Source organism: Neltuma alba, unplaced genomic scaffold, assembly GCF_004799145.2.
Source record: "Neltuma alba isolate B1F8T4 unplaced genomic scaffold, ASM479914v2 tig00012036_pilon, whole genome shotgun sequence".
Lineage (NCBI taxonomy): Eukaryota > Viridiplantae > Streptophyta > Magnoliopsida > Fabales > Fabaceae > Neltuma > Neltuma alba.
Window position 1 is genome coordinate 663,419 of NW_021636601.1, and position 58,447 is coordinate 721,865.

The window sequence follows — 58,447 nt, forward strand, 5'->3', positions numbered from 1 at the left end:
GTGTTGCAGGTGGTGATCGTTAGTGAAGATGATTTAAAAGCTCTTAATCGTCTTAGAATTAAATCAAAATAAAACTGAATGAAAAGTAAAATATAGTGCACATATTTCAGGTCTTTCTCTTTCGCAGAGCCTTTTTATTTGAAGTTCCAACTTAAACTAAGTACAAAAGACATTGAAAGAGTTTTAAAATTGATTTTTTTTCCCCTAACGAAACTACTTTCAAAACAATGCAAATAAAATAAATTCTAAATACTATTTTTTTGTTGTCTGTTTAATAACATGATGACTGAAAATATGAATTTGGATTTTAAGAAAATGAATGATGATATGCCCTTTCAAAATGAATGAATAGCTATCTTGGTTTGCTTAATAATATGAGAATAATTTAAGTGATTAGAATTGGTTTAGAACACTTATTCATTTTAAATTGATATTCAGGTAGGACATTAATCACAAATTAAACTCACTTCCAGAACATTCCTTACACAAAGCTGCATAGAAATCATACTAATAGTGAGTTCAAAAGGCATTATATTTAAATATATATTCATAACCAAATAATTAAACTTACAACTGCTAATCCAAACAAAAAATTATCACCGGCAACTTCAACTTCTAAACTACATAAAATAAATTTCAAACCAGAAATTTAAAGTACATAATCCAAACTAAGGATTAGAATGAGACTCCTCTTTGTGGCTCTCAAATTCGAGTCATTGTATTCAGTTTCAAACTCCTCAAGGAAATCGGTCTTTCATATCGAGTACAATTACGGCACGAATCAAGCATCAACCAGCCATGAAAACAAAAGAAGAGGGTCGGGTTTGGAGTTTAACAGCAGAAGAACCGAAGAAACAGTGAAGGCCGAATGGTTCCTGAAGAAGACCCCGACAGAGATGGCCGCCGGTTGTTGATTGAGGGTATGGAGCTGGAAATTTCTGGTTTGGCTGAATGGGTTTTGGTGATAAAAAGCAGAGGAAGACGATGGTGTTTGTGGTGGATGGAACGAGTGTCGACGTCGACGGTGGTGACAGAGGATGCCGGCGTCGTTATGGTAAAGGAAGAGATGAAGTCACAAGGTGATCAAGATGGGGGTCGGAGCCGTGAACGATGGACCTCTGGTGTCCGTTCTCTGCAGTCAAGTCCTGGTTTTTATTTAAAAAAAAAAGCATTTTCAAACAGTGCGCTAATGCTTAACTTCCAAAACGGGAGTTTCGGTGTCCATAGGTCGTTCACTGCAATTTCTGAAATCTTTCGGTCTTCTCAGCAATTATTGAAGTCCTTAGCTCTAATTTCCTTGGTCTCGGCTGTTTTTCCTCAAATTTTGCACAAAGTCCCGCAAAATAAATTAAAATAATGTACTATCATATAATTCCGAACTCAATTATTTAATAGTAATCACAAAAATATGATAAAATTACCCATTTAAACTCTGTTTTAATATTATCAATATTTAATTGAGAAAATCCGAATTAAATCCAATCAAAATACTTAAATTTAATTTGAGGCCTGCACATTTAACAAATTTCTACTGAGCACATGAGACCTAATTAAGCATTGCAGAATGTTGTTGAATGATTATAATGCCCTTATTTAGTTAAAAATGAAAATTGATTATTTTATTCCTCATAAGTGATTCATCATCTCTTATTATTAATATTTAGACACAAAAATAAATAATTTCACTGTTTGAAATTTGAATATACAACTAAAACCTTCAAAATATTTTCGTTAAGCATTTCAAATTATAATATAAACTATCTTTAAATAAATATTTTTTCTTTTCAGGTTGTAAATATTTATTTTAAGATTTTAAAATATTTTAATTATAGTAACTATTTAATATTAAGTTGTAATAATTTATGTTTTGGTTTGTATCCAACCTTGCTTAAATAAATAAGACTAACGTAAATTATAAAAACTGAAAATAAAAAAAATACTTATTCAAAGTTTACTTACATTTGTAATTTAACATGTTTTATTAAAATATTTTTAATAGTGTAAGTTACATATACAAATTTCAAATGTTGTAAAATCACTTATATGTATTTTGGTCTAAAAAAATTGTAAGAGATAAGAGATCACTTGGAAGAGGTAAAATAATTAATTTTCTTTTTTAATTAAAGAAGGGTATTCTGATTATTTAACAACATTCAGAAATTCCTAATTAAATTTCATGCCTTAGTTAAAAATTTGTTAAAAATATAAGTCTAAATCTAGATTTAGGTATTTCAGCTGAATTTAATTGGTATTATCCTATTTAACTCAAAATAATAATAATTAAATGTTAATTAACTTATTTTAGCTGATAAAAAATTTCAAAAAGATAGAAAATTACATGTTAAAATATGGATTTATCATAACAATAAAAGATGACTTTTAACACTTTAGCCTGGAAGGAAGGGGGAAAAAAAAGATAATATGAGTTTCATATCACATCTTTTAAAAAAAAAAAAAATTAAAAACCGTTAACATTTTGCTCTTTTGTATTGTCATCCACTCATCCAAATCTTTGAGAAATCCAGTCATCATAAAAGAAATTAGTTATGTTTGCGCTTAGCCATCAGAGGCTTGGTTACCTCCTTCCAAATTATAAGGCTTCAAAGACATTTAAAATTTAGTGCTTTTTAAAAAAACTATGAAAGTCATTTAATCAAATCAAGTATGAAGGGTGAGGGCAAGTAAGAACATGAGAAAGACGTAAAATAGGTTAATGAATAAAAAGGATGATATCATGCCCTTATGAAAACTCTTAACCCACTGCAAATCCAAATATTAAATTTAGGATGGACATTCTAAGTATGTTGAAGGAATGATCTAGAAATTTGATATAAAAAAAAGGATTGGCGTAAGAAAGATTGATATAAGAAAGATATAAAACAAAATAGAGAACAGAGTAGATTATAAAGGAAAAGGTAAAGAAAAGAGAAGGATCTTGCATAAGAAATATTTAAAAGAAAATAGAGAACATAAAACATAAAGAAACAATGTAAATATCAAATAAGAATTAAAAGACTACCAATAATTACACCAAAAAAATGAAATAGCCTCTTTCATGGTTCGTATAATTTTCTCTTACAATGGATAATCATTCCCTCCGTCATGTATTTCAAATTGGAAGTATAAGCAAGTTCAAGATGAACACTGCTCTGATATCAGTGTAATAAAATGAAAAAAAAAATGAAAAGAAAATTGGGATGAAACTCATCTTATTTTGATAAATGAGAAAAAATAGAAAGAAAATAAATAAGTAAATATAAGAATGACTAAAATACCCTTATTATAAACAATTATCAAAGAAACTAAATAATTTAATAAAATAAAATTATTTTTCTAAGTTAAAAAATGAATTTTTTTAATAAAATAAAATAAAAGGAAATAAATAAATTAGGCATTATCCAATATTTTAATAAAACAATAAAAATTAAATAAAATGAAAGACTATAATAACATGATAAATTGATATAATGAAAATGTCACTAATAACACCATTAAAATTAATCTTGATACTTATAAAGTAAGGGTAATAAATGAAAATGTTACTAATAACACCATTAAAATTAATCTTAATACTTATAAAGTAAGGATAATAATAGGTTCTCTTAAGCTCCTTCGCATTATCATCCGTCAGTCCTCGGCCCAAGCCATGCGAGGTTGGCTTGCCTCCCAGACCATTCAACTTAAGAAATATTCAATATTAACAGTTACTACTCTATCCTAAAAGAAACTAGGAAAGTAAAAGAATCAAACTAAGTATTATGCACGGTAAGGGCAAATAAAAAAATAAGGACACAAAAAATAGCCCAAAGACCACAAGGGATGAGATTATCCCTTATAGACACTCTCATCCTACACATGAGCTACAAGCCCAGAAATTAGATTTAGGATTGACATCCTGAGAATGCTGAAAGGATGATTGGGAAACCTAAAAAAAAAGAGGAGAAAGGATCGAGGAGATGTAATTTAAAAGAAAATATAGAACAAGAAACAATGTAATTAAACATAGAAGGACTAAAGTTGATAGCAAAGAAGATTAAGAAGATGTAATTTTTTTAAAAAATATAAAATAGAAAACAAAGTAAATAACAGAAAATATGAGAAACTTATAGTTAAACTAGAGCAACACCACAAGGTGTGGTATGAGAGCAAATGCACGAACACAAATATAATGCCCCTACGAAAACTCTTAACCCACTGCAAATCCAAATATTAAATTTAGGATGGACATTCTAAGTATGTTGAAGGAATGATCTAGAAATTTGATATCAAAAAAAGGATTGGCATAAGAAAGATATAAAACAAAATAGAGAACAGAGTAGATTCAAAGGAAAAGGTGAAAAAAAAGAGAAGGATCTTGCATAAGAAATATTTAAAACAAAATAAGCTCTTTTGCATTATCATCCATCAGTCCTCGGCCCTAGTCATGCGAGGTTGGCTTGCCTCCCAGACCATTCAACTTAAAAAATATTAAATATTAACAGTTAATACTCTATTCTAAAAGAAACTAAGAAAGTAAAAGAATCAAACTAATTATGATGCACGGTAAGGGCAAATAAAAAGATAAGGAACACAAAAAAAATAGCCCAGAGACTACAAGGGATGAGATTATCCCCTATAGACACTCTCATCCTACACATGAGCTACAAGCCTAGAAATTAGATTTAGGATTGACATCCTGAGAATGCTGAAAGGATGATCGGGAAACCTAAAAAAAAAGGAGGAGAAAGGATCGAGAAGATGTAATTTAAAAGAAAATATAGAACAAGAAACAATGTAATTAAACATAGAAGGAATAAAGTTGATAGCAAAAAAGATTAAGAAGATGTAATTTTAAAAATAAAATAAAATAGAAAACAAAGTAAATAATAGAAAATATGAGAAACTTATGGTTAAATTAGAGCAACACCAGAAAAGGTGTGGTATGAAAGCAAATGCATGAACAAAAACATAATCTCATGAATGAAAAAAGTGACTAGTAACACACTAACCGAGATGCAAAAGGCAGGAAGCAGATTAAATATGAAATAAAGAACAATTTAAAGGAATCATGTACTTAAATATAGAAGGAACAATGTAATCAAAATGAACAATGCTCTGATACCAATATAAGTTTATGGTGCGTATATAGAAGTCGTGAATAATCTTCTATACCCATTTGAAAAATGATTGGACAAAGTCAAAGTTTTGATTTATAGCAATTATATACGTAGAGAGAAAGAGAAGAAATAATACTTCTAGTACACAGAGGGTAAGTGAGTATCACAAGTTACACATACATATCTGAAATAACCTCTTCCATAGTTTTTATATTTCCCCTCACATGGTTCCCTCTCCCAATTCAAAACAATTGTAAGCATAAATAGCCTCAGGGCTGACGCTACTTTAATTTTAATGAGTTGCTTGTGTGTGTTAGGAAGCAACACAATCAATGATACCATGCGAAAAACTGACCATGGTGATAGTGTCAAAGTTTTGATTCAAATAACATTTTTTTTGGTTTTATATTTCCTCATGATAGATATCCATTCCATCCATCATACATTTTTCCTATCTTGTCACATTTTTATATTTTCACTTCTTTTTAATCAGGTTCTTTTATGTATATATATTATATCAAGTCCTCATATTAATACTTGAAAAAATGGGGTGAGTGTTGCAAAAATGTGGAAGAGAGAGAAAAATAAAAGAAAACGAAGAAATACTGTGTGAGGGAGGATAAAAGATGTTTGTGTGTGTGTTTAATGGAATGAATAGAACGTTGTTGACACCATATATATATATATATATATATATATATATAGTGGGAAGGGAGACACTGGAACAGTAGATATAACGGACGAGGTAAGAAAAAGAAAGGGGGGGAGAGAAGATGGAGGGAAGGAAAGTTTTGCGCGTGAAGCACTTTTTTAATTGATTTTATGGTATACCAAAAACTCCTTTAAATGAATAAATTATTGGTGTAATGTAGATGCAACTCCATTCATCATTACCATACTTGAAGGAAATTAAAAAAACAAAGTTTAAATTAAGTCTTTGTTTATATATGATTAATATATAACCGAGTTAAAATTAAGTCTATGTCTATATATGATTAATATATAACGGCAAACAAACTTAGATTAGAAAAATGTAATTAACAAGGGGTAAATTATCATCTTTCACGAAAAAAAAAAAAGTTTTTAAAATTATTCAGTTGGAACGACTCACTCTTGTAGTTGATGTTTTAAATGAGTGATTTTAAATTCAGGTGTTTGATCAATAGCCTTGTATGACTCTGATTCATGTATGTCTTTACTCTTTAGTGCGTAGTTTTTTCTATGTGAATGAACTTTATTTATGTTATTTATTAGAGGAGACGGATGAGTCAAGTTCAGCTGCTAAGGAAGAATTATTTGGTATTTTGGAATTCTCATGTTATTTATAAACTGTCCAATAAATTTACAACAAATAAACTAGTACTCATTTTATTTTTTCAAGTGTGTACACAGATTCATTACACAACATCATTTTAGGACTATTTTATATAATTAGAACCATTAACTCCTACATTAACAAAATTTAAGAGCTTTCACATACGCACCAAAATTAGATTCCCACCTTACCTCCTTTCCTATTTCCTATTCATGATGCCTTGTATTTCTTGGGACCATTCAAGAAAGAAAACAAATCCAATAAAGGAAAAATCAGTCATTAGGTTTTCATAATTTTGACTCGATTACAGAAACAGTTCTAAAACTCAATATAACTTAATCCTTATAATTTTAATTTGATTAAAACATATTCCCTAATCTTTGACTTCAGACAACTTAGTAATTTAACTATTTAAAAGATTGGTCCTTCATGTCATTATACTTTTATTTTCTAATAGAAACTAATTTTTAAACAGTTAAAATTATAAAAACTAAATTGTACTAAGTTAAAGTTTAATAACTCGTTTTAATTGAGTCAAACCTATAATGTCTACGACAGAGTTAAAATTCAATTGAATTATAACTGAGTTAAAACTACACGGGTCAAATGATTAATTGTTCCAAAAAATAATAATAACCAGAACAAAAACATCTTGTTTCAGACAAAGATTGGCTAAAGGTGAACACATCCAATCTAACCAATTTCTTAATTTTTGTCTCTCTTGATAAATTACCGGGTCCATTGAGAACAAAATAGACATGAACGAAATTCCCAAAATACTTTTAAGCCAAAAGTCAATCCGATACGACACAAGTTTGGGTCACTTGTACAGCACTATCATGTTAGATCTACAAACTTTAAACACTACTACTAACAATGAACTCGTGAAGATCTAACTACAAAAGTAAACACTGTAGATTACTAACTTCACACAGCAAGATTTAACTTCAAAAGGCAAAGCCTTCATTAAACCTGTCCGATCAAAAGGTCGGATTGAACCGGAGACGTTGCTCATAGAAGTTGATCAGCTGGAACAAAAGAGCAGGCATTAGATCAAGGCATATTTTGAGGTAAAGTGTTAATCCACCAATTCGCAGATAGATATTAAATTACCAGAAGTGGATTGTTAGCCTTAAGATACTTGTTATCCACCTCAACTTCTGTTCCATCAGACCTGTAAAGCTTATTATATTAGTATTAGCTTCATTGTGTGAAAAACCATGCAGGGTCCTGATTGAAAAATCAATTTCACCATATTTTCCCTAATTATCTATGAGCAAGAAAAATTCACTGTAGACTGTGGCATTACAATTTTGACATTTCATCTCCAAATGAACTTCCATCACTAATAATGTAGATGCAACTATGTGTTGTTTATGCTAAAGGCCTTAGAATTTGGGCTTTCATTATACTTATCGAGAAAGATATTAATAAGCAAGCAAATGCATAAGCATCAACAAGAAACATACATAGCTGACAAGTTCTCGAAATTAAATGAGTAAGCCCACATGCATTCTTTTAAGACACATGGTCAAACAATGCCAATAATAAGTCATCCCTCACAAGATTTTGAAGACTCTGACAGTTACAAGTACATGCAACCTGTTAGCGCACCAAACAGCCAAACAAGAGGCAAAGCCTCTCAAACCCGGCAACACTCACTAGCACTTTGTCAGGCAAAAGATATTTTATGTGTAGGTGATATTTTTCCCTCAGAGCTAGCCCTAGTGGAGTACTCCAGAAGCCTATACTTGTCCTCCTTTGATTTGTACAGTATCAATATTTATGCATTGTATTGGCACTAAAGATACAATAAAGAGAAATACAGAAATGAATATGCAAAGTTATTCATCATCTCTTGCCCTCTGTTCTTTATTCACTGCATATTTTGTTACAATCAAATAAAATGGACAATAGATTGGCAGAACAGCAAAATGATCTAATAGGGTTAAACCATGTCAACTTATAGAAGCACCAAACTTATGCTCTAAGATCAAATAGGTTATTCAATTAAGGATGCCAAGCAATGAACTAATAAAATGTCACACCACTCAAGCCAGTCATTAAAGCCAAAAACCTATGACCCAAACGCGACCAAGCATCACATGATTTTGATTATTATTGTGATAACTTATTAGTAATCAATTCCTGTCTGCAACAATGTGTAATAAAATGCTTATTGGAAGTGACTGAAGTTTGGCAGACTAATATCCCTATCTGTTTAAGTTTCTGAAAAGCTGTCTTAATTTTGCATCATAAATTAATGCTGGTTGTTCATAAGTGAAACATATATTATTTGGAAATATTATACTCCTCCGATCCTAAATGTAAGACCCTTATACATACTAGTATAAGGGTCTTATATTTAGAACCGGAGGAATACTTACTTTCCTTAAATAGACATACTTACCCTGAAGAAAGCTTAAATTATTTCAGAAAATATTCCGGGTCATGCAATTGTGGATGTTTCGTCAAGTCAAAGGTATAGAATATGAAAGCTGGACTAGTTAGTTGAATGCCTAACCTCATGGCCAAAAAGTTCACTATAATATCTGGTATGTCGCTGGATACAGAAGCTGAATAGCTCAGTGGCTTTATAATCTTGACGATATTATAGGATGTTTTAGCATCACCCATCTGGTGACTATTATTTCCCCCAAAATCAGCAATTTCTGGCCATGCTTGTCCAACTATGATAGCCTGATTTTGAGCATCATCAGGTTCACACACATAAGAGTCTTTCTTGAACCTCTTCACAGAACCAGATTTTCTCCTCTTGGCTCCTCTGCAGCGACCGCTTTGATTCAGTCCCATACTATCCACCTTAGATTGACCATTCATTTCAGCATTGGCTTCTTGGATATGTATTGCAAGCTTATTTGAATTGACCCCATTGGTTGTCATGAATGATGTTGTAGCTCTAAGCTCTGTAAGTTTAGGATCATAATCATTTTCCCTTTCAAAATTAAGTTTTGGAACATTCACACCCCGATTTTCATTAGCTGGTTCAGCTTTTCCAAGACCGCCACCATTACCATTTTCTTCCACTTCATCAGCAAAAATCACAGGTTGAGGATGAGCAGGAAGATCAGCAACACTAAGATCATTGGCGGGAGCAGATTGGCAATGGTTGTCAGCTACACTCTTTGCTGAAAACTGTCTAAGGCTATAAGAAGTGGTTGAACGATGCTGCCTCTTCTTGGGTAAAGTGTGATGAACTGCATGCTTGCGCTTCCTCTTTCGATGCTTTCCAGATCTCAAACTGCAAAGTAGAAAGAAGGAACATACATTTGAAAATAGAGTAACCGAACTATTCATAATGTCCCTCCAATTTCTTGAGTTCAAGAACTTAAGACAAAACTTTGCCTTTAACCATATAACAAATGCTCATATAAGCTTCCTGTATGCCCCCCTTTATAAAGAAAAAATTGAAAACTAAGAGTTTCATTTTTCATATTGTTTATATATTAACATGGAATCTCTTTATCCGTATAGGAAGGGCATACCTGGCTTCAAAAGCTTCAACAACATCAGGGACCGACTGTAAGTTTTCTGGGGGCTCCCAAGTGTTGGCTGTTTCAGGCCAATCGCGCCTTCAGAGTTAAAAGAATAACAATCACATTTACGCAGATTCACTAACTCCCTCCATTTTCATAATGGAATAAGAATCAAAAGACAAAGAAGTAAAAGAAACACCCACCATTTTATAAGGTACTCGAGCTGACCCTATATTCGCAACATTTGTATTTCACCCCAAAGAGGGGAAAAAAAGAAAAAGAAAACCACAGTCAGACATAATAAAATCAGGGGAAAAAAAAAACTCAATATGCTCTAAAAGATCAGAAAAACCAGAAATAGGTTCTACATCTGTACCTTACGAACCCTCTTGCGACGTATTGCTTCGATTTCAAAGTACCCCTCATCAAGCTTTGGACGAACACCCTCCTGGGGCACTTTATCCGCAACTTCTTCATCTTCCTCTTCAGCCTCAGCTTCTTCTGAAACTTGCCCTTGAGCTTCGTCTCCTTCCACCATCTGAAACTGAGTCTGATCGTTTCCAACAGGAGGAGTTAGCAGGTCATCACCTCCATTGCTAGCAGCAACAACGATACCAGTAGCAGCAGCAGCAGCAAAAGTTGCAGAATCTTTCGGTGCCTCCAAATTGCTTCTGCCTCCTTTCATATTAGAGGTGAAAAAGAGAAACTGGGACGAGAATTAGCTTAAGGAAGAAGAGGAAAGCACAGTAATTTCCGTCTGGGGTTCATTGAAACTGAACTATTTAGTGGAGGAACGAGTGAATGGCATCCTTTGGCTTCAACGGCATTACATAGAGATGAGTGAAAACACCCAGGGGTCATAAAACGCACGCCCAATTAGGAAACGACAGTGTTTCATTTACTCTAACCACACCTTTTGCGTGTTCTATTCTCTCTTTCCTTTTACAGAAATAAAAAATTATTTATAAACAGTTAAAAATTTATTAGGATATCTCTAGTCTAGATTTTTTTTTTTTTTAAGATTTTGAATTATCATCTGATTAAGTTATAAATATTTAACAGAAAGAGTATAATCAGATGTTTCCCGTTTATAGTCTTTTCAATTTTTTTAATTAAAATTTATTGACATATGATTCCCCAAAAATGTATGGATAAAAAAAAGATCTATACAGATAATGTATGTGTAATATTTTCATGTATTTTAATTGAAAAACTTTGTTAAAACTATATAAAAGATTTTTAAGCCAAAAATAAAAGTAGAAATACGTGGCATAAGCAATGTCGTTTCAAAGGATAAAACGACAAAACAAAGTTCTTATAGATCTTAAATGAGGAGTCAAATTATCGTCAAATCTGTGTCAAATTATGGAGACATTCACGTAGTTAGACAAAAACAAGAGTTGGTGCAATGGGACTGGGCTTCATGTGAGGGAACAAGAAAAACATGTATGAGTAATAAATTCATGCATGTTATTTTAAATATAGAAGTTGGTTAAAAAAATCTTATTTTGAATATAAGATTTTAATCTGCAATCTTCTAAATTTACAGTTTTTTTACATACTCCATTCATTGCATATTATTTTTTTAATCTTTGTAAATTATTTATTTAACTCCTATATTTGAAATTGCAGAGAGTTTGATAAATCAAATTAGGACCAGATGAAATATTAAATCAATCCTTTAAAAAATTTAAATCATATGCGTCCTATTAATCTTGTCCTTTTGGTCTTGTTAGGATGCATTCAAAAAGCAGGCCTACCCTTTTATACAATTCGATGTCACAAGAACGTTTAATCAAGAGACAACCTCAACCTGATTATGAGTTTCTTCATTTGCCAAGACCAGATTATGAGTTTCAATCTTATGAATGATGGAAAAAATACTACATAAGTAAAGGATTCACCAATTAAAACTTGACCCAACTAAAGTTTGAATTAGTCTGTCGTATTAGATATTAGATGAGCTGATGCCTAAAAAAATTTTAGTTTGGCATGTTAATTACATAATCCAAACACTCATTATGCATGGGAGATAAGAGGAAGATTTTAGAAGTGAAAAATTTTAAGTTCTTGGCTACAAGCAAATACTTGGATTCAAAGCATTCCACAAAAAAAATGGAATAACCTCTAAACCAATAATTAACCTCTGTGTACATCCTTCTCTACTATAATGAATACTATATTTTTTAACTTATCTCCTCAAGACTATAGAAAAAATGGAGGAAAAACATACGGCTGGGGAAGCTATCAAATAAGGTCTGAACATTGATTTCTGATAAGGTTAGGAAACCAAATATTGCTGCAAATGCTTGGTTCTCCTCTTGTTCTTAAGTTTCCTAAAAGCACAGGCCTCTATTTGTCTAATTCTTTCCCTACTCACCCCCATCATTTCTCCTATCTCTTGTAAGGTCTTCATTCTTCCGTCATCCATGCCGAATCTCCATCTTATCACCTGCCTCTCTCTTGGATTCAGACTGTCCAGTACAAGTTCCAGATCCTTCTTCATAAATTCCTTGATGAGCAGCTCCTCGGCTGTTTCTGCATCTGGATCAGCGATTACTTCCTGATAGTAAAACACAGTCACGTCAACAAGACAGAAGGGTATTGACATTTGAATGGGAAAAGTTTGAATAAGACGAGGACAGACCGAAGGTTTAAGATTCTGGTTGATCCCAATCTTTTGTTCCAGTGATCTAGGAGCTTTTGGGGTCATAAGAACAGCATTTAGCCTCTTCATGGATAGTCCAGCTGCCTCAGCGATTTCTTCATCATCAGGTTGTCTTCCATTTTCACTATACAACTGTTTTCTTGCTTCCTTCACTCTGTAAGATGCCTCCACCATGTGAAACTGTCAAGTCCAAAACAACACAAATCAATTCATTTGAACAAGTTATGTGTAGCATAGGAACTACTTTGATATAAGGGCAACAAGAAAGTAATAATCATTCAACAATCACAGATTACACACCGGCAAGCGAATTGTCCTTGACTGATCAGAAAGTGATTTCCGAACAGCTTGTTTAATCCACCAGTGAGCATAGGTGGAGAACTTAAAACCTTTTGAAGCATCAAACTTCTCAGCACCTCTCACAAGGCCTCGACATCCTTCCTGTGAGTCAATGAGGAAAAGCATATAATATTCATTGCTAGAAGCATCAAGGTCATCATCACCATGCTTTACATGATATTCTAAATACTTCCTATTTTAGTCCACTAAAGATGACCCAAACATTCAATTCGCTCCCTCAAAGAATTTGAGTATTATTATACAATCTTTCAAGAGTTAGATGTTCCATGGAATTGAAACAAAAGCAATCTTTCAAACAACAAAGTGGTACAAAATGTTATAGGGAGCAAAATGATACTTGAGTAATTCTTGAGGACTAAAATGGGATTTACCTCTGACAACATTTATTTACCATAAGAGTATACTGGTGAGACAAAAACCTGGACAAGATCTTGGAGATTCATTCCAGCTCCCTGATAATTTTTAGCAATTGATATGACAAGCCTTATATTACTCTTAATCATTTTGTCCTTGCAAAAGGTGCCATAATTTAAGCGCTTTCTCAAGGTTTTCTGATCCCCTCCTGCTGCTGCAGCCCATTGAGCGAATGTTGGCGGACTGCCACATCTTTCTGCTAGATCATCCTGGAGTTTTTCCAACTTTAGTAGGTCCTGAAATATAAAAAAGGAAAATAAGATAGGCTATAAAATGAATAGAGAAATTTAATCCAAAATGAAAAAGATACTTCTAGTTCTCTAGTGATTCCTTGACTTCAAATCTTAAAAGCTCTACAAAGTCACGAAATCTTATGATGGTGATATATATTTCACATGAGTAGCTCTATTATTATTAAATTAATAATAATAATAATAATAATAATAATTTTTTAACTTATGTTTTCCTTTTCTGCTCTCAGTTACAGAACAGATGACAAAAGGGAGAGCTTGAAAAGCTTCCCTGTATCCTCAATTCTCAATAACACAGGAAGTAATGTATACCTCTATCTGTGACTACAATTAAGCAAAAAATTTGAGAAACATTACATAGCTATGAGAACTTTAAGACAAGTCTAGCAGCAAACAAAATCTTCTTCATTTTGAGGTGGCACTTTCTAAATTCCATTAAATGCCAGCAAAATAAAAATTAAAAGAACCAGAAAGAAATTTAACCAACTTTAGGACATAGCTACTCATCTAAAGTAAATCATTTGAAGCAACTGATAAGAAATCTAGTTAGTGATGCTAAACACAATATCTCAAAAAGGCTGATGCCAATTCGAGAAAATTTTAGAATGATAACTAACATAGATGCCCAAGATACATTAAAAAAAGAAACAAGAAACAGCTCCATGAAGATTATCTGCTAAATATTAAGTGATTAGCATCATAGACATGAACATCACCATATCACACCTGTATTCCTTCAGATAGCTCAAGTTCTTCAGTTGGACTAAGAAGTTTAGTAGTGCTAGTTGTTGCTCTTAAATAGCGTAATGGATCAGTATAGTCTACTTCTTGCATAGCAGCACGTTTTTTACGGCTAGAAGATCCAGACTTGAAAGATAGAATATTTGTGGAAGCCCTCTCAGCTGCCCTGGCTCTTCTAGCTTTTCGTTCAGTTTGGCGCTTTGACCTAACAGCTATGGTGCCAAAAAGATGTTCCTCTAGATGCTCAAGTTCCTCATTTGTCAGTTCCACATCATCAGACTCCTCTTCATTATTATTTATGCTACCGTCTCGCATTGTCTCTGCTTCCGTGCCCATGGACCATCCCACTAGACCATCTTCAGCTTCCATACGTTGTACCCATTTAAGAAGTAAGTTATCAGGTTTGGAAGAAATAGACGGTTTATACTCTGATTCTGCTGGGGACTTATTTTTGGCTAGCATAGCTGCATCCTTTGCGACCTTCAAAGCTGCTTTAGCAAGGGCAACAGCTTCAGAAGCAGCAGCAGCTATTACAGCCTCTTCACTAGTAATAAGAGATTCTGCAGCTAAAGTTGCTTTAAAGCTTGCCTGATTAATAGCACAAAGCTAATTAGCTACTGGAAAGTTATATATATATACATATATATATATTAAAGATTTTGCATGACTTAAAATCTTTGGAAATACTCCAAAATTAAGAGCTTGGTCAAAACTCTCAAATTGAATATCAACTAACCTGCATATAAGAAAACTAGAAAAGTTTACATTTCACAACAACACTGGTTAACACAAACCAAAATGAAGAGTGACTGATAAAGCGAGAGAAATTTTATTTACCAAAAAATCAAGCAAATAGTGAAATTCAATTGCATATGGCCCAAAAAAATTAATAAAAATTGGTACTTAATGTTTCTCAACATTATTAGAGTATAATACTAATGCAACAGTACATAAGACAAATCCAATCATAGTATATCACGTTGCACTTCAACATCATTAGGCAGCGCATGCACAAATAACTTGAACTGGTTTGTCAATTGAGCACCTCAAATGCAAACTATTAGGAATAGATCACTTTCAGCGCATGTATTATGTGTTGATCAGGCAATCATGGAATTGATATAATTATTATGTCGAAATATAATTGCGTAATCTAACCTCCGTGGGTGGACCAGTTGGACCAATATATGTCCAAGGTCTGGTTGCAGTGATTGAGTCAGAATTACCATCTATAGGAGTTAATGCCAACTTTTCCAAACTGAGAATTGCTGCTGCTCCAGTTGATGATGAGGTAGAAGGAGGTGTGGCAGATAAAAGACAATGTGCCTGGAAACACAGAGTTTCTCTATTTTTTGCTGCATATTTCAAATTCCAACAAAACATAATGTTAAAATCTAATTGCGGTAACTGTTACAACAAACAGAGAAAAGAATAGAGGACCTTTCTGACTCGCTAATTAAACTATATATGTAATCACCCTTCACGCTAGCAGCTTTTGAATAGTTTAGAAGAAATGCATGAATATTGTTAATAAGATATTCAAGTGAAAATATCGCTTTAATTATAGAAGACCAGGTTTCTTCACGGAAAGTATTATCTGGATACGAAAAATGGAAGTGAACAAATGCTCAACTGAACCAATTTGATCAGATCAATTCAATCAGTGAAAGAACAATAGGGGTAAGAAAGTTTCCAGCTAATCTAGCCATAACACAACAGAATCAATAGCAAGTCAGCGCATCACCACAGCTAGAGAAGTAACTCTGCAGTTTTCATCAAACTTGGTAAAATGAGTTATGTATGACTCTCCCTAATTAGCATATATTAACTATGTGAGATTTAAATTATGACGAAAACTAATTTTAGTTTGTGCTTTCCTTATATTTTCTCTAAAAGTAACTTGAATCAAACCCACAATAGCAATTTCGTTATATTAGTGTCCTGGCACAAGTAGATTCAGAACTAGAGGATGGAATTCTAAAACAAGACAAAGGTTAATGTGCCATAGACTATACATATTTCCAATTCCTTGGGGGGTTTCTTATATCAGTACAAATAAAAAGACTTTGCTTTCCTTTTTCAAGTTTCAAGCTCTTCAATTTTTTCATTTTTCTTCAGAAATATAATTATATTATTGAATTATTGATGATCCTTGAGAAAATATATACAATAGAAATAAACAAGCTTTCACTTTTTTCTTTCAAACTCTGCATCAATTTTCAATTTTTTCTTCAGAAATTTAACTAAATTATTGATGATTCTTGAAGATGACCCTTGCCTAACAAGATTAAGTTTCTTAGAAATATGATTAAGGCAATGCATCACAGCAAATTTGTTTAGCATTGAAGAAGCACAGATAAATTAAGAAGGAAAAATGGCTTCTGCAGCCAAATTGAAACGGCAGTTGATGTCAAAATGAGAAAAGACTAAACACAAATGCATAATCGTCACAACACCCAACGGTAACTCAAAAATGATAATTTGTTCCATATGTCGCACATCAACTTCACGATTCAGTGAACAAACAGGGACTAAGAATAATATACATCTAAGTCCCAAAGATTCGAAAACGAACAAACTGTGTTCTTTTGAATAAATTTTTGTAGCACATATCAACAGCAAGGGCAATGCAGACTACTGAAAACTAAAAAGTCCTCACAAAATAACCAAAACTACGATAAACCCAGTTCAGCATACATCTCAATGAAATCAAAAGTATAGTCAAATGGGAGACAAGAGAAAACTTACGGAGATGGGAGTGCGAGAGAGAATGAGTGGAGGGAAGAGAAACATGAGGATGAGCTCTGAAGTGGATAGAGAAAGTGTCGGGCTGACACTTGAACTGCGGCAATAAACAAGACATTCTACGGCCCTCGTATGTGGTTGTGCTCCACCACTACTCGGAAGAGAAAAGCGTAGCCCGCTTGTGAATAAAGGGCAATCGAGAGTGTGTCATAGGAAGAGGAAGAAGAAGGAGGGGAGGGATAAAAGAGAAGACTTGTGTAGGGAATTGACGGTAGAGAGGCAGAAAATCGGATAAGGGGGTCTGAGCCGGTGTTTAGATGATGAGGATGAGAGAGAAATGAGACGCAGCCCAATTCATTTTCTTTCCAATTTTTACCCTTTTCAAGAATAACAAAAGATTCTGGTTTAAAAGCAAAAAAAAAAAAAAAGAATAACAAGAGATTGTACTTTTTTTTGGGCCTGAACAAGAGATTGCGCTTAGGTAAAAGAAAAACGGTTAGTGCCCCTTTCCCGAACCAACGAAAACAGTTGTTTTTGACTAAATTTTTAAATTTCTAATAATGGAAACACTTCTTTACGAACTATATACTCCATCCAATATTAAATATAAGACTTTTTTTATAATATAAGTTACATTATAAAAACAGTCTTATATTTAGAACCAGAAGAGTATATATATATATATATTTCTTTCTGCAATACATTAAAAATAAATTATAAAAAATATTTTATTTTTTGAAATACAATAAAAGTCCCTTACTCTATAGTCTTGAATATGAGCTTTTTTTGGTTACAGAGAGGAAAATTTTCTTAATTAGGAACTAAAGATTATCATCGCATGGGTAAATGAAATGTAGCTTGTGGTTTTTTTTTTTATCCAGGGCTTTTCATTTCAGATTTAAATATCAGCCATTAAACTTATATATAATGATGTTGTGGGAGAGTTACAAATTAAGGAGCAAATTTGTTCCAAAAGTTATATTTAGGAACACTGGATACCTGAAAATTTTTTAAAATACAAATTTTCCTTATTGTTTTAAAATCATAACAACATTATCTCCTACTATTAAAAAATTAACATCGATCGTTTGACATTTTTAACAGTATAGAGCAATATTATTACGATTTTAAACTTCTGAAACAAATTCACATAAAAAAACTTTCAAGTGCTCAATATTCTTGAATGAAAACTTTTGAAAAAAAATTTACACATTAATCCTCCAAATTTATTCTTTGAAAAATAAATAAAAATTCAGAAAAATTGGAAAAAAAATTCGCTGAAAATTTTATTGGTAACGAGCAGCCAATATGTTGTTGTGCACAAAAAGTACAAATGCTTTGTGAATTTTATACACACAATGATTTTGGTTATTTTCACCATAAAAATTTTTAATGGGGGATTTCCCCCAATTTTCCTAAAAAATTTTCACTTCACTTTTACCTTTGAGCTTATTTTTTCTTGACTTCTATTTTAAGAGATGAAAATCTCAACCAAAAAAATTATTTTTGTCAGATTCGGTCCCTTTCTTTGTCTTTTTGACAATTTTTTTTTGGTCTTTACTTGTATTATTTTACATGGCTCAATAGAAAAACCTTATAGTGTGATTGACCTCATAGTTGTATCACGATAATGTAATTGTTTTAGTTTGGTTGTACTTTTTGTCCTTATAATTTTCTCTTTCAATCCAAACAGTCTCTACACTCAATATCCTTGCAAGTTACTCATTGTAGACTACAGCTCATAATACTAAGTACATCAAGAATAATAAACTTTATCCTAAAAAGTGAGAAAAACTACTTAAACTATATATGTCACGCTCCATATCATTGTCATCTATCAACAAGAAGTCCTAATAGGGAAGCGATAAAGTCCATACTGGCTATAAGTTTGACTTCACCCCCAAGATGGGCTCATACTGCACCGAAAGGGGAGTATTCCCATCGCGCCATACATATGCCAATCCATGGATGACTCTTTTCAAGAGTTGAGCCTATGATCTCTAGGACTACATGCCTCCAACCTTATTATTGCTCCCAGGCTCATCCTCAGATGAATTATTAATAAAGAAAGAAAGTGATGAGCACGAATATGTAGTCACAGAGGTGTTAGAAAGATATTCACTTTCAATCCTCCCAAGAAAACAGTCAGAACCCAATAGTTTACATGGACTACATCTACAACAAATACGAAGATGTAGGTGTTGAATATGGCTTCCACAGATAATAACGGAACCTTGAGCTGGAAAGAAAAGAAAGGAGGTCATTTGACCATAGTTCAATCATGACATAAATAATTGGCAAGGTTAGATTCTAAATGCCAGAACCTCAGTAACTAATGTGATAACTATAGCGTAGTGCTATGATGAATAGGCACGTTTTTGAGAGTTTCCTTGCCTTCCCAAATTATAAGACTCAGAATAGAATGCATACACATCTTCTCTGAAGCGCATATTCACATATAATAAGGAGATCTCAGTGCTCAATTCCAAAATAAAGGTTATGAACTGAAAGGAGACCCAAAAGAAAAGTAGAAGTGTAAAATTCATCTTTGGCAGTGACTGACAGATTGATGAACTTTGTCTTCTGCAAATGACTACTTTAATTCTTGTACCAAAATGCTGTCCTCTTTCATCTAATCTTCATCTAGAAATTAAAAGCCACAAATGCTATACACTTATAAGTTGGAACCAACCAATCATGACTTGTTAAATATTCCACGTCCAAGTAAAAAGAAATAGGATAAAACGACACTGCGCCAAGCACATTAGCAACTGATAAATGCGCAATGTTACCCTAGTAGAATAGCTGCCAGATTGTAATGAATGGGCTAAAATAAAATAAGCTTATGACTGTTGAGCCTGAGACTGATGAACCACAAGATGCGATAATTGGGTTTATGAAGAGTGGACTAACATGGAACAATCCATTGGGTTACCTAGATGGGGAAAGATGGGGGCTTGTAGCAGTGAAGTGAATTATGAGATTTCTCTCTGCTGTTTTTCTCTCCTCCCTGTGGTCATTGTCCCTATGACTCTGGAGTTTCCCCTACTCACTTCCTATAGCCCGTAGTTTTCCATCTTATTGTTAATGCTTCTGGTCTTCTTCATCTCTTAGTATTATAATTCTGCGACTTGTCACAGATAGATATATATATATATATGAGTACAGTATTGTCTGTTTTTGATTTATCTTGTAATATGTGCTTGTTAAGCTCTCATTATATAAAACAAGTGATTATAGCACAGATGACGACCCCTTGGCAAGAAGACGTCAGCAATTCCAGACATGTCTCTTGCTTTTGCTCCAAACTATATCTCAAAACACTCTGCTTCCTCCATTTTTAATGTCATAGCCAATATGGCCCCGCCATTGCTTCTGGCCACTATTCTACAAGGTTTTTTAACATTGTAGAGTAATAGTCTTCAATAACAAGTTAAACAAGGACTAGTTGATTTCATTTCTTATATTTTTAATACAATTCTAGCTTCATTTTTGCTAGGAATAGGAAGGGAAGAGGAAAAAGGGATATCACCCCACATTATCTGTAAAAAGAGAGCTGCAAATGGGAGAATATAATCATTTACGTACAACCATACGTATGGATCAGTTTTACTTCTGAAATGACATATTGACTTCATAAAAAGTGTTATGGCCAGAAAAACACTCAAGAGAAAGTGTTGCAGAAAAAAATGGAAGAAAGTTTCCAAATTTCAAATCTTCATTGCCTTTCTAGGTCTGGTAGATTCACATGCCTCGTACTCCTCCTCACAATTGTGTTTGGTGCCAGTTAAATTTACAGCTTCAGATGTTGAAGGCTCCATCTGTTTATCAATTGATTCACAGTACATCAAGTATACCGCTGTTTTCTTCACAGTGAATCCATTCCCAAAAACTGCTTTCACTTCCACTTGGTCATCAGGTTCCAGATTTGATATTATTTCTTTCATCTTTTCTTCTTTCAAGGATTTCAGTTCGTCTTCTGTGTAGAGCAAAGCAGTTGCCTTTGTATAATTTATGATCATTAAGTAAAGTATACAAGATTCACATGCCTTGTTATCCAAATCTCTTGAGGGGATATATACACAACAAATAGTCATCCCTTTTAAATGATCATGACCATAAACTGAAGGCACCTTAAATTTAACAAAAGTTCCTTCATCTTTGAATGTTAGCCAATAGGGGTAATTATCACCAGGAAGAATACAGTCATCACCATACTTTGTAAGATTCAATCCCTGCATAATAAGAGAAACATAACCTCTAATTCAACTATATAATTATGCATGTAGAAATCTTTTTCAAAAAATTCAAAGAGAGAGAGAGAGAGAACCTGTGAAATCTTCTTTGACAGTGTACAAAAGACTTGAGGATTCTTTCCAATGTTAATTAAAAGATGTTCCAAGCAATTCTTAAGTATCGAGATGTCCATACAATTTGTGGCACACAACGAATCAGAAATCTCCAATCCATCTTCTAACAAAAGACTTTGTTGCTTTGGTACAGTACTTGGGATTGTTGAAGGACTATGGATACTGTATAGCATATCCCACAAAATTGATGATGGCATGCCCGCACGTGATGGAATAAGAGGTAGTGGATTATTTGTTGGGGACATCCAGGACCGGTAGAGAGAAGGAATCACATGATTTGATAATCCTTCATGACCACAAACAGATAGATATAAAATGCTTCTCAATCTCACCAAAGAATAGGGCACTTGTTTTAATGTAGGAGCAACTAGAATTGTCAAAGATTCCATTTGTTCTATGTCCTCCTCAAGCTTTTCAATATTCTTACAACCAGAAAGAATGAGAGTTTTTAAGCATTTTAATCTATAAATGTTTCTTGGAAGACTTCGAAGGCCAATACAATTCTCCAAATTTAGCAGAAGAAGCTTATGATGGAGCCCAATGGAATGATGTATAGTGTCCAAACTTGGACAATCTTTGAGGATTAACTCTTCAAGATTTGGTAGTTTCAAAAAATCAGGCGTTTGCACCAAGTGAGGAGAGTGGCTGAGATTGAGGATTTTCAAACTCTCCAATAACTATAACAAAAACATTTAATTTCAAAGGGAAATTAGCTAAACACATCTTAACAAAATAATAATAAAATATGAGGGAACAATTATATGTAAAATCCTTCATCTAAATTGAAAACCCTAAGTGAAACATTGTTTTCAAACAACTGAAAATTAACTTTGCAAGAGATAAACATACTATCAAATACGTGATCTAGAAAAGCCAAGGTAACACAAAATTCAATAAAATGAGGTAATATCTAGATCTATAGCAAGACATGTAAAGCAATGCGAAATAAACAAAATCCAGTAGCTTTATTCTTCAATAGTGGATAGGGAAGATTCAGTTAGAATTTATGCAAAAAAATCTATCAAGAAGGTTGTAAAATATAAAATCCAATAAAAAATAGAGTAATTTATTTACACATCCCAAATCCCACTTTAATATAAATCCATAAACTTTGAATCTAATACTACAAATTAACTCAACCTTTTGAGTCATACATCGAGCAAAAAAAATAACACCATATCACAGAAACTAGATTTGAAGTATTTTGGCATTTTTTTTTCAAAGAAATTAGGCTTTCTATCATATAGCAATTTGACAATATTTTTCATTTTTCAATTTTTTTTTGGGCAGTTATGGCTCAAAAATCCAACAAACTAGCTATTAATTTACATACCTGAGATTCCTTCCACACTTGTCTGAGACTGCTGTGCTGTAAGTCAATAACAACTAAATCCTCTTGATAAAGGTTGCTAGGAATGTATTTCATGGGCAAATGATGCCAGCAAAGCCATTTGAGATCTTTACTGATGTATTCGTAATCTCCTCTAAGTTGTACATTATCAAGACGAAGTAATCTGAGTCTCTTCATCTTCTCAAATGCTTTTGTCTGAAACGAATGCATTGTTCCAACTTTTGACATCAAAGACAGTCCTTCAATAGCTTTTGTTCCCTGCAAAAATAAACGCATATTGAAATCAAAATGCGCACTTATTTTATTTGTTTGCGAAAAGCAAAATAGAAACTTGTGTTATGGTACAAAATGAGTTCCCACCTTGTGTTTTAATAACACAGCTAGTGCATCCTCATGAAACCATAGCCTACTTCTCTTTCCAAGCTCATCTTGAGATTGTTCACGAATTATTTCTCTTCCCATGTCACGCAGCAAATCATGCATACCAAGCTTGTTCTTCTCATCAATGGTTACAAGGCTTCGCTCCACAAGGGTTTTGATTCCAATTTCAGCAAAGAATTTGCAGCCATTTAATATTTTTGTCACTTCATTTCTATCCATTCCAATAAAGAAGCAACATATATCAAGGAATATTTTTTTCTCCAAACCATCTAAATCATCAAAGCTTATTTTTAGTTTCTTTTGTATCTTGTCATTGGGAATTTCTACAAGTTTTTCCAATACTTCATTCCATTCCTCCGCGTCATCGCTATTAAATAAATAAGATCCAAGGACTTCAAGAGCTAATGGAAGTCTCCCAGAGTATGCAACTATTTTTTTTGAAAGTTCAATAAAATCTTCTTTAGGACTTTTTTGTTTGAATGCATGCCAACTAAAAAGCTCAATAGATTCTTTATCATCCAAATTTTCCATCGAGTAAACAAGACAACCCATTTTACGGAGTAGACGTTTATTTCTTGTTGTAATGATTATTCTACTTCCTTGAGCAAACGAGTCACAACTTCCAACTAGGGCATTCAGCTGATCTAACTCATCCACATCATCAAGTACAACCAGTGCCTTTTTATGGCAAAGTCTATATCTCAGTGTGACTTTTCCATATTCAATGTTATTTATCTTCATTTGTGTTGTCTTGCATATCTCTGAAAGAAGTTGGTTCTGTAAGCACACTTTTCCCTCTTCTTGACCCCAAACTTCTCTGATATTTGAAAGGTAACTTCTACTCTCAAAAGTATGACCAATTTTATTATAAATGGCTTTGGCAATAGTTGTTTTGCCTGAGCCCCCCATTCCCCATATCCCTATCATGACAACATCTTTAAATAGATGGTTTTGGAGCATTGTGATTACTTTTTCCACGCGATTATCCACTCCTACTGGGTGCTCAGCGACAAACAAGTGTTTCTTATCCAATATATCACAAACTTGCCTAACGACATCTTTAACATATTCACTCTCATCCCTGCATTCAATATAAAAACATGTATGGGTTCAAATAAATAAATTCAATATTTTGAAAGCTATATATTTGTTTGAAGAAAAAGAGATATTATTAGTAAACACTCATTATTTCACTACAAAACAATACATATGCCTTATTAGACTTGAGAATTTTACAATATATGTAGCTTTTAAGACTATGCCTAGCAGGGAACAAACAGAAATGAGTCATATTTCGAATAATAAACACATATCAAGTGTTTCAATTAAAAGTCAATAAAGAGAAAAATTACCTGGAACTAAGTACAACGGTCCCAGCAAGGCTACCAGCATTAGTAAGGGCTTTCTTCCAATCCAAAACTTGATATTTTGATAGTGAACTTTTTTGTATAAGATCTTCAAATGCTTTGCCAAAATTGAAATTTTGATGACGAATTTCTGATGGATCCACATGGTAAAATAAAGGTAGAACTACCTTCTTAATTGTTCTATGAAGCTCCATGATCATTGACAATTCCTCTAAACACCATTTAGATCCAGCATATTCACTAGAGAAGATGATGATTGCAATTTTTGAACTTCCAATTGCTTGCAATACTTCCTTTTTGATATAGTTTCCTCTTGGAAGCTCAACATCATCTTTGAAAACAGTAATGCCAGCATTATATAGAGCAGTGTAGAGATGTGAAGTAAAATTTTTCCGAGTGTCACCTCTAAAACTCAAGAACACCTCATACCTATAAGCTGAATAATATATTTAAAAAAACAAAATATTAATAAATTAAAATGCTATTTGAATTAATATAATTAAAATATTATTACAATGTAAACATTTTTATAATATAAGATTATAAACTATCAGAAATATTATGGATAATAATATTAATTATCATTGATGCATGCAAGTTGATATAATATGTGAAGCACATGAAGCATACCCACAAAACCATAACCTACCTCGATTTTCAAGCTCGTTTCGTGAAGTTTCATGGATTATTTGCCTTCCCATGAGTTGCAATAGATTATGCACTCTAAGTTTGTTGTTATTATCAATGGTTAAAAGTCCTCGATCCTCTAGGACTCCTATCCCAATGCGAGCATTGCTTCCATGGGCATCCAGCTTTTGGATCACATCATCTATGTCCCCTCCAATATATAGTAAAACTATATTTAGAAATATTTCTTTCTCTTTAGCATTTAAACAGTCAAAGCTAAGCCTTAGTTTGTTGTACATATCGGGATGGAGAGCTCTGTTCATATTCCACAATGTGGATTCCCATTCATCCAGTTTCTCCTCATCCAAAATAGAGTAAATGTCTGTAATAAGAGCCAGTGGCAGTCCCTCAGCATAAGCAACCACTTCTTTGCAAGCATCGATGAATTCTTCTTTAGGGTATGCTTGTTGAAATGCGCGCCAACTGAGAAGTTGAAGAGACTCTTGGTTGCTCAAAAGTTTCATGCAATATATATCATCCACTTGAAAGGCATTAAGTAGATGTAAATCGCTAGTTGTAATGATTATTATACTCCCTTCACCAAATTGTTCACGACTTCCACATAAAGTATTCAGTTGCTCTAGATCATCCACATCGTCAAGCACAAGAAGTACCTTCTTATGGCAATGTCTTTCATTCAAGTCAAGGCTTCTTGATTCAATGCTATTTATTCTCATATCTGTTGCTTCACATATTACTGAAACAAGGTCGACTTTCCTCTCTAATTGTTCCCTGACATTTGGAAGAAAACATGTACTCTCAAATGCGCACTGAATGTGGTTAAAGATGGCTTTGGCAATAGTTGTTTTGCCTATACCCGTCATTCCCCATATGCCTATGAAGACAACATGTTTTGATTTATTGTTATGAAGCATTGTAATCACATCCTGAGCACGAGAATCCACTCCAACAGGGAACTGCACGTCAAGTAACTTGTCGTAGATATCATCCCATAAATCACAAACATGCTGGGTAATATCCTGAATAAGGAACTCCACATCACTGTCATAGCAGAAAAGGGAGCATTGATTAATTAAGCATGACTACAAATAAAGCAGAATAATGGCATTAGGAGCAACACACACACATATTCCATCAAGAAATCAAGAAATGAAACACATAGTCTCACCTTCACAGAATTAAAATAATACAAGTCACTTCACAAAATCATTGTTCTATATATGTTAATCGTGTCACGTAAATTACAAGATTCCATTGCATAGCATGAATAGAAGGGAATTATCCTTGTGCTGCATCCTGAAGTTTTTGTCCGTTAAAAGTTTGTGACATATATTGTGACACTAGACTATGTATGTGCTCAGTATGGGTTTTCACCTCAAAACATTTAAAGAGAAAAAAACATTTTTGTGTGACTTGGGTGTATATGTGTTAAAGCCTAAAATAAACCCGCTTTAAATAATAATAATAATACAGCTTCAAGACATCCATTTCCTTGCGAGCGAATAGTCCAACTTACACCTCAATTTTATGAATCAATATCAAGCTTATATTTTAATAACTAATTGTTATCGACTGCAACAAAAAGTTGTACTACTCTCTCACACGCACACAATATTAGCAAAATTGAAAATAAATAGAATGCAAAACAAAAAGAAAAAGAAATTACACAGAGTAGAGATCATTAGCCACATGAAACCAATCATTTCTGCCTCCAGCTTCATTGAGAGCTCTCCTCCACCTTGACACTTCATTTTCAGTGGGTGAAAATTTTTGTATGAGACCTTGAAATGCTTCTCCAAAACCAGATTTTTGGTTACAAACTTCAAACTGATCCACTTCACAGAATATGGGAAGAATTATATGATCATATGGCATACGAAACTTCATGATTTTTGTAAGTTCCTCGAGGCACATGCTGGAACTAGCATAGTCTTTAGAGAAGAAGATGATGAAAATTCTACGACCTCGAATACTTCGCAATAGTTTACTTGATATCTCATCTTTAAAAGCAGAAGTTCCAGCTTTACATAGAGATGAATAGAGACGAGAAGGGAAAGATTCTTCAGTCTCTTTGCGTCTGCTAAAACTCAAGAACACGTTATATCCATTGCCTATAAGATTTTAAATTGCACAAAAACTGGTTAATATTCATTGTGAATGACCATAAAAGTTTTAAATATATACAAGAACGAAAACATAATTCACTGGCACTCATACCGTAAAACAAAAATAATAAATGTCATTTTTTCTTTTCTTATTTTTTTTCCTTTATTTTCTCTTCCTTCTTCCGCCAAACTCTTTCGGAGAAGCAATTGTGAGGTTCACTGTAAGACATTTCACATCGGATTTTGTGTCTTAAGTGTAAAATCAAAATTTTAGCCCCTTTTGGCAAAATCATGAAATATCTTCCCACATAGGCACATATGTCTCCGTGCCCCTATAACGGAACAACAATGTGTTTTTTGCTTACTAGATTGGGCCACAGGCCTGTAAGGCCCAACTCACTCGGTATAAATTGACCTTTTGCGCAGCAGTGAAGTGACTTTGTTGTTCATTTTTCAGATTGAATAATAAAGCCCAAATCCAAGTATATATTTAGTCTTTTAATTTTATATGATATTTTAATTTCGTTTTTTAATTCTAAAAAATATATTTTGAGTTCTTTTAACTTTAAAATTATTATTCTGAAATGATGATTTTTTTTAATGGTAGTTATGGTTGTTTTGAAAATTAAATTTAATATGTTAATATTTGAAAATATTTTATTAATATCTAAGATCTCAATATTATTATTTTTTATCAATGATTTTAGAGCTAAAAGACTAAAAATATACTCCTTAAATTAAGTAACTAAATTAAAATTTTATACAAAATTAAAAAACTAAAAATACAGTTTAGCCTAAAGTATATTATTCAGCTTTTTTGGTTGTGCTCTGCTTATCAGATCGGTTATTGAGCAGGTTAAAACAATAAGTCAAGTATTAATTGATCAAACTAAGAATTCAATATTAGATTGGTCAGTATTAAAATAATATAATTTATATATATTAATAGTGTAACATTCAAATAAAAGTGCATTACTGAAATATTCGTGCATAAATTAAATAATTCATAATCAAACAAATATGTTCAAATTTAATGAACTATTATTTTTTAAAATAGAAAATGACATCATTCCAGAGGGAGTAAGGGACTAAAAAATATAAAATTTAACACGACTAACCTACTCAAGACTTGTGAATTGTGATCAAGCCGGTCTATAAAGAGACATAAGATACTAAATTATTTATAATTATTTAATATTTAATAAAAATCAAAAGCTTTTCAATTTAATAACAAAAATCTATTTTTGCTGTTCGAGATGGCTGAAAGCTTCGATTCTGGCTTCGAAATAGGGTTTTGAATCCCAGATCAGAATAAAAAGAGGAGAAAATAAAGCATAGATTATTTCTGGGAGGGGATTAATTTCCTTTGTGTTGATCAAGACGTCCCTCTTTGATTTCTTTTTGATACCCATCTTTTGTTTTTTTGAGCATAAGATATGAAATATTTTTCCACTGAAAGTGATAGAAAGGATGAATGGGTTACCTTGCTCGTGGCTCAGAGGCTCATTCACTAGATCCATAATCTTCTGTCGCGTATCCGCTTCAGAGATATTGGACTCTTGGAACGATCGATCAGTCGCGTCTTTCTGAAGAAGAAAAAGAAGAAGAAAAACCATTAATTAAAAGAAAAGTGCAGGTGGGGCAGAAAGTTACCAGTGAATTTGCTAATTGACGATAAAGACCAGAGGGGGGGGGGGAGGGGGGAGATTTGTGAGGCTTATGCTGCTTGTGCAGGAGAGTGAAGGGAGAAAGAGTGAATGAAACGAAACAAAGGGATCCAGAAGGAGATTTATGGGAGGAAGAAACGAGAAGGTTAAATTATGCATGCGCCATTGAGTTCCTTAAAGTAATTACTCACTCTAATCCATAATATAAGTCATTTTAACTAATTCACTAAAATCAAAAAATAGTAGTTAACTCATTAAATCTGTTTTAAATTGAATTTTTCTTAACTTTGCTCATATTAAATGAGATTGTGAAGGTAGAAGAGAGAAAAATGTTAAGAATTACTTCATTTAAGCATTAATTGCAGGGACAAAACTGATAAAGAAATACTAATTAGCAGCCAAGTCATTTTTCTATAAACAATTTACATTGTGACAGAGGGACGGAGGGAGTAATAACATGCATTAAAATCAATGAATAGTTTTATAGTTTAATGGCATGAAAACTCCTATCTCATACTCATTCTGGTTCAAAATATAAGTTTGAAATAACTACATTATATAACTCAAAATGTTAGTTAAAACTAGTCAAAGACAATAAAATTTAAAAAATATATAATTTATTTTCCTAAAACATTCTTATTTACGGAGAGGATGAGTAGGAGAGCAATAAGAGCAAATGAGTGGAAAAGAAAAGAGAGATGAGAACAACGTATAATTAATTAGTGATAAAAAAAAAGTATTAAATGATGAGGCAAATCAAAATTAAAATTTATGAAAAAAAAAAAACACGTTATTCTTTCAAAGTGCTGAAGCATTTTGTTTCTTTAGATCTTTTTGGATGAACTGAAACGTTTTTAAAAATTTGAAGCTGGTATTAAGTAATAAAAAGTATGGGAAATATTAGAACACAACGCGTTTTGCTTTAGATTCACTTTTAACAAATTTAATTTTCAAATTGCTGAAGCATTTTGTTTCTTTTTTTTTTTTTTTTGGGTGAACTGAAGCATTTTGTTTCTAAAAGTCCTAAAGTTTGGAACCTGTGAAAGTGGGGATAAGTTATTAATTAAAAGTAAGGTTTCTTTGTTTGTTTTCTTTTGACCAGAGGCTTCTTTGTTACTTAATAATCACTTTCATCCCATCTCGGCATTTCCTTCCCAGTTTTGTCGTTTTGTGTGGGGGATATTGTTCAGCATTATTGCCTTGTTTCTATATTTAAATTATTAGGACAAGGATAATATGAGGGGTATTAGAGCCTTTGCTCTCTTAAATTTGTTTTTATTTTGATTTTGATCCTCAACTTTTAAGTCATAGATTTTGGTTTCTCAAGTTTCTTTGAATATAAAATATTGGTTTCTATAATTTAATAAAAATCTGGACCATTTACTTCTTAAAGGACAAAAAACTCATAATTGAAATTTGATGAATCAAAACCAAAATGAAAGTAAATTTGAAGAATCAAAAATTGTATTAACTCATGATAGAATGAACCCAAAGATGTGGAATTTAAAGGGAACATATGAAAATTTAAAATTAATTATTTATCTCTCCATTTAAACCCACTTGACATATTATTTTATAATGCTTCATTTAATTCAATATGTTCAAATCCCAATTAAGATATCATTAAAATTCAAAATTAATTATTGATTTCTTCATTTGAGCCTCCATTAAAATCACATTTAATAATGATGCTCCTCATTTAATTCAATATACCTAAATCCCCATCAAAATATTATTCAAATTGTTATAATTAAATATATTCGGATCTTATAATATCATATATGACCCGTTTTAAATGAATCCGGTATTATAAATTTTCAAGAATAATATTACAAGTTTTCAAGAATATTATTGATTAATTGATGTTCCAAGCATCACATGGGTCATGGGCTGAAGCGGGGAGAGAGAGAGAGAGGGACGTATACGATAAAGTCCTACGCATCACATGGTGGGGGCCGGGGGGAATGATTCAAAGGGTGACTGAGGCTCTGTGGCCTTCTATTTTAGATTTGTCGGTATCATTAACTCACCACATATCATCACTATCACTTTAAGGTCTGGAACACGATAAAGTGGAGTTCAGTTATTTAATTTAAAGTAAGGTTTCCTTTGTTATTTTAATCCGAACCACTTTCATCCATTCTCCTTTTCAGTTTTCTTATTTTGTGTGGGAGTATATATATTATTGTTCGACATTATTGGCTTGATTCTATTTAAATAATTAAGGACAATGAAAATAGAATGTGAAACCAAAATCTCACTGCCCACTGAATTGTCAAGGATTAATAGTTAAAACTGTTTTGGTATCAAGCATCAATCATCGTTGCCGTTGGAGAATAAAGATGAAATTTTGCCTTAAAATGAATCAATCAGCTGCTTGTACACTTGTCCAACAAAGCGAGTTCGAAAATTTGAGGGACATGAAATTCAACGAAAACATCTAAATTATCAACAACTGTTCAAGTATTTAGCACTTGGGGGACTAAGCAGAGAGAATAATTTCACCCCTATCCAACAAATAAATAACCCAATCAGCAAAGCATGAAGGATGAGTTCACCTTCCAGGAATACGAACACACTTCATTATATCTGCCTGCCCACAAAACCTGACCAAATCTCATGGCTTCAGTCACCCATAATTGATCAGGAAGAACATGACAGTGAAGTATCCTTGACTTTTGTTAATGGCAATTAAAGACTCCAAAAATATAAAAAAGGGTTCCTGATAATAAACACCGTAAAATTAGATTACGCGTTGGTACTTCTAAAATTACAACTTGATCAACCAGATATAGTCAGGGTGTTTTAATACAAAGATAGGAACAAAACTTACAACATTCTTGTAATTTTGAAAGTAGTCATGTTGTAATTAGTAACACCATTGGTAATTTTATGATCATCAATGGTAACTTATATCGATCATTCCTAGAGGAGCTTTCAGTTTTAAAGTCTGTAACCATCATTAACACAAGTTAAGGATCTTTCAGGGTAAATTTTGCTAACTGATTTATCATTTGGACTGGAGGATAGCAATCTAAATACTTATAACCACAAGTGAACAAATAAAACAATGAACAAAACTTCATCAAAAAAAAAGCACAAAACTCAATTTTGGTCCTTCATAGAGAACCTCAAAGGACCTCAACGTCAATTACCTCTTCGAAAGATATTATCATATCACTTCAGTACTCAAAACTTAGATTTGGTTCTAATTTCATCCTTCAAGAGCTAGTAAATTACTGACACTACTCAACTTTTAAAGGAGAAAATGACACTACACAATACTTGAAGGAGAAAATGACATATGAGCTTGAAACTAATTAGTCTCTAGTATTAAAGTGACTAAGGGAAAAAAAGCAACTTTTAGGAAGCCAAATTATATTCGGATCATCATAGGAGAATCAAGATGAAATTTTGCTAAAAAATAATTCGGTCACCTGCCTTTACGCTTTTCTAACAAAGCGAATTCAAGAAGTTGTAGTGATAGGTGGAGAATTGCTTGAAGCACTCATAACGGCAGCTTCAGGAACTGGCTGAGAACCATTTATGGAAACAACAAGCTCAATCTTTTCAAACTGGATGCCTTAAGATTTCAGATCAACTTGTGGTGTTTAACCAAAATATGTATTTCCTAACTAGAACCCAGTTGATTAAGGTGTAACTGGTCTTCTAGGTTTCAACAACTTTTGGTCCACTACCGCAGTCAAATACTTCAGAATCGGTATGTATTTGAAAATTCATTAAGGCACATCTGTCTCCAGGATCACAAAGTTGAGCAACTTTTTTGGCAAACATGAAATCCAATGAAAACATTTAAATCATCAACAGTTGTGAAGGCATTTAGCACTTGAGGGACTAAGAAGAGAAATAATGACACACTTATCCAACAAATAACTCAATCAGCAAAGCATGAAGGATGATTTACCTTCAGCAATACATGATCATAATTTTATCATTATTAAGTGTCACACCCCGACAATTTAGGAGTAACCGGCACGGAATATGAGACAACTCACATTCCTTAAGCCTTGAAACAATTCATAAAACACTTATGGAATTATTATAATACCATTTCTAATATTATCATTAATATAATCATCTTGAGGATGCACATAGATATATATATATTTTAAGTTATTTTCATACACACACATATATATTCGTTTTATACAACTCCAAAAAAAAAAAAAAGGATCCTGCTTATAGCTGAATTATAAAAGTAATTACATGAATGTAAACTCAAATTCACATCAGTTAGTACTTATTCCAAAAACATCTGCAAGCTTTGATTAGCAATGAAAGTCTTCATTATACAGCTAAAAGTGCAGGGTCAACAGTACCATCTAAGGACAAATTTTTTCCCCCCTGAGTAAGTAACATCCCATTAATAATTCATAAAATAAAAACAAAATAAAATACATGTTGAAAGAATAAAGCATTAAGATATAATTCTATAAACAAAAGATTTACAATTGCCTCTAGTTTCTGAATAAACTAATCAACATAAAATATATATACAAAATTAGCTAAACAATTAAAAACTTGACTCTTTTTTTTTTTTAATTGAAGACTTCAACAGAACAAGAAACAAGCGTGGACACACAGTCCACGAGGGCAAGTAACTAACAAGCACAGCTGAAGCCACGAATGCAAGTATGGTCAAAGTCACGAATGTCAAGCGCAGCTTAAGCCATGAAACAAACGCTGAAACGAAGCGAGCTCGAAATTAACCATGACGCACCAATACAAACGTAGCTGAAACTACGAATACAAGCGCAACTTAAGTCATGACTACAAACACAGCCGAAGCTAGGAACACAAGTGTGAGAACAATACTCACGAATAACAAGTGCAGCTAAAGCCACGAATATAAGCAAGCTCGATATTAACCATGGCGAGTCAAGGGCTAACAGTACTGCTGTTAGCAACAAGTGTTCTGTCTACAGTCCTCACAAAATCATTTTCAAACATGCATGGGGCCAGTTTACCATAAGCAGATAAAGATTTTTCTTTGCGATTGAATAATCGTAAAAATTTCATGACAAAAGGCCCTAGCATGAAAGTTCACCATTGTTATTCTCTTTTACAAACTTAATAACAAATGCATAATTCTTTTTAAGAGTCGTTCCTTCTAATTGCTTAACAGTGCTGTCACATAATTGTCATTATTGACATTCAAGCTTCAGCCACTTCTATAACTAACCAAGCAAAACCTCCAACAACATAACAACAGCCGAAATATACTCTCAACAACTTAAAAAGATAGGAATAAAAATCTTGATTTCAGCCTTTCCCGTGTGAAATACTACATAAAATTTAATCAATAATATATACTCTTAATAATAAGATGCATGTATCATTTCTAACAAGTAATCCCATCAAAACTCAATCAAACATAAGAAAATTTCTCGACTTCTGTTTTATACATGCTTTAAGATTCAATTTAGTAATCCAAATTGGCCACTGCAACATTTACATACATCCGAGCAAACATCTATCTCCTTAGATTCCAACATAGAGTTTTAGCAACTTTAACGTTTGAAATATCAACCCGATACCTTTTCAATAATTCCTTAGTTTTATTAGAACTTTTCAATAGTTCCATAAGGTAAAATCCACCCACAGCACCTTTAAGCCATTCCTTTAATTTATCGAACTTTGTTAAGTTATTGAGCAGCAATTTCGAGTAACACAAGATAGGATTACAACCAATCATGACCTCAAACAATTTGAATCTTGTTTAGTTTACCCCCTGCACCCAACATCGTAGAAATTTAAACCTGTATTTACTGCCCCACAAGGAGGAAAGATATCTTCCATCAAACCTATGTAGCACACATGATGTTTCCAGTAAGCGAAACAAATTCCTCATGACATATACAATGCCTCTTATAATTTCTCGTTCAATCATTCCATCAAGCACCTTTTGAGCAACCCAATACCAAGACACAAAACAAACACCACCGTTCATAAATTATCAACCATATAATTTCAAACTCAGCATTTAAAATAACCAAAGAAGTCCCATATAGTGTGTGTGTGTGTGTGTGTTTCGACCCATCTAAGTATTTCTTTCCCCCATCTACACAACACACAGAACAGCAAGCGGAGGATCGAAACTCCTATACAAATGTATACCCACTGACGCAGCAAGGAGGGAGAAGGTTTCCCACATAACATACACACAAGGATGTACCCCAGAAAGAAAAATTTGAGGACTTTAGGAATTCGTACAGCAATCCAGAAATTCTTCTCCATCTCTCCCATTGAAAGTATCAGCGAACTGGAGAAAAAGAAGAAAGCAAAGCTGCTCAGACGAGAAATCAATTAGAGCTTCTACAAAAATTTCCTCCCTTCATTTGCTGTTGTCATCGCCCCCAAGAGAAAAAGGAAAAATGGGGGAGAACAAATGGCCATGGGGTTGACGGTTGAAGCTTGCAGAGAGTTCTGGAAATTTCCCCCTCTGCTCCTGAAAACGGCAGTCCCCTCCCCCAAGAAGTGGGAAATTTTTGAATATATATTATTATTTTCATTATTGTTAAATGTGCTTCCCTTATTTATTTATTTATTATTATTATTTTTTTAACCTTTACATAGTCAACCAAAAATTTAAATAATGATATGAAATATGCAAATTTAATTATATTTTATTACTACTACTATTACTACCTTCAACAATACCCAATGTTTCTCCCCCGCCCACCTCCCTTTTGGCTATTTTTAATTATTAACTTACTCAACCGGTTAGTTAATTATTGTTGATCTTCTAAAATTCTCAAATTCTTAGGTCATTACATGAAGCAAGGTAAATTAAGAGAACTGTTTCCTTCATGTTTGAATAATTAAAGGAGTGGGCATAAATTTTACTCCTCCTAAAATGCACGTCTCATTTGATATCTCACTAATGTAATGCCTTAAATCACTTCTCCAATCAATATCTTCTTTTTCATCCTCACAATAAGTTCATTGGCAGATAGTGAACAAAGATGGTTCATGTGGCCTAAAGTGATGTTGATGCTGCATTATGTTTTCACTTGACGCTTAGCATAAGCCAAGGAATTCGAAATTGGGCTTGGTGCGCCATGTAATTCAATGTGAAGTAAGCACCCAACATCACATTAGCTTCACATTAAGTTGCAGCACCATCTCTTTTATTTATCTTTTAATGGGCTTAAATTGACAACAACATTGAATGAGAAATTTGCTTTAAAGGCTAAAATAAAATGATAAAACTTTATATGCTTCTTAGAACTAAAAGATCACTTCACTTTAATACATTCTGTAGAGAAACTATGCCATAAGTGTTAGACGAACTTTAAACCATTTTAGAGGACATCTATGAGCAAGAAAATTACAGGTAAGGGTTTCCGAGAGTCAATAACAAGGAAATATGAGGCATCCCAAATTTTTCCATGTAGACACGTACAAGCCGTCCTCCTGCTGAGTGTCCAATCAAGGATAAAGTCGCACCTAATACAAGGTTATTGGTGGGGCGTGGGATTTGTAAATTGGTGATGCACAAAGAAGACATGATGGGGATTCAAATGTTCTGTGATGATGAAAAATGGTAGGGGAGGAAGAGAATGAATAATTGCCATAAATTTCAAGGTCACCGGGACTTGTGTTGGCAGAAAAGTTAATTTTTTGCTGGATAGATTTAAATGGTTGATTGAAGTGTTAATCTTTCCATTCTTGCTGTGTCTGCCCTCTTCTTTTCTCCTCAGTTCTATGACATGCTTGAGAGTTGTGTCATATGAAAGATCACAAAAGATGAATCATTTCAGAATGTTGTTTATATTTTTTTAATAATTATAGTTCAATACATTTTGTTTTACTTTTTTTGTATGTTTTGCAATCACTTGAGCTGTGAAGTTTATGAGAGGATGGTACTAGCCACGGGCGGGTATACTTATCTAGATCTGAAAATAAAATTAAACATGAATAAATGCAGGAATAGAAAGTATCAGGCGTTTGGGTGGGCGAGTGTGTGTGTGTGAGAGATACATGTTTGTATACGTTTAACATACTGCATAAGGCATTCACCATCTAACAGACAAAAGCACCACCCATTTTGTCGAAGCGACCAAAGCATAAAGAGGGAAGTATCTCAAAGGTGTTAAAGCTTAGAAGATAATTTTGAATGCAATGTCCAAAATTGCCAACCAGAAGTTGAAGACACTCAGGGTGACGAGCCGCGATTTGGTTCCACTTCCAAGGCATCTGGTTTACTGAGGGAAATCACTTCCATGTTGAATCATCCTAGTGTATCCACTGACGTGACTATTTGACAGTAGATGAACTATTAATAAAGAAAAAACCTGATACACAAAAAGATGCTCAAGTTCAACTAATCCTCAGAAGAAAACGGTCATAACACAACATGCTACATGGAGATAAAGTACAGTACAAAGACAAGCAGGTGGTGAATATGCTTCGAGAGATCATGGTATAAATAATATGGTTAGATCCTAAATGCGACAACCTCAATAACTAATGTGATAATCATAGTGCATTGCTCTGAATATATATGTCTTTTTATTTTTGAAAGTTTCCTTTACATTGCCAAAATTATAAGACTCAGAGCAGAATGCATACCCATCTTGTCTGGAGCATATATTGACAACCAACAAGAAGATCTCTGAGGTTAATTCTAAATAAAGGTTTTTTAAGCAGAAAGGAGACCCAAAATAAAAATAGAGGAGTAAAATTCATCCTTGGCAGTGATAATGACAGATTGATGAACTTTGTCTCCTGGAAATGACTACCTTAATTCTTGCACCAAAATGCTGTTGTCTTTATTCATCTCATTTTCATCCACAAATTAAAAGCCATCAAAATGCTGTATACTTATAAGTTGGCCCCAACCAATCATGACTTAAGTAAAATTAGCAACTGATGAAAAGAGATAGGATAAAATGACACTATTCCAAGCATATTAGCAACTGCTGAACATGTAATGTTACCTTGCGAGAATGGCTACCAGATTGTAATAAATGGGCTGAACATAAAATGGGCTAATGGCTCTAAAACTGAGACTAATGGACCACAAGATGCGATAATTGGGCTTATGAGGAGTAGACTAACATGGAACAAGCCATTAAGGTATTTAGATGGAGAAAGATGGGAGCTCGTAGCAGTGAAGATTATTATGAAGACTCCTCCCTGCCATTCTTCTTTTTTCCTGCTGGCCATCATTGTCCTTGTGACTGTGGAGTTTCCCTTGTTCCCTTCATGTAGCCTGCAGTTTTTCATCTTAGCTGTTATTGCTTCTGGTCTTCTTCGTCTCTTAGTGTTGTAATTCTCAGACTTGCTGCATACACACACAAAGGACAATAGATTTTGCTTTTGATTCATCTTGCAATTATATCTGTTAAGCTCTTATTATATAGAAAGAGTGATCATAACACAGATGAAGACCCCTCAGCAAGAAGAGGACGAGTAATTCCAAACATGTTTCTTGCTTTTGCTTCAAACTATCTCAAAACACTGCTTTCTCCATTTCTAATATCATAACCAATATGGCCCTGCCTCTACTTTTGGCCACAATTCCATAAGGTTTTTCCACATTTGTAGAGCATTATTCTTTGCAATAGTAGAAAGATATCAATCTTCAATAACAAGTCAAAGAAAGACTAGTTGATTTCTTTTCTTATTTGGTATCCCAAAAAAAGAAGCATAATTCTAACCCTTTTACCTCTCACTCTAGTCTAAGATTTCTTCACTCTATTTGCTTATTTTTATATTTTCTATATCATTAATTTTCATTTTTTGTCAGGATGAGGAAGGAAAAAGGTATATTACACCACATAATTTGTAAAGACCTGAGCCACACAAATGGGACAATATTATTATTTATGTACAACCATGCCTGTAGATAAGTTTTAATTCAAAATGAAATATATTTTCCTCATAAAAAGTGTTGTGGCCCCAAGAAAACTTCAAAGAAAGTGGTGCAGCAAAAACTTCGTAGCCTTTCTAGCTTTGGTAGATTGATATGCCTCTTCCTCCTCCTCCCCGCATTTGCGTTTTGTGCCGGTTAAATTTACAGCTTCAGATGTTGAAGGCTCCATCTGTTTATCAAATGACTCACTGTACATTAAGTATACTGCCATTTTCTTCACAGTGAATCCATTCCCAAAAGCTGCTTTCACCTCCACTTGGTCATTAGGTTCCAGATTTGATATTATTTCTTTCATCTCTGCTTCTTCCAAGGATTTCAGGTTGTCTTCCGTGTAGAGCAAAGTGGTTGCCTTTGTATAATTTATGATCATTAAGCAAATTATACAGGATTCATATGCCTTGTTTTCCAAATCACCTGAGGGGTAATATACAAAACAAATAGTCATCCCTTTTAAAAGATCATGACCATTAACTGGGGGCAATTCAAATTTTACACAAGCTCCTTCACCCTTAAATGTTAGCCAATACGGGTAATTGTCACCAGGAAGAATACAATCATCACTATGCTTTGTAAGATTCAATCCCTGCACAGTAACAGAAAAACATAACTTCTAATTTAACTATATAATATGCACGCAAAATTCTTTTTAAAAAAATCCAAATAGAGAGAACCTGTGAAACCCTCTTTGAAAGTGTACAAAAGACTTGAGAATTCTTTCCAATTTGAATTAAAAGATGCTCCAAGCATTTTTTAATTGTCGAGATGTCCGTGCAATTTGTAGCACGGAAGGAATCTAGAATCTCCAATCTATCTTTCAACAAAAGACTCTGTTGCTTTCGTACACTGCTAGGGACTGTTGAAGAAACGGGGATGCTATTTAGCATATTCGACAAAATTGATGATGGCATGCCCATATTTGTCATAGCATGAGGTAGTGGATTATTTGTTGGGGACATCCAAGATTGGAAGAGAGAAGGAATCACACAACGTGCTAATCCTTCATGACCATAAACAGATAGATTTAAAATGCTTTTTAATCTCACCAAAGAGTAAGGCACTTGTTTTATTGTAGGAGCAATTAGAGTTGTCAAAGATTCCATTTGCTCTATGTCCTCCTCAAGCTTTTCAATATTCAAACAACCATAAAGAATGAGAGTTTTTAAGCATTTTAATCTATAAATGTTTCTTGGGAGGCTATGAAGGCCAACACAATCCTCCAAATCTAGTAGAAAAAGTTTATGAAGATGCCCAATAGAATCATGTAGCATGGACAGACTTGGACAGTCTTTGAGGATCAACTTCTCAAGATTTGGTAGTTTTGAAAAATCAGGAGTTTGTTTCAAGTGAGGAGAGTGACTTAGATTGAGGATTTTCAACATCTTCAATATCTGCAACGAAAACATATTTCAAAGGGGAATTAAAGGAACATCCTGAGAAATTTAAATAATACAACACATGGAAACAATATGTAAAATCCTTCACCTAAACTGAAGACTCTCAAGTGCAAACATTGTTTTCAATCAATTGAAAACTAACTCTTCAAAGAAAAAACATACTATATATCAATTACTTAATCTAGAAAAAGTAACACATATTTCAAAATAAAGCGAATTTGAATTAAAGAAAATCTAGTAGCTTGATTCTTCAATAATAGGAATGGAACATGGGGAAAAAATCTAAGATAAAGAACTATCCAGAAGGCTGTAAACGATGAAAAATAGAGTAATATATTTACAAGCCTCAAGTCCCTGTTTTATTTTCCACATATCCATAAACTTGGAAGCTAAAATCAACAAATTAACTAAGCTTCTTGAGTCAAATACTGGCAAAAAAAAAAATTATTACGATAAATTATTTACCATAATGCTGCAAATTTGAAGTATTTTGGTAATTTTCAGAGAAACTAGGTTTTCTATCATATAGCAGTTTGGCTTTTTTCCCCTCTTATATTTCAATTTTATTTTGATAGCTGTGGCTCAAAAAGCCAACAAACTAAGTATAAATTTACATACCTGAGATTCCTTCCACACTTTTTTGAGACTGCTATTTTTTAAGTCAATAGCAACTACTTTCTTTTGATAAAAGTTGCTAGGAATGTATTTTAAGGGAAAGCCATGCCAACAAAGCCACTTGAGATTTTTACTGATATATGTGTAGTCTCCTTTAAGCTGTACATTATCAAGATGAAGCAATCTGAGTCTCTTCATCATCTTAAATGCTTTTGTTTCAAAATGCATCTTTTTACTTGGTGACAACTTCAAAGATAGTCCTTCTATAGCCTTTGTTCCCTGAAAAAATAAAAACATATTGAAATCAAGGTGTTCACTTGTGTTATTTGTTTGGCGAAACGCAAAATAGAAACATTTATGTCATAGTCATGCTCATAAAGAATGTGACTACAAAATGAGTTTTAAACATTGGATATAAAAGTTCCTACCGAGGATTCTGATAATACAGCTCGTGCTTCCTTATAAAACCATAACCTGCTTTTCTTTCCAACCTCCTTTTGAGATTGTTCACGAAGTATTTCTCTTCCCATGTCTCGCAGCAAATCATGCATAACAAGCTTGTTCTTCTCATCAATGGTTACAAGACTTCGCTCCAAAAGCCTTTTGATTCCAATGTCAGCATAAAATCCACAGCCATTTAATATGTGTGTCATTTCAGTTTTGTCCATCCCAATAAAGAAGCAACATATATCGAGGAATATTTCTCTCTCCAAATCATCTAAACCATCATAGCTTATTTTTAGCTTCTTGTGTATCTTTCTGTCGGGAATTCTTTTAAGTTTGCTCAATGTGCTCTTCCATTCCTCCACTTCTTTGCCAAATAAATAAGAGCCTAGGACCTCAAGAGCCAATGGAAGTCCCCCACAGTATGCAACTATATCTCTTGAAAGGTGAATGAAATCATCCTTGGGACTTTCTTGTTTAAATGCATGCCAGTTAAAAAGCTCAGAAGATTCCCCGTCATCCAAATTCTTCATCATATAAACACAACAATCCTTTTTAGGGAGTAAACTTTGATTTCTAGTTGTGATGATTATTATACTTCCTGGTTTAAACCAGTCACCACTTCCAACTAAAGCTTTTAGTTGGGCCAGCTTATCCACATTATCAAGCACAACCAACGCCTTTTTATGTCTAAGTCTATCTTTCAAAGTGATCATTCCTGATTCAATGCTGTCTATCTTCATTTTTGTTGGCTTGCATATTTCAGAAAGAAGTTTGTTTTGTAAGTCCTCTTTACCATTTTTTTGACGCCAAACTTTTCTGATATTTGGAAGGTAACTTCTACTCTCAAAACTGGGACCAATTTCATTATAGATGGCTTTGGTAATAGTTGTTTTGCCGGCGCCCCCCATTCCCCATATCCCTAATATGACAGTATCTTCAGATGAATGGTTTTGGAGCATTGCAATCACTTCACGTACACGATTATCTACTCCTACTGGGTGCTCAGCCACAAATAAGTCTTTCTTGTCCAATATATCACAAACTTGCCCAACAATATCTTTAACATAATCACTCTCGTCCCTGCAAATCATATAAGCATAATAGGAAATGTGTATTAGATATATTAACATGTACTATTACAAATAAATAAATTCAATAGTTTGAAAGCTATATGTTGTGTTTGGAGTAAAGTAGATATTACGAATAAACACTCATTATTTCATTGCAAAACAAAATTCAGTTCACTGTGAGCACATTAATTTATTATAAGAATCAATATCACACTTGTCTACATGATTTAAAGAAGCAGAGAGAAGTTGGAAGAAACGAGAAAAAGCAATTTAAACTTGTGATTTCATTCAATGATAAGGCATCCACACAAGAGCTTATAGGGCGTATTATTTGTAGAGGGCTCTAAAACTTTCCTTAAGTAATTAAAACAAATCTCAGTAAAGTCGACTTTAGCATAAAATAATTTGAAAATATCACATTTATTAAAATAAATCAAAGATAACAAAATCATTTCTTGTTCTTCAAAAATCTGTCAAACGATCAAGTATTCTTTAAATAATTTCTTTTCCTTCTTGATCAATAAGTTCTTCGTATATATAAAATTGGAAATGGTGATTGGCTTAAGGCTTCATGTAATGCCTAAACCCACTTATAATCTTGCTTAAAGAAGGCTTCATTTTGCAGTAAGAATCCGTTCACGCAAATATGGTCAATTAGTTACAATATAAATAATTCAGAAGTCAAAAAAACAAAAATTAATTGGAATGAAGCATAACTAATGATGCCGCATATATCTTGTGCTCAGTTGGTTCTACAATAATGAGCCACGCATGATTGTGAGGGCTGGCATAGCACCACTATTATAAGTTTGATAAAATATTCAAAGAAATTGCGAGTAGAAGAATACATTTGCTAAATTATGCCAGAGAATTTTACAATATATGCAACTTTTAAAATGGTGCCACGCAGGGAAGAAATAAAAGTGAGTCATGTTCCAATTAAAAATAGATGGTGAAATTCCTGCAAATAATATAAACACATATTAGGATCCCGTTTGGTACAAAACATTGAAAATGAGGAATGGGTACTGAGATTGCAATTAAGAAAAATTATTAAAATAATATTTAGCATGGATAGTTGCTTGTTGCATGGGATTAAGCAAACCTATTGAGGTGGGATTGGAGAATACTACCTCTTTCCATAGTATTCTGTAATCCTACAAACATTAGTTTATCTAATCCCATGTAACAAGTAATCTCTCATACTAAATATTTCTTTAATAATTTTTTCCAACTCCAATCTCAATCCCTATCCCTCATTTTCAATGCTTCGTACCAAACGTGACCTAAGTGTCTCAATTAAAAGTAAATAAAGAGTGAAAAAAGAATTACCTGGAACTATGTACAACCGTCCCTTTAAGATTTCCAGCACCATCAAGGGCTTTCCTCCACTCCAAAACTAGATATTTTGATGGTGACTTCTTTTGTACAAGATCGTTAAATGCTTCTCCAAAATTGGAAGTTTGATGACGAATTTGTTTTGGACTAACATGGTAAAACACAGGTAGAACTGTCCTATTATTTGTTTCATAAAGCTCCATGATCATTGACAATTCCTCCAAACACCATTTAGATCCACCATATTCCTCAGAGAAGATGATGATTGCAATTTTTGAACTTCCAATTGCTTGCAAAAGTTCTGTTTTTATATGCTTTCCTTCCGGAAGCTCAACATCATCTTTGAAAACAATTACACCAGCATTACATAGAGCTGTATGGAGATGTGAAGTAAAATTTTTCCGAGTGTCTTCACCTCTAAAACTCAAGAACACCTCATACCTGTAAGCTGAATATTATATATATTTTAAAATACAGAATATTAGTAAATTAAATTGCTGTTCAAATTAATATAATCAAAATATTACTATGACATAAACAAGTTTATAATATAAGATTATAAAATATCAGAAATGTTATGGAAAATAATATTAATTATCATTGCGACATGCGTGTACGTGAAACACATAATGCGTCCTCACAAAACAATAACGTACCGTAATTTTCAAGCTCGTCTCGTGGAGTTTCACATATTATTTGTCTTCCTATGAGCTGCAACAGATTATGCATTCTAAGTTTGTTGTCGTCGTCAATGGTTACAAGGCTTTGATCCATCAGGGCTATTATTCCGATGCGAGCTTTACATCCACGGCCATCCAACTTACGCACCACATCATGCATGGGCTCTCCAATGTAAAATAAAACTATATTAAGAAATATTTCTCTCTCTTCACCATTCAAGGAGTAGTCAATGCTATCGCGTAGTTCCTCGCCTATGTCATCAGGTAGATCTCTATTCATCTTCCACAATATGGATTTCCATTCATTCGGTTGCTCCCCGTACAGTGAAAAATGGACAATGGCTTCAAGAGCCAGTGGTAGTCCCTCAACAAAAGCAACCACTTCTTCGCAAACATTGATGAAGTCTTCTTTAGGGGATGCTTGTTGAAATGCGTGCCAACTGAGAAGTTCAAGAGACTCTTCCTTACTCAAAAGTTTCATGCGATATGTGTCATCCACTTTAAAGTCATTAAATAGACGTGAATCTCTAGTTGTAATGATAATTATACTCCCTTCACCAAATTGCTCACGACTTCCACATAAAGTATTCAGTTGCTCCAGCTTATCCACATTGTCAAGCACAAGAAGTACCTTCTTACGGCAAGGTCTTTCATTCAAGTCGAGGCTTCCTGATTCAGTTGCTTCAAATATTTCTGAAACAAGGTCGAATTTCCTCACCCATTCATTCCTGACATTTGGAAGAAAACATGTGCCCTCGAATTCGTACTGAATGTGGTTAAAGATAGCTTTGGCAATAGTTGTTTTGCCTATACCCGGCATTCCCCATATCCCTATGGAGACAACATCTTTTGTTTTAAGGTTATGAAGCATTGTAATCACATCCTGAGCACGAGAATCCACTCCAACAGGGAACATCTTATCATCAAAACGCTTCAATAAATGATCAACAAGACCGACAATAGGCTCAATATCCTTATCATATAGAGAGCTGTAAATTATGAAAAAAGAATAGCAGACAAGGGAGCACTGATTGATTAGCATGACTACAAATAATAAAGAAGGATAATGCGGTATTAGGAGTGACACATATATTTCCATCAAGAAATTCAACACAGAATAGCGTTGTTAATTTTATCATATTCTTGCCTTCGCCGAATTAAAATAATACAAGTCAATTCCTAAAATCATAGTTCTATATATGTTAATCGGGTTACATAAATTATAAGACTCCACTGCATAGCATGAATAGAAGGGAATTATGCGTCTCCTGCGTCCTAAATTTGTTGTCTGTTAAAAGTTTGTCGCATTAATTGTGATACTAGACTATGTGCTATAGGTTTTAACTTCAAAACATTTATAGGAAAAAAAAAATTTTATATGAGTAGGGAGTATATATGTTAAAGCCTAACATAAAGGCTTTATATAATAATAAATATTATTAAGAATTAATATCAAGCTTATCTTTCAATAACTAACTAGAAATTTTTTTTCCCGATGCAGGGAGTACTATATTACTATATTTGATTAGATTTGAAATTCTTATATATTGCATTATTTTAAGTAGCTGAATATTCACTTAATTATTTATTTCTCTAATTAAGCCTTCAACTGAATTATTATTTAATTATGATTCTTTCCATTTAATCCAATATATTCAAATACCGATTAAGATATTATTAAAATTCAAAATTAATTACTAATTTTTTCATTTGAGCCTCCAATTAAAATCCTAATTAATAATAATGCTCCCTATTTAATTCAATATATTCAAATGTCAATTAAGATATCATTCAAATATGAAATTAATTATTGCTTTTTCCATTTAAGCCTCCAATTGAAGCCTCATTTGATTATAATCTTCCCTATTTAATACAACATATTCAAATCCCAATCAATATATTATTCAAATCCCATTAATTGCATATATTCGGATCTATAATGTTATACCCAACCGATTTTCTTTTGTTTTTTTTTTGTCATATACCCAACCCATTTTCAAACGAATCGGATATTATAAGATTTCAAGAATATAGTTAATAGTTAATAGTTGATGATTGATTGATTGTTATGGATTGCCAAAAAAGCCATACTACTCTCACACACACGCACAGAATATATTAGCAAAATTGAAAATAAATAGAATACAAAACAAAAGGAAAAATAAATTACCCAGACTTGAGGTGAGCAGAAACATCCAGCCCAGCGGACTTGAGGTTGAAGCGAGCAGACTCATCAATTCTAGCAACGTACCGTCTAAATTCAGAGTGAGCTCTCTCCCACCGTGAAACTTCCTCTTCAGTGGGTGAAACATTTTGTATGAGACCTTGAAATGCTTCTTTGAAACTAGATTCTTGATTCCAAACTTTAGACAGACCCACGTCACAGAATATGGGAAAAACTACATGATAATATGGCATGCGAAACTTCATGATTTTTGTGAGTTCCTCGAGGCACATTCTAGAACTAACATAGTCTTCAGATAAGATGATGAAGAACATTTTACGACATCGGACACTCTGCAATAGTTCAATTGATATATCCTCTTTGAAAACAGAATATCCCTTTTCCCTCAGAGATGAATAGAGACGGGAAGGGAAAGATTCTGGAGTCTCTTCGCCTCTACTAAAACTCAAGAACACTTCATATCCATTGCCTACAATATTTTAAATTACAAAAACACAGGTTAATATTTATCATGAATGACCATAAAAATTTTAAATATATTCAAGAAGAAAAAGATAATTCATTGACCCCCTATACCTTAAAAAATAATAATAAATGTAATGTTTCCTTTTCTTATTTTCCCCCTTTATTTTTCCTTTCTTCTTCCGCTAAACTCTTTTGGGCAAGCAAATGGGAAGTTCACTGGCGTGTTAGGCTTCTATTAAAAAAAAAAAAAAATCAATTTTGACAAAATCAATTTTGATTGGAGATCATGGTTTTGGATGAAAAACCAGGACTTTTCAAAAGTGAAATTTTTATACTTTTTGAAATAGAAAAATCTTTAAGATGGAATTATAGTTTTTTGAAAATATATTTAATCTTATATTTTATAAACATATATACACACACTTATTAATCATTAATCAATTAATTATATAAACATTAAATTTGTCTTACATATGCTGATTCAATTTTCCTAAAAATATTATGGCACTTATATATATATTTGCATATTAATTATTAATTAATTATATTTTTTATATATTACTATGTTGGAAAAATATATTATTTACTGAATTATTGCTTTAAGCAATAATATTTTATGTAATTATCACATTAACTTATATCATTTTTTAGCAATTTGCACATGAAAAAAAAAGTAATTTTAATAATAACCATCTAAACATTTTCATTTGATTAAAATCACTTTTTCATAATATCCATACTTCTATCTCTACTCAAAATAAATTTTTATAACTTTTCTCTAGAATCTATTCTCTAAAAGCTAATCCAAACATCTCCTACAAATCATTTTCACATAGAATTTTGTGTTGGTGTTTAGATAAATCTCAAAACCATGGTTTTCTCAAAACCATGGTTTTGAGAAAACCATCCAAACACCATAGTTTTTTGTTTGTAAAATCACTTTTGTATTGAAAAATATGGTTTTTCATAGGTGCATTTCTTTTTGCTTTTGGAAATATAAAACCATGATTTGGGATATACAGATATATTTAATCTTATGTTTTATAAATAGATGCACACATATATTAATTATATAAATAATAAATTGGTCTTACATATATTTATTCAATTTTTCAAAAATATTATGACAAATGGTGTTTCAAAATTTTTTAGATGAAATTATCATTTTTCTAAAAATATGTTTAATCTTATATTTCATATATATACACAGATTAATTATTAATTAATTATATTCATCACATATCATTTGTTAAAACAAAAATATATTATTTACTAATGTTGTACTTTAAATAAGATTATTAATTAAAATTTGTCTTTTATGTTATTATCACCTTAATCTATGTCTTCTTTAATAATTTGCACTTGAAAAAAAAAAAAGTAATGGTGGTAATAACCATCTAAACATTCTCGTTTTATCAAAATCATATTTTTTACAAAATTTATTCTTTTAAAATATATTCTTAAAATAACTTTTTATCAATGTTTTTTTAGAAGTTATTCTTTAACAGCTAATCCAAACAACCCTAAATACAAAATCAAAGTTTTAGCACTTTTATTTTAGCAAAATCAAGAAATATCTTCCTTTTCCTACCATATCGTTCGTGCATTTTGCTTGAAAAAAGAAGAAAGAAAAATTGTATTAAGATCCCTGCTAAGAGAAATTAATACAATTTTTTTAAAAAAATCATCAAATTAATATAAATTTGAAGTCACAAAATATCTCATGATTCTACCTATTTAATTACTAAACTATCCTTATATTCTTTTCAACTTAATAGGTTTTTTTATCCGTATTTATTAACAACTGTAAAGACAGTCACTAATAATTTAAGATGTAACAATTAACGATCATCATGATAGGTATTAACTACACATTTTCTCAGCGCTTAACAGTAAGCATTGACAACTAAAGAGGCAGTTATAAATAACTTAGAATGAAACAATTAACAATTATCGCAACAAGTATTAATAATATATGTTTTCAGCGCATAACATGGATTTGAAGTTAAATATGCTTATGTGATGTACAAAGAAAATATATTATTAATACCTATCACGATAGTGATTAGTTGTTACATCTTAATTTGTTAATGATTTAGTCAAGACATATTTTAAAAAAAAGAAAGATGAAGACAGTTTCATAATTGAATAAATGAAATCTCTTCCAAACAAATTCCTTAAATTTTCATATCAATTTAATAACTTTAAGAAACTTTTTTATATTTAGTTTTTTTGGATGGAAGTGTAATACAGTTTTCCCAAAGAAGAATCCCACATACATCACCATGCCCTATAACGGACCCACAATGTTTTTTTTGGGGCCAAGGACGAGCACATATCAGTAGTTTTCCTTCAATATTTTGTAAGTTTGAAAAGTAATTTCGTTTGGCCAAAAAAAAAGGTGATTTTGTAATTTAAGAAATCCAAAATATCACGCTAGTGAAAAAAATCCAAAATATTGAAAATTGGATTGATTATTAACCAACAACAGGTCAAGACAATAATTCAAAGTGTCAATCAATCAAATAAGGTCAACTCAATATCACGTTTCAGCTCAAAAAAAAAAAAAACTCAATATCACGTTGGTTATGATTAGAATGATATAATTTAAATAATATGTACAAAAATATTTATATAGAGAAAAATTCTAATATGCTTTGAGAGTGCCACCTCATCTAGGGTAACATTCAAACAAAAATCCATTGACGGAATGTTTGCGCATAAATTAAATCACTCATGATACAACAAACATGCTCGCATCTAATAGACTGCTATTTCTTAAAAGGTTAAGATGTATCCTACACCTAATCTTATTTTTTAACTACATCTAACATCCTAATTTTTTTATGGTGAATCTAACACTTTGATCTTATTTTTTGATACATTGATGTTATTTTTTTAGTTACATACCAAATCCTAACCGTTTCTTAAAATTCAAAATGACATTATATATATTTCAGATTTGTGGTGTCTGGATACCAAAAAGCACTTAAAAAAGGTGTTTTATAATTAAAATAATTTTTTTCATAAATTAAAATAAAATTTTACTCGTATACTTATCTTTTATATCATAAAATCATTTTTAAAATCATAAGGTTTCACCAAATCAGGAAAAAAAAAAATTAACACAATCAATCTGGTTTATAAAAAAAAAAAAGTTTAATAACAAAAATATAAGTTTGCAGCAAGGGGTAGCTGGAGGGGTCGATTCTGGCTTCGAAATCGGCTTTTGAATGCCAGGTAAGAATTAAAAAAGAAAAAGAGAAAATAAAATATGGATTATTTTTGGGTAGGGACTAATTTCTTTCGTGTCCATCAAGATGTCCATCTTTGATTTCTTTTTGATACCCATCTTTTATTTTTTTGAGCACAAGATATCAAATATCTTCCCACAGAAAGTGATAGGATAAATGGGTTACCTTGCTGGCTCAGAGGCTGATTCATCGGATCCATGAAAACTTCTTTCATTTATCCGCTTCCAAGATACTGGACTCTTGAAACGATCGATCAATCGTGTCTTTCCGAGGAGGAAGAAGAAGAAACTGTTAATTAGGGGGGAAAAAAGTGTAGGTAGAGCAGAAAGTTACCAGTGCATTTGCTAATTGACGATAAAGACCAAAGGAGAGAGAGAGAGATTTAAGGCTTATACAACTTGTGCAGGAGAGTGAATGAAATGAAACAAAGGGTTCCAGAAAGACTTGTGCATGGCAAGAAGAAACGAGGAAGCTTCATTATGCGCCACTGACTTGGCTCCCTTCAAATAATTATTCCCTCTGGTCCACTGTATAAGTTCTTCCAAACAAAAACGTAAATTAAATTAAATTCCGTGCTCAAAGTTGTTCGGTACAACTATGTTTTTCTGGCGAGGTGTTTGGTACAATTACAATGGGCCTATGGAATAGGCGTTCATATCACACGCTATTCGAGAGAGTTTCATGAAATTCTGTTTTTACCCTTCTCATTTTTTTATTTTTTGACCCACCGATGCCATCTCCATAGCATCATCACTGACCTCATCGCACTATAAAAAAATTGACTTTCAGTGACGACAAGTTGTCGCTAAAAAGTCATTGCCGTAACAGCCGTGGTTGAAAATTTTTAGTGGCGACTAAAAAGGTTGCCGATACTTTCAGCAGCGACTTTTAGAAGTTTCAGATGTTGCCGCTAAAAACACTTTCAATATCACCGTTGAAAAGCCTTTTGGCGGCGACAAGAATGTCGCCGCTGAAAGACACTTTTGGCGGCGACATTCATGTCGGATATGATATAAACCGTTCAGATTTTTTTTCCGTGTTCAAAATTTGAACTTACACTCTTTTATTAATTATCATCTCAATTAATATTTTGTTAGTAATTTAATATTCTTAATTAATTGTTTTAAAATAAAAATTATCTTTTGAAAAAAATACTAGTTTACAGATTTTTTTTATTTTCAATTCTGTACCCATTAAAATTATTTTAGACAATAGAAATTAAATTTGTTAATAAATTTGGGTGTTCATCAATTTGGGTGTTCATCAAAAGTAACGAGTATCTAAACTAATTTCTACGACTTGAATATTGGGATAGGAGCATATTAGTATTTTCATGATATAAATATAATATTATAAAAAATATAAAAAAAAATGTGATAAGAAAGTATATAAAAAAAGAAACAGAATAAATAGTTAAAACTAAAATCAGAAAAAATATACTCCTCCGATCCTTAATATAAGACCCATTTAACTAATTTGATTAGATTAAGGAAGTTAGGTAAGTTAGTTAATTATAAGAAATGTGACACGTTTTTCCTAAAATACCATAATTATCTTTTTTAATACCTCATTTTCCTCTTCTACTTGATTATGGTTGAAGGAATATCCATAGGGGTAATTTAGAGAAAATTGATAAATATGAGAAATGGGTCTTATATTTAGGACCAAAACCAACTCACCAATTGGGTCTTATATTAAGGACCGGAGGAGTATTAAATATTAAAATAAATATTAAATTAAAATTTATAAATAAACCACATGTCTTTTCAAATTTAAATTTAAAGTTATAAGTAAGGAGGATGTATATTAAGTAGAATCATCAAGATTTCTACCTTTCACATTTATATAGTATATATTGATTTGTGAGAAGTTGATGAATCCATTAATATTACCTCCGATTTTTAATAGAAAGAAAACTAATATACCTGAAATATCCTTTCGATTCCTGAAATACATTTTTGGTTTTCTTGCTCTGTTTTTCTGCTAGTCATTTCATCATTATCCTCTCTCCAGATTTTCTATACATGAAGAGTAACAAAAAAACATTCATATCCTTCCCTCTTCATCTCTCTCCATGTTTATGTGTCATCTAGAAGGAACCAATAACAAAACAGACATGTATTTTCTGGTGTGGATCTCAGCTATCATATGTATGATAACGACAAATAAATGCGGGGGCTGGCAAGAGCAAAATCGAATCAGCTGGTGAAGGCTCTGAAGTCGCAATCGTCAAGTGAATCAAAAGGGTTCATGGTCGAGCAGGCAAGTGTCCGAGGCAGCAGAGTGACTCGGTCAGGGATGTCAAGTCGGCAGTTGACGGCGACATCACCGGCGAGAAGTGAAGGAGGAAAGAACATGCACATAAGGGAGTCGAGGAATGCCTAGCTGAAGTTTGAGCTGGACAAGTGAGCAGCGTCGTGGCTCTGAGCCGAGCTCCGAGTGCTAGCTAGCTTGGGCCTCTCTTTCTTCTGCACCAGTTCCAACTGAGTGGGGAAGGAGATGGCCGACTCGAGAGAAGACATGCTAGCGCTTATCACCCTGAAAGTAACGGTGTTATAATGGAATGAGATTAAAACTGTGCAAACAACAAGCATAGGATAACAAGGGGAAAAAAAAAATATAAGGACTCATTTCAAAATTTGATGAAACCATGAAAACTGGCATATTAATTTTTCTTTTAATATAAGACAAAATTGACTAATTTAAAAAATTTAAGAAAACTAAAACATCACTTAATTATAACATATGTTAGTGATCTCTTTAAAAAAATTTATATGTGTCATTAAATTATATATCAATTTATAAGTTGAACAAATTAGTTTGAAGAAAAATAATAAATATAATATGTTAAAATAATTTATTTAATTTTATTAATTTTTTAAAATTAATTAAATAGGTCTTATATTAAGCACTAGAGGTAGTAATTCAATAGACATTTTCTTTCTTCTGGCTCAATGCTCACGGTTGTCTTAAACAAACACGTGATCTAATTCCCATGTTTTTACTGTGAGCTAGAATTAACAAAATATTAGAGGGAATGTTGCGCGTGAACTCCACTTTGCTGGATTGGCCATGTATAATGCCCCTTGCATGTATTTTGATGTTTGAGTAGTGAATTATGGGCACAGACGTTTATTTGTTTCAGAAGCAAACTTTTCAATTTGTAATATTTTATATTTGTACTTGTATGCACCTTTTATTTGGATTTTCTATTCATATGCAAGATGAATGTTTGTTATTCTCTTGTACTGTATATATGTTTGTCCGAGTAGAACTGGTCTTGAAGATTTTTCTCCATGCGTCAATCCCTTTGTCAAAATGCAAATGGAAATGGATATTTAAAACAGATTTAATGATTAACTACTAGTTCTGATAAATTAATTAAAAGTGGTGCCTTTGTTGAGTATAAGGAAGTTGATAAAATGGAGATGGATATGAAAATAGATAGATGGAAATAAATAGGGTTTAAAAGTGTGTTTGGTCTTTTCATGAAATCTTGCATCTACACCGTTAGATTTAATGACCATTTTAATAGTAAAAACCTAAAAGGCTAAATGTCAAACTATAGGAGTTAAAGATGTGATTTTTAAACTTTTGAAGACGAAGAAAATTTTATGCAATAGAACTAAAGTTAAAGGGGATTATATGTATTTTGGCCTTTTTTGTATAAGAAATATTTTCTCTTATAGTGTTATTTCTAAATATATAAAAAAATTATTTGAACTTTTAAACTTGTCTTTCTATTTTTATTCTCATAAATATATCTCACTTATTATCTCACTATAATAATTTTTACTTATTATTTCTCTACAATAATTTTTCACTTTTTTTTACCTTTAATGTATTTTCTGTAGTCTTTATAAACAAAAATATAATTAAAAATATATATTTTTTATATATTTTTATTTTTAATTAAATTTAACAAATATTTTAAACTGTATGATTTTAATAGTGTCTTTAAAAAACAAACGGTGGAGTAACAATCGAATTTTCCTGCTGGTCAAAAAAAACAATCGAATTTTCCTGGCTAAAGTTCTTTGCCATGCAACTTAAGGGAGACAAAAGTTCTTTGGTATACACCCTATAAAAGAGCACGGGCTATGAACTTTCGAGCAACTCTCTTTTCTTCTTTAGTTTTTGTCTGGATGAGTTCTTCCATTTTTTTACTGTTCTGCTCACCTTGCTCTTCTAAGAAGAATTTGTTTAATCTTAGAGAGTGCCACATCTTACTTTGTCAGTAGTTGCAGAATAGCTTTTAAAGATAATGTCCATAGGACATGACTAGGATTTAAAGTTTCTCTGCAAGTGCTGCCATTAACAAGATTTGCATAGCATTATAGAAGAATTGGAAAAACAGCTGAATTTTCAGAGAATTTGGGTGGTGCCGTCACCAACTAAGACAAGTTTGGTATGTTGTTCCGGTGGGAAAAATTTTCATTTTCCATGAAGATGACATTTTTCCTTGTACATAGGAACAATTTGGTGTAAACAATTTTCCATTGCCCGCCCAAATGTGTGAAAGACAAATTTATCCCTAAAAAATATAAATGCGACGACACAGCCTCCGTCTGAACTTTTCAAGGATCCCTCCAAAACTTCCACGACTTCCATTGTTGCATTTTTCACTTTGAGTAGATGTCCAGGTCCATCAGACATTCCTATCTGTTCTTCTGTTCAGCTTCGCTTACTGTTTGTATAACATGTTTTGCTTCAAATGCATCAAGTTTGACAAGGTTTCTTCTCCAACACATGAATTGTTTGGATTTGCTGATCACTCTGTTTCATCACTTGAAAAATAGAGGTGAACAGAATGGGCTGATGTACAGAACACAAATTCGAATTTTGTTAACCTTGCAGAGTAAATTCGAATTTCATTAATAAATTTTAATTCCAACCTTCATAATGGTGTTGATCTGAACTGATACAATATCCAGGAGTCATAACGAAGTAGTTGCGACGTGGGTTTTTGAATTTGAAAGAGGGAGTTTGTGCAATATGGTATATGGGAATAAATTCATTGAGGTTGGATTCGCAAGATTTCCGACACGTTACTGTTTAATATTATTTAGTTGTTTATCTAATTTTGTTATTGTTAATGACTGTCAGCATATGAGGCCTTTCGAAATAAAATAGATTTGATACGTTAACTTGACAAAACGCAATTTTTTTAACATTTATAGTAGTTTTTAGTGAAAATATATAATTAAATTTTATATTCACATTGAATATTTATATTTATTTATTTAAATCATAATGTATTTTTATTCATTTGTTGAATTATTGTATTCATTATTGAATTTTAAAATTCAAACATGAATTTAATCAATAAATACTCATTAAGGGTAATACAGTCATTTGCATGTTTTCGCTAGCTGTCTTACTATCATTTCCGTCCTACTGAATGCTCTTTCAGTCCTAAATATAAAATCCTTATACACACTAATATAAGGGTCTTATATTTAGGAGCAAGGGAGTACAATATTTTTTATCAAACTATTTTCTATTTCAGTGTGGCAGTGTCTACCAAACATGTCTTGGGTTCGAATTTTTCTATTCCTTTTCTTTTCATTTCCTTCTATCTATTTCCATTCCAATTAAGTTTTTTGTACCAAAGGGGCCCAAATTCCCTGCAAAATTGTGAATAAATGATATTGATCATTTAAATTTTAAACAAAAGACTTGTGGCGTATTTGGTTTCGAGAATAATGGAAAAGAATAAATGAATTACATAATTAAATCTAAATTTCTCCTTACAATTTTTTATTGACAAGAGCAAAAAGAAGGTATAATAAAAGGTAAATGATTTTTTTTTTTACTTGCCCTTTTCTTTATTCGTCTTAATAGAAATGCATTTGCATTTCGCGCTCATCACAAAACGCCCATAATTTGAGTGTTGGCCAGTACATTGATGTATCTTTTTTTTTCACTAAAAAAATTATATATATTAGAATTATTTTTAGTTAAGATTGATCTAGTACTGTGAAATATTTTTTTTTCAAATGTATTCAGTATTTTAAAATATTTTATGGTATTCTGAAATATTTTTAAAGTATTTTCTGGCATATGTTCAGTGTTCTAAAATATTTTGTGATGAGCCATTTAGAAAAGTATTTAAAGATCTAGAATTTTAAAATATTTTGTTGTTCATTCACTATCCTAAAATATTTTTTATGTGCATTTATTATTCTAAAATATTTTATGACCAGACCTCCCTGAAAATAATTTCAGGATCTAGTATTCTAAGATTTTTTATGATTTATCTAGTACTTTGAAATATTTTTTCAATATTACAAAATATTTTGTGATGTAATACCATGAAATATAAAATATTTTAAGACACTAGATAACTATAAAAAAAATATTTTAGGGTACTAGATGAATTATAAAATATTTTGAAGTATTGAAAACATCTAAAAAATATTTTAGAGTGCTAGATGAATCTTAAGCAAAAACAATTTTAATACATATAATTTTTTTGTAGAAAAAAAGAAAAAACCTAAGGCAAAAAAAAAACAAAAAAAATATTTTAAGTTACTAGATACACATAAAAAAATGTTTCTCGGATATTAAATGAATCATAAAATTCCTTAAGGTATTCAAAATACCTGAAAAATATTTTAGAGTATTAGATGAACTTTAACCAAAAATAATTTTAATACATATAAAATTTTTTGTAGTGAAAAAAGAAAAAAAACTAAGGGGAAAAAATAAAGAAAATATTTTAAGACACTAGATATACATGAAATATTTTAGAATAGTAAATAAATCATAAAATACTTTAAGTTATTAAAAAATACCTAAAAAATATTTTAGAGTGCTAGATAAATATTAACAAAAAATAATTTTAATATATATAAAATTTTTTGTAGCAAAAAAAAAGGAGAAAAATGGAAGAAAAAAATATTTTAAGACACTAGATACACATGAAAAAATATTTCAGGATACTAGATAAATTATAAAATACTCCAACTGGTTAAACTTTATCCATTTATATTTGTTAAGAAATTAGTTAAAATCAGTTTAAAACAATAAATATGTAAGGAATATTTTTTTTTCCCAAATTTGCCCTTATTAATAAAACGAATAAGTAAAAGATGCAATAAATAAATCAAAAACGAAAGAGAACATATAGGGATAAAATTAGAAGAAAGTCATTAAATACTTAGACAAAAATGAATGTTATCTTATAAAAAAAAAAGCCCATCTAACAAAGTTTAGCTTATATTTTGAATCAGAGTAAGTACTTTAAAATATTGAATATACCTAAAAAAATGTTTTAGAGTGTTAGATGAACCTTAACCAAAAATAATTCTAACATACAAATAAATAAAACTTGTGTGTGTGTCTATATAAAAAAGAAAGGAAGGAAGGAAGGAAGGTATATCACAAAACCTGGCGCTTTGTAATAACTGAATTGAGAAAATTTGGTGGGAAAAATAATTATTAATTGGTTGAGGGGTTAATGTCATGGCACCAAAAAAAATATTTAAAATTTAAAATTTAAAATTATTCTTTTTTACTACATTCTAATGGCAATTGAGTATACTTGAAAAACTAATGAAAACACATTTTTTGCAGTAATTCTTGATCTGTAATTTTAAAATTTAAGAGATTTTTTTGAAAATTTTCACTAATATATTATTGTTGGCCATTTATCCTTATTTTTATTTTGATCACTGAAATTTTAAAATATGATTTTGGGGGTTTAAATTTTATTTGGTGGTCCTTATAATTTTAAAAGGGGCATCCTGAATTTACGGTGTCAAATTGGCATCTGGTCTTTTTTGGTAAGGGAAAAGAAACACGAGAGACGCTGGTTGGATGCGGAAATTAAAGAGATAAGCAATGGGTTTGTCTTTTTGCGGAAGTGAAAGGAAGAGACTAGCTGCGTCGTTCCGGCATTGACATTACAAGGCATTACAAGGCAAAATTAAAAACTGCGTCACGTCGTAAAATTTGAAATGGTTGTTGCCACGAACCAGTTTAGTACAGTTACAACGTTTTGACAAAAATATCCCCATGGATAGCATTTTGGTATTAGTGTACCTAGCATAACGATAAAAAAGTGTATTTACTATCATACTCCTTTGATTCTTAATATAAGATCCATTTAACTAATTTG

At 32.2% G+C, this 58,447-nt stretch overlaps 5 protein-coding genes across 6 annotated transcripts; all 5 read right to left on the reverse strand.

Moving 5' to 3' along the window:
* Positions 1–7,105: 7,105 nt before the first annotated feature.
* Positions 7,106–16,418, reverse strand: LOC114721402 (chromo domain-containing protein LHP1). 2 transcript variants are annotated; one of them, XM_028907230.1, is made up of 7 exons: positions 16,408–16,418; positions 10,285–10,630; positions 10,112–10,137; positions 9,918–10,004; positions 8,936–9,673; positions 7,525–7,585; positions 7,106–7,439 (listed from the first exon to the last, which is right to left on the reverse strand). In XM_028907230.1, exons 2-7 carry the CDS (start codon positions 10,591–10,593, stop codon positions 7,392–7,394), a joined length of 1,269 nt encoding a protein of 422 aa, XP_028763063.1. In that variant the 5' UTR covers positions 10,594–10,630; positions 16,408–16,418; the 3' UTR covers positions 7,106–7,391. The 2 variants fall into 2 exon arrangements, with proteins under 2 accessions (XP_028763063.1, XP_028763062.1); XM_028907229.1 differs by lacking the exon at positions 16,408–16,418 and having other exon boundaries at positions 10,285–10,701.
* On the reverse strand, positions 11,953–17,380 carry LOC114721401 (RNA polymerase sigma factor sigB). Its single transcript, XM_028907228.1, has 7 exons — positions 17,091–17,380; positions 15,501–15,697; positions 14,328–14,930; positions 13,356–13,586; positions 12,877–13,017; positions 12,556–12,756; positions 11,953–12,471 (listed from the first exon to the last, which is right to left on the reverse strand). Exons 1-7 carry the CDS (start codon positions 17,203–17,205, stop codon positions 12,190–12,192), a joined length of 1,770 nt encoding a protein of 589 aa, XP_028763061.1. The 5' UTR covers positions 17,206–17,380; the 3' UTR covers positions 11,953–12,189.
* Positions 17,381–20,797: 3,417 nt separating this feature from the next.
* Positions 20,798–28,829, reverse strand: LOC114721446 (putative disease resistance protein At4g11170). Its single transcript, XM_028907262.1, has 9 exons — positions 28,793–28,829; positions 26,871–27,315; positions 25,206–26,245; positions 24,542–24,992; positions 23,169–24,270; positions 22,791–23,066; positions 21,418–22,134; positions 21,221–21,316; positions 20,798–21,088 (listed from the first exon to the last, which is right to left on the reverse strand). The coding sequence occupies exons 1-9, from the start codon at positions 28,827–28,829 to the stop codon at positions 20,798–20,800; spliced, it is 4,455 nt and encodes a 1,484-aa protein (XP_028763095.1).
* A 10,085-nt stretch (positions 28,830–38,914) lies between these two features.
* LOC114721447 (disease resistance protein RPP2B-like) lies at positions 38,915–40,280 on the reverse strand. The gene is made up of 2 exons (XM_028907263.1): positions 39,549–40,280; positions 38,915–39,460 (listed from the first exon to the last, which is right to left on the reverse strand). Exons 1-2 carry the CDS (start codon positions 40,278–40,280, stop codon positions 38,915–38,917), a joined length of 1,278 nt encoding a protein of 425 aa, XP_028763096.1.
* Positions 40,281–41,287: 1,007 nt separating this feature from the next.
* LOC114721448 (TMV resistance protein N-like) lies at positions 41,288–52,281 on the reverse strand. Its single transcript, XM_028907264.1, has 5 exons — positions 52,251–52,281; positions 46,592–47,075; positions 44,398–45,410; positions 43,736–44,081; positions 41,288–42,413 (listed from the first exon to the last, which is right to left on the reverse strand). Exons 1-5 carry the CDS (start codon positions 52,279–52,281, stop codon positions 41,288–41,290), a joined length of 3,000 nt encoding a protein of 999 aa, XP_028763097.1.
* Between the last annotated feature and the right edge of the window lie 6,166 nt (positions 52,282–58,447).

What these genes read in the sequence shown, in the direction of transcription:
- LOC114721402 (XM_028907230.1), bottom strand. Translation starts at nt 10,593, where the DNA reads ATGAAAGGAGGCAGAAGCAATTTGGAGGCACCGAAAGATTCTGCAACT. An exon ending in GTTGAAGCTTTTGAAGCCAG is followed by an intron (nt 9,674 to 9,917) that starts GTATGCCCTTCC and finishes TCTACTTTGCAG; the next exon opens with TTTGAGATCTGGAAAGCATC. An exon ending in GTGAACTTTTTGGCCATGAG is followed by an intron (nt 7,586 to 8,935) that starts GTTAGGCATTCA and finishes TAAGCTTTACAG; the next exon opens with GTCTGATGGAACAGAAGTTG.
- LOC114721401 (XM_028907228.1), bottom strand. Translation starts at nt 17,205, where the DNA reads ATGTCTTGTTTATTGCCGCAGTTCAAGTGTCAGCCCGACACTTTCTCT. An exon ending in CAACTGGTCCACCCACGGAG is followed by an intron (nt 14,931 to 15,500) that starts GTTAGATTACGC and finishes GCTATTAATCAG; the next exon opens with GCAAGCTTTAAAGCAACTTT. An exon ending in ATCTCCAAGATCTTGTCCAG is followed by an intron (nt 13,018 to 13,355) that starts GTTTTTGTCTCA and finishes ATTGACTCACAG; the next exon opens with GAAGGATGTCGAGGCCTTGT.
- LOC114721446 (XM_028907262.1), bottom strand. Translation starts at nt 28,829, where the DNA reads ATGGATCTAGTGAATGAGCCTCTGAGCCACGAGCAAG. An exon ending in GCCTCTGAGCCACGAGCAAG is followed by an intron (nt 27,316 to 28,792) that starts GTAACCCATTCA and finishes AAAATCTTATAG; the next exon opens with GCAATGGATATAACGTGTTC. An exon ending in CTGTGTTATTAAAACACAAG is followed by an intron (nt 23,067 to 23,168) that starts GTGGGAACTCAT and finishes TTATTTTTGCAG; the next exon opens with GGAACAAAAGCTATTGAAGG.
- LOC114721447 (XM_028907263.1), bottom strand. Translation starts at nt 40,280, where the DNA reads ATGTTTTCGTTGCAGATATTGAAGATGTTGAAAATCCTCAATCTAAGT. An exon ending in TTTCAAAGAGGGTTTCACAG is followed by an intron (nt 39,461 to 39,548) that starts GTTCTCTCTATT and finishes GTTACTGTGCAG; the next exon opens with GGATTGAATCTTACAAAGCA.
- LOC114721448 (XM_028907264.1), bottom strand. Translation starts at nt 52,281, where the DNA reads ATGTATTTCAGGAATCGAAAGGATATTTCAG. An exon ending in GAATCGAAAGGATATTTCAG is followed by an intron (nt 47,076 to 52,250) that starts GTATATTAGTTT and finishes AAAATATTGTAG; the next exon opens with GCAATGGATATGAAGTGTTC. An exon ending in AGACGAGCTTGAAAATTACG is followed by an intron (nt 44,082 to 44,397) that starts GTACGTTATTGT and finishes TTGTTTTCAAAG; the next exon opens with ATGATGTTGAGCTTCCGGAA.